At 42.1% G+C, this 72,089-nt stretch overlaps 1 protein-coding gene across 2 annotated transcripts; it reads right to left on the reverse strand.

The window, feature by feature from the left end:
* Positions 1-1,473: 1,473 nt before the first annotated feature.
* Positions 1,474-41,214, reverse strand: RNF19A (ring finger protein 19A, RBR E3 ubiquitin protein ligase). 2 transcript variants are annotated; one of them, XM_053466051.1, is made up of 10 exons: positions 41,125-41,214; positions 21,164-21,891; positions 17,050-17,258; positions 15,264-15,408; positions 11,412-11,574; positions 10,400-10,514; positions 9,856-10,017; positions 6,805-7,018; positions 4,441-4,584; positions 1,474-3,586 (listed from the first exon to the last, which is right to left on the reverse strand). In XM_053466051.1, the coding sequence occupies exons 2-10, from the start codon at positions 21,745-21,747 to the stop codon at positions 2,911-2,913; spliced, it is 2,412 nt and encodes an 803-aa protein (XP_053322026.1). In that variant the 5' UTR covers positions 21,748-21,891; positions 41,125-41,214; the 3' UTR covers positions 1,474-2,910. The 2 variants fall into 2 exon arrangements, with proteins under 2 accessions (XP_053322026.1, XP_053322025.1); XM_053466050.1 differs by having other exon boundaries at positions 41,007-41,194.
* Positions 41,215-72,089: the final 30,875 nt, after the last annotated feature.

A 72,089-nucleotide genomic window follows, 5' to 3' on the forward strand; every position in this document is an offset into this window, starting at 1 on the left:
TTCTACTTGGATGGGTCTGAATCATCTATTCCACTTGTGAGTGCAACACTTCACCTACACATAAAATTGGTCTTACATTCTACACTATATTGTTTTTTTCCCTTAGATGTATCTGCGCCCCATAATTTTTTGGTTGGTTTGAATTTCTACACCCTGAGGAAGAGTGTCTTTTTTTGGGCTGCTGCGGTCCTATTTGAGAAGTATTATTTGTATTTATCCTTTTTTCAACACATAGCACGTGATTTTAGGTTTATTCACGTTTCTTTATGCGTAGACATGTGCCTTTAAATGTCAGTTGTCTCAATGTGAACAGTGCGGGCCCCCCCAGGACCCCAGAAACTGCAGGGTCCCACCAGTACTGCGATCTCACAATGCTTCATGTAATAAAGCCCGACCACCTGCGGCTATTTGCAGGTAGTGACGTCCGGCAGATACTAGGAAAAGGCGAAAATATCTTTCCCAGTTGTATACAAATAAGATGAGTTTAGAAGTTTAGTTTAACGCGTAGAGACAGTTACGCAGAATTTGGTAAAATGATGAGGTAAGAGACAGATCTGCTTGAAGTACTACGTGGAAGAACAGCGATCCCTCTTAAAACTTTTTTTTTCAAATTCCTATTCATGAAATACTTTGTTATCTGACACTTTATAGAATGCTGATGATTAAGAAACCTCCATCCATTTCCTTGGCTTTGTTGTAAGGCCAACGGATCACCGGCAGCATCCAAACGTTTCATCAACAGAAAACCCCTTTACTGCAGCTTCTCACTTTATCCTTATCTGTGATTTTATTCAGAAATTCAGATCATCGGCACAGAGGAAAGATGCGCTCGGATCTCACACGCTGTAGAGACTTTTGGAGCAGAGATTTTACCGCTAGCTCCAAGTTACTCCATCATTAGATGATCTCTGAGTAGTTTTATGAATGCCGTTCACTGTAAGGGTTACCCAACAACTGCGTAAGATCGTAACACGATGCGCCATTTACAGCTCCTGAAACAGAGGAGGCGACAAAACAAATGCCCCGGTGCATTTACACAACACCCCACTACCTATAATCACTGCGGCGGGCATACAATTAAAGCGACTGGGAGCTTCCTGATAGAAATGCTCCGCACGGCCCCGGAGGGTTCTGGGGTTCCATTCATTTTATAGAAATATAAAAAAAGATGCTGTTATTCATCTCGTATCATGAGCTGCCTCCCCCTGGATATAGTCCTTCCAGTCTTACAAACCTCCATTTGGTTGTCAGCATTAAACCTATTTTAGTTACTGTGAAAACCTTTTTTTTTTTTTTATTCTGCCGCGACCGGGTTTTGTTTGACATCATTCCAGTATATACCAGATCTGGAGGTCACTATTATATGTGTGTAGCTTTGTGTAGAAATATATTATATATATATATATATATATATATATATATATATATATATATATATATATATATATATATATCAAAAAAAAAATGAGCATATTCTTAGCACAGAGACATTTATTCAGTATGCATTATACACGCATATTGTTGAGGAAAAGAAAACTGCAAACAAATATACAGATACCATAACAAGCGGATTTAAATATAACTGGCACTAGTGTTATAAGCAGATTAAACTGGTGAGAAAAAAAAATAAAAATCATGGAAACGGACTCGAGCACGCGGCAAAACATTTCTAGAAGCGCTCCGTAACATTCAATAGCACCGTCTCGGCAACACTTACAGCAAACGGGACAGAACATCAACTGTTTCAGAAGCTCCCGGCTTTGTTTCTGCATCAACAACGGGAATTACATTGCAAAGTCTAACAGCTCAGGCGCTGCGACGGCCTCGGGATTCTTACGGTCGAGTTTAATTCCTCTACAAAGCTAAAAATGAGAATTGCCAGCCGTGGCTCCACATCCACCCTCCGTATGAAAGTCATCTGCATATGCGGGGTTTGCGCTGTGCTTTATAATACCATCGGAGAAGCACGGAAAAGACTCCACCGCGTTTCCTCTAAAGCCTGAGTGAGTCTTTGGTAGGGTAATACATTTAGAAATGACATTTATAATCTACCGCAGTCATTGTACTGCCCGGGATATTCCTTCAAACTCCTCCAGGTGGTCAGAGAGGACTTTCAGGAAATCATTAATTAGGCAAAAATTCTCTAAATGGACCAGGCACTTTAAGACCCAGTCTTTCTTTGTAAAAGGCACCAAAGAAAATCATCAGAGGGTGGTCTGCTCCCCGTGAAAGAAAGGTGACACTGCACAGCCCCTTTTAACGCTTGTTTTGCACGTGTCCCCTGGACACGATTCTGTGATGTCATACATTAGTAATACTATTTTACCTGCGACAACGTATCGGTCCTCTTTTAGATCAGATGTGCAAAAATCACCAGTACCCTGCTCGTATCGTGTGTGTTCAAAACTCTCTGCTAAGATGGGGTACCCACCATGGTACCCTGTTTAGTGACAGCTTGGAATGAAGATATCCCCATCACTATACATCACATTGGAGTTATGACCCTGTTATGTCATTAAAAAAAATTAAAATAAAAACAAAAAGTCTCTTTCACAAAACTGTTTGACACGTGCCCGCTATATGGGCTCAGCAACGCCCTCAAGCCATTTTTTCTTCTTTAAACTTAGATTTTTTAATAATAAAAGTGTGAGCTTTTGCCGATATTCTTAAATATAGGTGCAAACAGCCAACGCTGAACCATGGACAGGGAAGAAACCTTCCCACTGACCGGTACTTAAAGCCATAAATCTGCTAAAGCAAAAGACTGAAATTTTGGACTTTCCAAATCAACCATACACCAGAGGGAGGTTTGAGCGTTCACCGTTTTATTCTGTTAACGTTCTGAGCAGCTCACAGCGTTCGGTGAGAGCAGGGCTGGTTAGTGGTAACAGTATTGCAGCATTATTGGGCCTATATGTCCGTCTGGATTGCACTACTTAGTTCAGGATGAGTCTTTGCATTTGTTGAGGTGTCTCCAGAGTCTTCTACTGTGTTGGGGATGCCGCCGTGACTCACGCTCTCCTCGGCTATATAACTTAGCTGGGGGACGTCTGTGCACGGAGCAGGGGTTGCAACAGCAGGCATTCCACTTTGGTGTGGAGAGTTCTCAAGGCGATCGTTTTCCACCTCGGGAAGAGGACTAACGGTAACAAATCGGGTGTGATAATCGCTGGAGCCGTGGCTGCATGAGGTTTTCATGCTTTCCAGGTCTGAGCAGCTGAACTCAGAAAAGTGACTGGAGTGAGAGTCAGCCACTGAGGGTACGCTGTCACTCAAGGAAGGAGAGTCAAACTCACTGGAGTTGGTGCTTTGCTGCTCCAGAAGCTGAGCGTCCATGTCCTCTCTGGTCTCATTGATCTTTGTGCCGTTCTTCTTTCTTAGTTTGCCTTTGCATTTTTTACCTGCAGTTCCCTCCTTGGACCACTTGGCGGCGCTGCATTTACTCTCAGTAACACCCGCTGCCGAGCTGCCGGCATTGCTGCGACTTGGTGCGCTGCCATCGTCAACACTGCTGCTGCCGCTGTTATGCCTGAATTTTGCTGGCTTAGATTCAATGTCCACTTGGACCTCCATACTGTTTCCTTCCCTGAAAAAAAGTTTTCAAGAATTACAGAAGTCATTACAGAAGTGTTTCTCTCCTACCGATGGGTTAACCTGCTGCACCCCTGTACTTCTGTGTAACACAACACTTGTCATATTCAGCGAGTCTCTGGGGAAGTGACATTTGTAACAGGGAATGGACAAAGATAGCCCAGTATGATATCCTCGCCCACAGCACAGCAGTACTGGAGGATATTCCTATCTCTGGAATTATTACTGGTACATAGAGGGAGTGCACCAGTAACAACGCGCTAGCGAATACAACCCTGCCTGTGAGTGAACTGACTATACTATAACGTTGTCATTTCAAAGACGTTCAGGGGGAGACGCAGAGGTACGATATGGAAACGCTGCGTGCGATATCTGTTCATACATCCCCGACACATTATACAAAAGGGAAATCTTAAAACTCTTAACTTAAACTATAGAAATGAAATATGAGTGCATAATATTCTATGAGTGTGCAATCATTCTGCGACGCGGGGAGTTAGAAGACCCCCCCAAGAGGCAAACCTCCAGCTTGAATCTCTTAGAATAATGGGAGTTGTATTCCAACAGCAGCTTACCAACAGGGGCCACATTGCTTTTTAAATAAACCTGTTGCCTAACAGACAATTCTGTCCTTAGTAAGTTTAAGTGGTTAAATGCGATGAACCTGAATTCATTATACCAGGTGCACCGATGGCACCTCAATTCGGGTTAATGTACATCATGAATTTAATTTCCTTTTAATCATAAATGCAAGATTATGCCAACATGCCGGGTAAACACAAGTGCCTGCAAACCGGAGCATGAAATAAAAATACATTAACCATTCAACGGCACGTGTCAACATCTTACCTGTCCAGAGGGATGTAGGAACTTAAAATGGATCCAGCCATAGCTTTGGTGCTCGCATTATCACTGACCGTTCCCAAACTGACGGTGCCCGATTCCCCACTTAGACTGTACCTTTCCTTCTGAATGTCCGCCTGGACTTCCAGCCTGTATGAAGAAGGGAAGGAGGACACGTCAAATGCCTGTAATAACCATTAACAATTTCACGGTCTGGAAGCCAAAGCCCCATCGGACATCCCCGCGTGGTACGGATCGTAGCATAGAGGCTGGAGCAGCATTAGTGAGTTTCAACAATGGCTAAAAGGCGAGTCTCCAAATCCTTATACAGCTCGCAATCTTGAGGCACAGAGAGCGTGAAGTAACGGTGGCTTAACCTCTATGTTAGGACTGAGCAAACTAAAAAATCCAGTGTAAGGGAATTCTGTTGTACGTGGAGATACAGGACACCCATCTGTTGGGTTCTGGGCAGATGCCAGGGTTTTAGGGAGACCAATGAAACCTGCATGTGAATTCAGGACAAGCAAAGGACTTCTCCGTTACCGCTGGTCTACAGAACTAAACCAACAGAGGAGAAAAAGAAAGATAATCCACCACTACCTAAGGGATCCACCACAGCCACTACCTAAGGGATCCACCACAGCCACTACCTAAGGCAGGGCTTGACAAATTTGTTGTGAATCTAGGCGCCAGGTAAAAAAGTTAGGAGCCAGGATTTTTTTAAACTAACACTTGGTCAGGAGTGATCTGATCATCATCAGCCCACTTACTAAACTCACAGCGTTTGACCTGGAAGCACCCTGGACTTTCAGGTCAGTGCTGTTTTTTTTTTATTAATTTTTTTATTTTATTTTTAACTCTTTCGATGCTGATGTTCCATTGGAGCACAGCATTGATTGATATTTAGTCCCCACAAGCTTGTGGGGACAAATGTTAACCCCTGCAATGCCACAGATGTGTCATACACAATTGTGGCATTGAAGGGGTTAATGCTGCACTGTCGCTCTCATGGAGCGATCAGGCAGCAGGGGGGTGTTGGGGCTGGTCTCCACACTCATGTGGAGACCAAAGAACCCTCTCCCCTGTCCCTGAAGCTGCCTCTGGTAGCTGGGACTCAATTGCTGGTCTATGGACCAGCCATTGCAGGGAGGGGAGTCTTTGATGACTGCTGTAGGCTTCCATACCTACAGGAATCATCAAAGGGCTTGTGGGGGCTCGTTTTTGCTGTTGCTGGTCTGCCTGGGCTTCCAGGCAGACCACCAGCAGCAGAGCCCCGTACAAAACGGGAATTAACCCCTAAATGCCGCGGCACTGAAGGGGTTAACGCTGCACTGTCGCTCTCATGGAGCGATCAGGCAGCTGGGGGGTGTTGGGTCAGGTCCCCACACTTGTGTGGGGACCCAATCAACACACAACCCCCTTCCCTGAAGCTGCCTGTGGCAGCTGAAAACACGATTGCTGGTTTTGCAGCAACCGCGTTTTCAGCCTACAGGCTCACTCCGTGGGAGTGATCTCAGGCTCGGGGGCGGGCTCTGAGTGGCTGTGCTGTCTGCCCAGACTTCTGGGCAGACAGTAGCAACAGCGCCCCCGTGTGGTGACTCAGCCTCTTACATCCACAATTTTTTCTGGATGTAAGAGGCTGACAAAACCTAGGCGCCAGGACAAAATTCTCTGTCGCCATGGCAACCTGGCGCCTGGGATTTGTCGAGCCCTGACCTAAGGGATCCACCTGGTTTATACAATCCAGCAGGCGTGGGTTTAGAAGGCAGATCGTGTTTGAATGTTCCAAAATAGCTGATCACCTTTTTGACCTCCGCTGCTGGTAAGCAGTTTCCCCAACATGGCAGGATTTTGTTCGCTGCCTTGCAGCATGCCATGAGTGTGGTTTTCTGGGGTCAGACAATCTATTAGTACTAGTTACACGGTAATCTGTGGGCAACCATTGCTATCAATATCATGTCCGTTACAATCTGGGGGGTGACATAATTCCAGAGTCCTGCCAGTGGAACAGCGAGAGCGAAGGTCTGGACCAATCCCTATGTGATTACTGCTTCCCCACATAGAGGGGATATGATCAGCACTTTAGAGAGAATGTCCCCGATCACTGGGTGTGTAAAAGGGGTCTCTTGTGATTGCCGTATATCTTGGTAAGAATAATGACAAACATTAACGTGATCTATTGTACCAACGGATGGAAAGCATTAGGATTCTTTATTTGCACGGCATTGATGGATACCTGGGTATTAGACGACCTCTCGGAAGGAGTTTATATAAAGACACACTAGCTTTCCCTGCTGAACCAGGTGCAAAGAGTCGGGTCACGCATTTCCCAGAGACATCCCGCCACCCAATAGACCTCCACGCATTTACCTGTTAAAACAATTCACCATGGCGCTTCCGGAAAGGCTGCCCGTGATGCTCGCCCCTGCCAGGGCCATCGTGCTGGCGGTTTCGCTGAGATTATCGCGGATGGCCCCGATCCGGTCGATGTGGCTTCCGCTGGCGCTCAGGCTGCCGGTCATCCCCCCCACGCTTCCTTCTCCGATGCTGGGGTTGTGGCGGGCTTCGGCAACCGATGTGGCGTCTAGATAAAACAAACAGCATGGTGAAATACAGCTGACGGCGGGAAGGGGCTTAATGACATTCTGCTTATCAACTTCATTTTTAAATCGAGGAGATATTTAACACTATAGGTGCCAAGCGGCAGCAGTCAACAGCACGTCAGGCAGCCCAGAAGCAGCCCAGCTTCTGTTGTTGAAATAACTTGTTCACTTCAAGTTTTTAAAACATTTTCTAACTGAACGTCTTTCTATTAAAACATTCATCATAAATCACATCATGTTCAAGCTTCTGCCAAGCGGACTTCATGACAGTTCTTTATAAATGGTGTCGCGCTGAGCTCAGGGAGTTATTGAGGAGACTCTGCGTTTGGCTCCTGGGTGTCCTGGGATTGGAGTTCTAGCCCGAGAAAGTCCCGGCTACTTCTTCCAGCCAAGATGGCAAACGCTCGGCTGAGAGAGAGTCTTTGGCTGACACTACGTGGAAACAGGATGGAAACGCTGGGGTTTTGGACACTGAGTAACTTTTCATTCGCTGGGAACGTAAACAGATCCAGCTGACAAAATACAATGGAGTTATTTAACCCATACTTCACCCCATTCAGTATTCAGCAAGCTTCATAACTTGCAAGTACAACTCTCTCTCTCGAGTGGGGTTAAACAGTGGAAATACAGTAAGTTCTAACCCCCTGCCCTCCTCTACATGGAGGAATTGTGGGGTTTAATTGCTTAAAATGTGAAGAGGTGCGACTCGTATGAGTAAGAAACGGCCATTTCCAGTAACGCTGCAATTTATACCGATAAAGAGGTTACATTTCCGATAGAGGTTACATTTCCGATGAAATCACGCGTTCCGGGCAGCTGCTCTGCAATGATCTGTCTGGTAATGATCTGCAGCTACTACATTCACTTGTATTTTACAAATAGTTTTCCCATGGTGTCCGTTACGCCACGCCCATTATATATTGTCAATTAGCGGATGGGTGGACATGATGGGCATCATAGGAGTTGGAGTCCACGGCAAGGTCGCAGTATTATACTCTGTGGATTCCTATAATCAGAGCATACGAGCGGTTAAACGGCATGTGACTGCCGGCTCATTCTCCAGCAGCATTATGTTGGAGCGATATTGTCCTTGGCTTCCCTGTGGCAGGAAATATTTCCCCGTCATGAATAGAGGGAGTTTTGTGTTTAATCTTTCCTTTTATGGAGTACTGTGGGTTTTCCACCAAGTGTATCAAAACATGAGAATTAACCCTTGCACGCGGATCACGCTGGTACTGGAAAAGTTAAACCATAGCAGCATCAAAACGGACAGTAAAGGGTCCACAAGCTCAACATGTTTCAGAATAAATAAGCAGTTAACGCTTCTTTTGGATCAATTACCCCTAAAAAAATCCTGCATGTTTTAGTGCAGCAGGAAACGAACTCCAAGCGTAGACAAATTTGGTTGGGATTTGGGAGATAGTCAAACATGTATAAGGAGAGGTTTTTCCCAGTGATGCTAACACATACTGACACTCACCCATGAACATACACAGTAACATACTTACAGTGAAGGGAAAAATTATTTGGCCCCCTGCGGATTTTGTACGTTTGCCCACTGACAGACATGATTGGTCAATAATTTTAATGGAAGGTTTATTTGAACAGTGAGAGACAGAATTAAAAAATCCAGAATAATGTATTTCAAATAAGTTATACATTTATTTGCATTTTACTTGGTGAAATAGCTATTTGACCCCTTTAGCAAATCATGATTTAGTACTTGGTGGCAAAACCTTTGTTGGCAATCACAGAGGTCATAAAGGTAACAAGCTGAGATCCCTTTAAGAGAGTGCTCCTAATCCCAGATCGTTACCTGTATATAAGATACCTGGGAGCCAGACATCTTGCTGATTTATAGGGGATCAAATACTTATTTCACTGAGTAAAATGCAAATCAATTTATAATTTACTGGTTATTCTGGATTCTTTTGTTGTTATTCTGTCTCTCACGGTTCATATGAACCTACCATTAAAATTATAGACTGATCATGTCTTTGACAGGGGGCAAACGTACAAAATCAGCAAGGGATCAAGTTATTTTTTGCTTCACTGTACTTGCATACACACACATTACAATGCTACACACACAGTAACATGTTCACACACAGCAGCATACACACGCTAACACAGATAATTACACACATTGCGTAAGAAATGAATATTTACACTCGAACATACTTTTTTTTTAACCTCTAGCTTTGTTGGCCCAGAGCAACCCTTCTACTCCCTTACGACGCGATACTCGCTGTCCGAGTGACGACATATCCCTGAACTCAGACTAGATGTGCTGGGACTATGGGAGCGGGGTATGCATGATGCGGGGAGTGGTTTCATGAGGGTACAGCATTGCTGGTGGTGGGTGCTCCCAAACCTTAGGCGCCAGGAAGCCATTTGTTGTAACCATGGCAACCTGGGGTTTGTCGAGCCCTGGTAATACAACTAACACAAAGAATCAGAGATCAGAGCTCAGAGCTGTCGTGTGTGTGTGTGTGTGTGTTAGAACAGAGATAGATGCAGAATGTCTATAAAAATGTCCCATTTACAGGTATTTGGGGCCTTTGAGATAAGCAACTATGTGACCCCATCCTTGACACCAAGTCACTTAGGTGAGAAACCACTCATGTTACAGAGTACAATGTAGTATGCAAAGCAGTTTAGTAATTTTAGTCGCAGTCTGATGACACACGGAGACTCCCTGGCCCATGACGGAATGTACGGACAGTATAGTTATGAGGTGGGCGCACCAGCACTTCTTGACACGTTTGTGACAGTAAGAAGAGAACCGAATCGTAAGGAATTCCACAAGGCTTCTTACCTGTGGCTGTATTGACTCCCCCGACATTGATATCATTTTCATCGTCAAATTCAATCCGGACACCTTTGCCATTTCCCGCAGACACTCCGCACCCTCCACTCCGACAGAGAGATATGGGGACGACGCCATACACATACGCTAACATAATAGGGACACCAATACCTGGGAAAAACACGATATTTTCTCAATAGACAGGTGAGACAAGAACACATTTCCAAATAATAGAGTAAATACTTGACTAATACAGAAGCTGTAAAAACAGACTACAGGAGCAGCTAGTGTTACACCTGTTTGCAGGCGCTATCAAATCAGATACCAACAACCTAGAACACTACATTATTATTTTCTTTAGGGTACCAAGGCTATACTACACTATTTTACATTCCTGAACAGCACTGCTGCTCACCCTAAAATCACCCAGACTAGGATTGACTAAATCACTCATTGAAGACAGAAAACTACCTTTTCAGCCTCCCTTATATATTTATCTGTGCAGATTAAGGATAAAGCCAAATACTGATTACTGTAAGGAATTGTTCCATACCCACGGTGACAGCAGCGACTACCGGCGACACGATGACAGACAGGGTGACGCTGCCTGCTATGGCCAAGTTCCTCTTGTGTTTGGAAACGTCTTTGCCTTCATAGCGATTGTGAATCTGTGGGAGATGACCGCACTATGCATTAATCAGAAGACACAAGCGAATGTCATAAAAAAGCAAAACACTCCCAGATGACCCTCAGCTATGCCCGTGTTTCATCAAATCCACGCGATGGAGAAAAGATGAGCAGGGGACGGAGCGTTATGTACTTCGTGCCGCGTTATTAGTGAGATGACAGAACACGTGGAGAAGCCCCTGCCTCATGTGTCGGATCATAACATTAAACAGCATGGGTTATATTGGATCTGTACAACAAGATGAACATTTGGCCAGTTGTTTTTTGACTTCCATGTTCAGTCCCCGACTTCATTAAAGAGCTAATTTCACCTTCTAATAAAGCAGGGGATTGTGGTGTTGAGGGAGAGCTCTGTTAGGTGGCATGACCACAATGGCAGCCATCTGCCGGGTCCCAGCCCCACGCTCCCCGCCTGCGCTCCACAGGATCGGTGGAAATGATCTCCACTCAGCACTATTTTACAATCAATGGTGTCTTTTTATGTCTGCCTGGGACAGGATGGTTTATGTTTATATGCTATTCCTGATTGATGCTTCACGGCTGTCACAGAAACAGCAGATGATTAACAAGCAAGCATATAAAGGGATTTATATCAACAATATATGGCATTATAATAAAAGCAAAGGCACGGGAAAGCTTCTGCGGTAACATTATTGCAGGCAATGTTCTCAAACCTAAATTAAAATAGCAGTATTTTTTTTCTTCTCTTCAGAAAATGATTAAGCAAACATGTTTTTATATTAATATTCCTTTTTGAAATACTACAATATAAAACTGTAAGCACTGCAGGTCGTATAAAGTCTAGCGCAGGTTCATTACAGTTTTTTCTTGTTTTTCTTCCTCGCCCAGGCGATTTCTTTTAAGCAATTAAGATTTACCTTGCGCCCGACATACACCGGAATCCCGATGATCATAGCAGGAATGGCAATGCCAGCTATCAATGCGATGCCCACCGGCGCTCCCACTAGGGTTCCAAGCTGCCAAAGGATCTTCTTCTTCCTGCTCCATGGCTTTTTCCCCCAAAATGTGCATCCTGAAGGGCTACAGCATCAAAAACAAAGCCACAACGTAAAGAGCTACATCAAAGATCAAGTTCTACAGTCATTACAGTATCTGAAGACGGACAGGCTGCACACAATACCAAGTGCCGACGCAGACTAAAGATCCACCGTCTGTCCCAACAACAAGATGAATGAGCGCTCGAGTAGCGTGACACCTACTAGTGTCATACTACACCATCATAGAAATGGCTGCATTTCAGCTGCGTTATAGTGCTAATTAAACATAAACCACAAGGTAGGGGACACCGTCCAACATAACCTGACAGGTGGGACACGAGCCCAGGTCATTGCCTAGGTCTATGAATACCAAAAACAATCTTTCTAAAACTGAGCTCATAATCTTCCCTCCTCCTATCTTCACTCCACTACCTGAATTCTCCATCACCATTAACACAACTCTCTCTCCCACTAATCAGTGCCTTGGGGTCATCCTTGACTCAAACCTTTCCTTCACCCCTCACATTCATTCCCTCGCCAGATCCTGCCGCTTGAACCTAAAAACATCTCTCGCATCCGCCCATTCCTCACCCAAGAATCCACAAAAACTCGTCCTACCCCGTGAATATATGATGTATTAAGCGCTGCGTAAATTGTTGGCTCTATACAAATAAAAGATAAGCCTAGTACTGGCTGACCACAGGGTCACCATAAACATAGGAAGGAACGACTAACGCTAAGGCGTTTCTCCTGTTGGGGTAGACAGACGCGTGGAGGCATTTTGTTACAATGAACGGTCTGCCATGAATTAGACGCGTTTCTTATTGACGCTGCAGCTGCTTTAGGCTTTCACCAGGCCCAGAAATGTCACCATAGTCACATGAATCATAAATTAACTTTTTCTTAACCTTTTTTTTATTTTTACTTTTTAGAGCAATGTTAAAGATTTTACTTTGCCTGGATCCACGGATATTTATATTTATTGAATTTGACTTTTAACAAGAAACACACAAATACACATGTAACATGAAACATTGTGGAGGTTTACAGCACGGAAATGAGCTTCGCTAGCCGGTGGCGATAATTTAATGAACAACTGCCTCCATAATGAAGTTTATGAGCAGTGTGTCTGTGTGCGGGGTCAGTCCGACGAAGAACAATATAGTTATTTGGGAACATAACAGGGATACATGAACCATTCATGGAAAACACATCCATTCATGGTCACTGGCAAGAAAAGCCAACAATTAGAGTGCGTTGTCTCGCGTTGTTAACTGGAATTTAGCCAACTGAAAAAAAAAAGCTATGAAAGTCATCCCATAGCCTGTAACTGCGCATGAAGAGGCTTCCAACCTCATGCATGCTAACAAACCATCAGTGCTCAGGTAACATACACGTGATTGGCTGCTGTTACAGTGTCGGGCAGCTGCTGCTAAGGCAAATAAAATCATGGGGTGCATCAAAAGGGGCATGGATGCCCACGACAAGGAAATAATTTTACCATTGTACAAGTCACTAGTCTGACCACACATGGAATACTGTGTACAGTACTGGGCACCAGTGTACAAGAAAGATATAGTGGAGCTGGAGAGGGTTCAAAGATGGGCAACCAGAGTAATAAGGGGAATGGAAGGACTACAGTACCCAGAAAGATTATCAGAATTAGGGTTATTTAGCTTGGAAAAAAGACGGCTTAGGGGGGACTTAATAACTATGTATAAATATATAAGGGGGCAGTACAGAGATCACTCCCAGGACCTATTTATACCCAGGACTGTATCTATAACAAGGGGACATCCTCTACGGCTGGAGGAAAGAAGGTTTCTACACCAGCACAGACGGGGGTTCTTTACAGTAAGAGCGGTGAGACTATGGAACTCTCTGCCAGAGGAAATGGTAATGGTAAACTCAATAAAAGAGTTCAAAAGGAGCCTGGATGTGTTTCTTGAAAGCAATAATATTACAAGTTATGGATATTAGATTAACAGGGACAGAACGTTGATCCAGGGATTTATTCTGATTGCCATATTTGGAGTCGGGAAGGAATTTTCCCCCTGGTATGGGGCAATTGGCATCTGCTTCATAAGGGTTTTTTGCCTTCCTCTGGATCAACACAGTAGGGACACAATATGTATATAGGTTGAACTTGATGGACTTTGGTCTTTTTTCAACCTTATGAACTATGTTACTATGTTACTATGTTACTATGTTACTTCCAATAGGAGCTCAGCTCTCAGTGACTAGAGTGGGAGTGCTACTGAGCATGTGAAAGGAGTGTACATACAAACACTGCCTGGTTTGCGCAGAGGCAGCCAGGGGAGGAGTTAAACGAGACTCATAACTAAAGAACGCGTGCAGCAAAATGCACTGGGGGGGCGTACAAAATGGACTCGGATCCGGCGAGGGGCGTTAAATTACACTTTATAGTCCTGTGGCCCCTGTGACACTGACAAGGCTTAACCCCAGGCCCTGCCTCATTAATCCTCACACCGTGAGTCAGAGGGAGCCGCTTCTGGCAGACAGGAGGATAAAGCAGCAGCCACTTGACATTTTTGTGTTGTCTAGCGGAATAATGCAAACAGTTCGCCTCCTCACGCAGCTGCAGGAGAAAGTGTTTTTTTCTTTTTTTGGTATCCAGAAAATAAATATTGCCCTTCAATGTAATCAGAGCGAAGAATACAAAACTGTCTGCATTTTTCTCCTAATACCTAATCTAAAGCGGGTGACGATTAGCAGCTAAACTAGAACTTGTAACCCTTTAAGCACCAGGAGGTAAACCCGTGTCGCCCAGCCTTTGACCACACAAAAGGTACGTTTTAAAATTCTTATCGAGGCTGACTGGGATTTATGATCCCCGAGTGCAGGAGCAGAGAACTGAATGGCGATTTGGAATTATGTGCAGTCTCGTTATTGTGATTGCGCAATCATATCGCACATCGAATGCCCAGAATATGCCGTTTGCTTACAATTGACGGGCAGTTATGCGGCAGCACACAAAAACTCCCTTGGAACATCCAAGTCACCTGGCATCATGCAGGTTAATCACCAAGGTGAGGGAAACTTTGTAAAGCCGAGGAAAATTGTAAGGTCATGTGCCCATTTACGTATAATGGATTGCAAGCTTTTGGGACTATCTGGGGCTCTTCTTCAGGCATATCATGAGAATATGGCTAAAGAAGAGACCTAGATAGTCTTAAAAGCTTGCAATCCATTATACGTCAGTTAGCTAATAAAGCTAAAATTTTTACCAAACTCGATTTCTCTCTTTCTATGGCTAACCGGGTACTACTCTATACCACCAACACCAAATACAGAACATAAGGGTGGCCTCACCATTCCAAAAGGCTGACATGGAATCTTAAACCATCAGATTACCCAGAGGGACATCGGAAGACACTATGCAGTCGCTCGCTGCCCCTACATCTCATCACATTTTACATGGTATAGGTGCACTGATCACCATGAGCGTAACTGCTGTGTATTCCTCAGATTACCCCAAGCAGCTGTGTATAACACCCCCCATAGAAGCACTATACAGGGGACAGGGAGGCCTTTGTGTTATATTATTATAATATTAATGTGCAACAACGCATTATATTTAGTAACACAATTTACCCCAAATCTTACACCACTCGTAAACCCCCCCAGGTCTAAACATAAACCCATCCGCCACGTTAAACACACCATGGTCGTAATGTATTAAGGTGCTGTCAGTGTTAGGATTGCACTCACCTGAGATAATGCAGGTCGGATATCTCCTTCATACAGAGCCAGCAGAACTCACAGCCGCACACGGCGCAGGTCATGTGGTTGCAGCTCCCATCGTTCATTTTTATGATATACGCAGCACACCTGGGACAGGGTTTAATATCATCTCCTAGCAATGGGAAATAAAACCGATATTAGATTCTTCTCCAAATAAGCGGTCTTCTTACAAATATATAACGCTGGCTATACTCACAAGAGAAATCTAAATATTCATTTTATTCCTCACTACATGTTTATGAGCAACGGGTACAAGAAGATCAGCCGAGACCTGAGGAAGCTCATCAGCTTGTCCTACGGGATAACGACGACCCGTGCGTTTGCCCTTTTAACCCGGTACAGATCAAGAAACCCGCATGAGGACAACGATGCCAGCCGGGACGCCCATTCATATCTGAAATACTTGTTACTTCTTTTAAAGACAAGATCTGCTAATTCTTACACATTTATTCATCACATTTTCTCACTTAAGAGATATAGAAACAGAATTTGACAGCAGAGGAGACCCATTTTTCCTGATGTAAAGACTAAATCAGTCCTTGGTCTTGTCTTATTCAGGATAACGTTATGCCTATCCCAAGCCTGTTTAAATTCCTAAATGTGTTCTACCTCTACCTCTTCTGCTGGAAGACTATCCCACTTATCCGCTACCCTATGAGTGAAATTAAATGCTTATAAATCTCTGGTTTTAGATCATGGCCTCTTGTTCTAACATTTCTCCTCCTGTGATATAGACTTCCCTCCTGTACATTGTTAAATCCCTTTACGTACTCCTCCGAGCTTTACACTAAAGACTATATGCCTCATCTAATGTTTAGGGCTCACGGTAGGGTTTCAACGCAATGTCCTCAGGTGGGAATTTAAGGAAACCTTGCATGCAATGCCTCCGGAGAAAGCCACAGCCGGGAAATACAACACTAGATGTTGTGTTCATTTGTGTTGTGTTGGCCTCATGACAATTACTCGTAACATGCCGAATGGGAGACCAACAAAACATGACTTTCCCATGTCCAAGACACCTAGAAATAGCAAAAATACCTAAAAGAAACATTTAGGGAACTTTGCAACGTGTTAACCCAACATGTAAACGGTTTTGTTTGAACTATTAAGATGTTGCGCGTTTGCAGCCGTTTAGATTTTTGCAGATATCACAATGTTGATTACAGAAGTAAATATTTATGCTTTAAAGAGTCTAACCAACAAAATTATCTCTCAACGAAATCAGATTCACGAGAACAAAAACCTCAATCTGTCGTCGGTGCTAAATCCGGCACACGTGATAATATGACGTAAAGGAGCTTAGTGCCCAGCGAGCGTCGCGTGTGCTACATAACGCCAGCCGTGACATGCCGCACTCAGCTGTCCATCCACGCCTTTTGTGAACCCCACAATGTGTATTCTGCAATAGGATATCGCTCTGAAAGCCGGGCTTCCAATATTTTTATAAGAACACTCGTATCCACTAGAGCCCTAAACAGGCCACTCAATAAGAGGACGCTCCAGCGATCATATGCACTTAATCATAACGCAAATAAAATCTGAGTCCCCCCCGAAAGACAAGCAGGAATTCATTAGAACCCTCTTTGCCCCTTTTCTGACATTATACGTCTCACTTGCAACCGTGTACACGAGCTACAGTAACTCCCAGCAAGCTCAGCCTCTGCCCATCTTAGGTAGGCGTTAAGAAATGCATTAGACCTTACAAACTGAAAGGAGTTTCCATACATGAAATGATCATGGCGTGCGCGATTACCTGCTGCGCCCGACTCCTGGCTGTAGCTGACCGACGAGGAGCGGATGGTACGCAGACGCAGGCTTTGGGCGCGCTCCTGGCGGGCCGCATCGCACGTCTGGTTCGGGTGCCAGATCTGTTTGCAGTGGTAGCAGAATTCTGTCCCGCATCCCTCACGGCCACACGTTAACTTTGGGCAGCTGGCACATCCAAACGCAATTACGGCGTACCTGAAAGAAAAGAAGCACCAAAATAAATAAAGAGGAGCCAATAATAATTATTCCGAGGTAACCATTGACGGGCTGCATCTGAGATAATACCCAAAAAATTAAGGAAAGCAAAAGAAGGCTCAACATTCACTAAAAGACACGAGGTTTTCCATCCCTACGGCCTTAACCATTCTGCACCTTTTCAATATTTATGCTTCAAGGAGAGAGGCCACCTACATCACTTTTGGACATCATTTCTTTACGTACTGTAAAATATCTGCTTTCATATAAACATATGTATAATACACAGGCTTCAAGGGGAAGTTCCTGGGGCGAAAAAAATCGCTTAAACATACAATGCAGCGTAATGAAGATCAGGACTGACAAAAGTCTGGCCAATAACCCTCCTTTATCTACAGATCTGGAGGCTGCCATCGTTGTCATTTGCGGTATTTTGGGTGACTTTCCCTTCTGAAATATGAATATTTCACACTTCAGTCTAAGCGGAAAGCCCTGTTAAGCACAGCTATACGTTACATAGGATATACGGAAAAATATACGTGATTTTTATTAAATATCAGGGGACACTCCCTCTCTCTAATAGTACGGTTGCATATAATTGATGTGCGTAGGTGCAGCTAGAAAAGACAAGGCACTGAGAAATCATACAACAGGCAGAAAGTAAAAACCTTCACGTTTCCTTATTCACAAACATTTCCCACGTTGCCTCATCAGCAGGATACGACGGACAGCGAAACTCCCCGAACCTGTCCTACACGTCAAGCAAGCACAGGCAAAGCTCCTGAGCCACAAACTGCAGCGAACGCTTTGCCTTCCTAGACCTTAACCCACTCCGGTCTACAAAAGACCTTAACTGACAACGTAACCCAAAGGCCCGTGCAAACTGAGTGGGACACGAAGTGAATTGTTGGGGCCCAACAGCTTCTACAGGACCGGCTTCCCTGAAAAATCAAAAAGCTTCTGTGGCATTTTTACTGTGCATCTATGATCAATGATGTAAATAAATGTAGACCGGGAGAAACCCCGTAGAACTGGATAGATGTACAGACACACAGATACATTTAGTTCCGCTTACCGGCTCCGTGGTCATCCAACCACCATAAAATGAGTTACGCTCTCGAGTAACGCGCTCCACTCTCCAAACGTGATATTGCTGTGGCCAAGAGGACCATGAGCTGAACGTTCATTAGAGCTCCCGCAGCCAAACTCCAGGGTGCCCACTTTTCAGGCCCATGGGCTGGAGATCACTGAGCAGGTCGAGTGCTGAACTCTCCTGACCTTGCCATAGACACCCCAGCTTTAAGGATAATACTCAGAAAATGCTTTGACACCCCTGGCCTAACACCATAAATAAACTGATTTAGACTACACTGTCCAACTGGGGGCCTTTGCAGGTCCTGCTTGAACACGCCACATATCATGCCAAATATGTGAATATTTTGCAGTCCCCCGCTTGGTAGAACAACATACTGGCGTGACACCTTCATCGCAGACATATGTTTCTTTTATTTAATGGATTTCAGGCCAACACTGTTCTAACCTTAGAGTGTCAGAGTGGTGAACACCTGGATGCAAAAACCCTGGGGAGTTTAGGTTTCTTCTAACTTGCAACATTTAAACATAAAAACAAAATGATTTTCTACCCGGGTGGATTCACATTCACTGTAACACCATCCGCAAATGGCAGCAGAGGGTTATTTAAGTTAACGAAGGCTCGATCAGTCCTGTTATACAGCTCCACGGCAGGCTGTGGATGCGGCCATCTGTCTGAGGGCACACGTCCAGACGGCTGATAACACAAAAGACAGGTAAAAGCTAGCAACGGAAATCCCGGATGCAACTGAGAATAAATGGGGGCAGATGGTCGGTCGCAGGATAGGCCTGTCAGGGTAACTACGAGAAGGTCAGCGAGCAATGGAGCGAATGTGACGCTGACCCCGGACTCTGGAGCAGCTAGGAACCAGTAATTAACCATTAAGGCTTGTGCGCGTCAGCAAAAACAAACAACCCTCTCCAACATGCTTAAGAGTGGCGAAACCCTGCAAAAGAGACACTCATTAAGCGAGTTTCTTTCAACCGTGATTTATACCGAAGCAAGAAACGTTATTGTGCAGCTGCCGTTACTGCTGGGCGCTGGCAGGACGTCTCCGGCAGAAAACATGTCTCCTTTCCTCAGGCATCCTCTGCTATAGCCCTCCCTGACCGATGTGCTCCTCGTTTGACTCAGAAGTAACAGATCTTAGACTTGGAGCACAAGTCATTCCTTAACAGCGAGAGAACACACAAAAACATTCGCTTTTATAAAGTATTTTAGCAGGAAGGACACATTGAGATCTTTCTTGTTTTCATGTCCTGGGTTCGTAGACATTACATACTCCCTGCTTCACATACAGACGCTGCATGGTTATTCAATAAGTTGCTAGTCATGGTTTCTTCGCGTGTCCACACACCTGGCATAGTCTTATCCAAAGCAAGGTGGGGACTGTCTCCTCCGCCGCGTCCTTTCATTTACTCTAACATGAACCTTCGTTCCTTCGCTGCCGCCGAACACTCTTTACAACAGCTTTTATGCTGCACTATATATTTTATAGAGGACAGTCGCATTCAGTGTTTTTGCATTAAAAAAAGGTTTGTTTTGGAGATGTCTTCTTTAAAAAGGACTTGTTTTCGCTATCGTAGCACTATATGGAGGCCAAACCATCCTAATACTTCCACAACCGATTGACAAACAGAAAATAATAGGGTCGGGAAAACTCAGTGGTTGGTCATAATCCTGCAGATCTTGTGATGAAGAAGGTAAGATAGCTGCTCACATGGTATACAAATAATGTGGGTTTAGAATATATACATCTTGGTTGTTTTAATCTGTAAACAGCACCGAGTAAGTCTACAGAGTGTACAGAGAATGTAAAACGCAGGATATCCCGTTTAAGCTTTGAAATAGGACACCCAAGCAAGTTGGCTTAGAAGTAACGGAGTATCACATGTCGCTGGCAATAAAATAACCCAAAATGCTAGAGAGAAAAAAAAGTCAGCTGCTTGCCTGTCTTATTTATATCTGCATTATGAGAGATGATCTAATAACCAAGGTTTCCCAACACACAGTGTCTGCTCCTAAACCACATTATTCTGCCCAAAAAACTAAAGCTCTCACAAAACAACAGCAACTGGGTCACACGTGTCCATTTTATGTTTTTTGGTACAAAAGCAATACAAGTGAATCTGGATTGCGAGAAGGATTCCACATTCATTATCATTAAGCCAAGTTAACTTTTTGTAATCATACAATGTCTGACAAAGGTAGGGAGTCCCAGGCCTTGCGGATGTTTTTGTGCTGATGCATGGACTTTTTGGTATTTTTTAGGTGATGGGTCAATGAGGAGGAAAAATAAAAGACAGGTCTGGTTCTCCCCTCTTACATGAAGCAGCACTTATCTGCCAAGATTTTACAATTGACCTTAAATAGAACGGCGAGAAAGCCGGCACCGAGTAAAATCGTGGCTGCTACCAATACATTGTTATAGATCTGGGGGCCTGCTGGATACATGCGGCAATCTTTACACCTTTTGCGTCACGCAGCCTCATTCATAAAGCAGAGGACCACATACTTGACTATGGGATCTGTTGTACAGACAGCAGTGTAATTATGAGGTAGTCACCACCCGGCATTTGCCTGGTTTGCCCAATGCCCATACCGGGCCTGGCTCACAGTATATCAATGTACATCTATTACCACTCCATAGAATACTACTAGCTTTTGAAAAAAGTAAAGGTGGTTCTAATCACATCTTTTATTAGATTAAGATTTTTAAAAAGGCCGGTAGTCAACATGGTTCCTTGCACAGAGGTAATTGAGGTCTATTGTCTCTTGAGGTCTGAAAACAAAATATAGCTCTTTTTCTTACCCACAGTCTGGAGCTGGACACCACCGACAATCAGGGTCTGCCACAAGCCATCTCCTGAGCATGAACTCCTCGTATTTCTCCATTAACACATCATCGTTTAGTATCAAACGGATATCATAGGGGTTAAAGCGTTCAGAGCACTCGGGGCAGCTAATGTTGACCCTGCTTTCAGAGATCTCTATCCGCAGGTATTGACGCAAGCAGTCCGTGCATGACCTGTGGTGACATGTCATTATTTCAGGGAACCTGTCCTTGGAGTACCGTAAAAGGCACAAGGGACACTCCATAAAGTCTCCACTCTGCTTACTTACAGAGGCTGTCCCATTGTCTGAAGAGTTCATGGAGGCAGAAAATATGGAATTTTTATCTGTACACATCTCTGAGTGAATACTTTCAATGCTTGCTATACCATCAACTCCGCCATTTAGGTCTCTAGACTTGCGCTTACTGTCCTTTTTCCTTCGGAAGATAGAACCCCATGGCATCCTCCTTTTCTTTGGTGCCTTTTTAACAGGAGGGAGGCTGACCGAGGAAGTCGATGATTGCAGGTCCCGATCTGAACCCATTTGCCGATGCAAACTCATTTCTCCCTTACCACAAAATGTTCAAAGTATGTGCTTAGCACAGATCATTATGACTCGTGTTAACCGTTGTTCAGGGGAGTTTAAATGGGGTGTGTGGGGGGTTATTTTTCCTCCGGATTCACTGGACAATGTTTCAACTTGGTCCTGTAAATAAAACAAAGAGAAAAATGTATTAAAAAAAAAGTGTTGATAAATGGAACGGTCAGCTTCACCTTATGAGAATAATAAACTAACAGAGTTCATTTTGTCTGCTGTGAAGAAAAAAGTACTTTGTGAACTAAAACTTTTTTCTTTGGCATTCAGTGTCAAGAATAGCGTAAGTTACTTAGTTACTTGAAGTTCCCCATTCAGGACTTGAGGAGGATTACCAGCTGCCATGTGGACAGAGGAGGATTATGGGTGATATTCTCAGCTAACCCGGGGTGCAGATACAGCCTCCGTTGTCCATTACAAACACATGTGAGAAGACTCAGCCTTACATCAGTATGATCTCAGTTCAGAAGTACACATCATATTAGTGAAGCTAACACATTAATCCAGTTTAGCGTTCAGAGAATGCTGCACCACTAGTTCCTTAGCGGGATTTCCAAGATATCGGCGAAGCGGTTCTTCTCAATAACCAGGAATTCCTTTTATATTGAAGCACATTTCAGAATGTATTCCCAGCCACACATGTTATGCAGCGTTGGTTGCCCATCCATTATATATACCACCAGAGAATTAAATAGCATTCACAAGTAAAGCAGAGAGTATCTCGGAGCTCTGCCAGGAAGCGGGCAGCCATGGAGGCATCGGCAACAAAGGTAATAATAAATAAATAAATGTGCCTCTCCCCACATACTACCGATTACCCGTGACCCGCAGACTGCTGTGTGAAATATCCTCTAGGACATCTATGCCCTCCCTATTCTCATTATCTAGTAGGTTACCCAGATGGTTTGCTATAGTAAAGACAGGATTAGGGCTGGGAGGGTGTATATGAGAAATGCTGCAAGTTTACGCAAACAGGAAACACACAAGCAAACCCTGTTTTCGACAAAGATCTGGATTGTTTTTAACCCATTTTCCCAAAAATAAAACAAATAAATCTCTCGCCATACACTTTCCATTATGTCTGATAGCATTAATATATACCACACATAATATATATTATATAATACAGCTCACAGTCACTACGCACTCTCCAGCCGATGAAAGACTTTCATACAGGTAAGGAAACTGATGGGTGGTTGCGGTAAGACTGTTCTAGCTGGGGGCTTTGATCTACAACAGAGTAGTGTGAAGAAAGTTTACAAAATGACAAAGGAAATCATGAAATTGAAAGTAGATAATGAGCACACTAATGAGGGGAATACGAAGAATTACATATACAGGTTCTGGTTTTCAGCCATGCTCCATGATGCATCTGCATCTATTCCTCAAGACTCGCATAAACAGCAGCTTTAGAACAAACTGGCAATATTACTGGGGTTTTCAAACGTCGCCTAAATACCATGGATGTATATAGAAACTTTTATTTTAATTAATGAGATGTTTCCAGACACAGCAGGTTTGCTTGCGGGCAGCCTTAGAAGGGTCTGTTAGAAGAAGCAGGCAGTGAATTCCTTTAAGCGCATCATTAGAATAACACAAACCAAGAGTATGGTTACCATACCAAACCGAGTCCCTCTGGGGATCAATCAGGGCAATAAATTACTGACGGCAGTATTTATCAAGAGCCTAATACAATAAGTAAATACAATTGTGTACCCCTAAAGCTTTTGTGTCCCGCCGGCATCAGAATAAAGCTCTATGAACAGGCACCGGCAATTATTCCATCTCTAAGAAAGATGATAAATTTGGACCTTATCTCTAAAAATATTCTCACGTGCCCAGAGGGTCTAATCTGGCCAGGAGGGGAAACCTTTTCATACCATATTAACAGGCTACATCGCGACGAGCTGGGTGGTGATTTCACTATAGGTTCCATTTTACTGATTATACTTTGATTAACACAAAATATATAAGCTACTTAACAGCTTAGTAAAGCAGCATACGTCGATTTAAATCTGGTTACACGTGCAGTGGTGAGAGACGGAGAAACTCAAGCGATCACATGCACTTTAATCCATGCCATAGAGAGTCGCCTTACGACAACATACCTCGGGGGCCACGAATTTCGTTTAGATCTAGGAGTCGGCCAGAACAATTTAGGAGCCAACACCGGCCGGCAGTTAAAGGATGCCAATAGGGCAATACAACAAAAAACGTTTCTCCAGTGCTGCACCGCTTTGTACGCTACTGCAGTTAACTTCTTCATGACAAGGGATATTTTACACCATAACGAGTCAAGCTTGTATACTTAACCATTATTTTTACACAAAATAACACTATACAGTGACACATAAGCAACATCTTATATTCACCACCACCTTACAGTAACACACACACTAACATTCTACACACATATACACACACGCCAACACAGACCATATGCTGACATACACTCATGCTAATGCCATACTCCACCATACACACTAACACTACACTCTTATTCAGACGCAGACACACTGGCTAACACTATACATATATAACACCACACACACGCCAACACTATATCTGGTACTATAAAATACAGTAGCCATACTGACTCCGGCACTGTCCATTTACACACACTGACTCCAGCACCATACACATACACACACTGACTCTGACCTCACAGTCACCCTCACAGACCGACTCCAGCACTATACACAGTGGTTACTTTTACCAAACATTTCTTGCTATGTTCCTGCATAAAACCCCCATGATTTCTATTTGTCTCCATTACATATGGGGAAAAAAAGAAAATTACCTTTGTCAATACTAATATTCACAAACTGTTTCCTCTTTAAACAAAAAAGGAGGTTTTTACTGGAAGCCAAGACAGTTTCGTTACGATAAAAGCACCAGCACTTTCACTAACCCTTCCTGAAAACTTCTAACCACAACGCGTCAACACAAGGTATAAAATCAATGTATACCCAAAAACATACAGGTTCCAGTGCTTACAGTGCATTGTATCGCGTGAGTGTGCGCTTTTGCTTTATTGTGTGTGTATCTGAATATATATGCTTTTTAGGGTGTGCTGACCAAACCTTAGGGTCAGAACATCCCACCTACCACACAGGGGCTCCATTAATGGTGAGCAGAGAGCTCCGCGGTCCCTCTGATTCAGATCCTTGGTAAGCAATATAGCCGTGAAAAGTTAGATGGGACTCGCCAAACTGGGGCTACTTTGACGAAGTGGCGGGCTGAGCAATATATGACCCGATAATGTGACGAAATTCCCAATATACATGCGTCAGATAGGAGAGCGCTGAATTCTTGCTTTGTTGCGTGTACATTATATTGTAAGGGTTTTGGATTTCATTCATTTCATATCATATAACGTACAGTCAACTATACAGCTTCTGAATTCTGGAAGAGTCGGTCACGTATATTTATGGGGCAATCAAACACTAGTAGCCTAGAACACAACGTGTCCATAATAACTACACATTTCTTAAAAGTTATGGCAATATTGGCAATATTTTAGTAGACATGTACCTGTAGCTACAAGAATTGTAATGATAAATACTAGACATAATGAGCAATATAAAAAACTGAAGGTTGTGAATTTGTGCCGTATACTGGAAAAAGTGGTGCAATCAGTAAGTACATACCACTGGTTGCTATGGCTACCGTGCATCTTAATATATTTATTATATCATTATATACGGCACAGTCTTTAGAGCCCAAAATGCTGAAGCACATTCTCTACGGCAACTCCACGGCCGCAATCCCAGACCGTTAGCGGTTATAGAGAGGCGAGAGGCTGTGCATGCGCTTTAAGAATGAATCTCCTATTGCTGAGCATTTGGTCATTTTAGGCATTATATTAAAGGTAACAATTATATCCAAAATGTTAATTACAGCAGAGGACAAAGGGTTAACCATAATGGTCACCCAAGGCTAGGAATTCATCATGGGTCATCCACATTGAGGCTACATGAACCCAGGGAAGGACATACAAGACTTCGGGTGTATAAAGGGTGGACTTTGAGACAAGTTGGCCTTGTAATAGTAGGTGGAATCTTTAATTATGTCTGTCAACAGCAAGTACAATGTAATTGTATTTGATTCAGCACATCAAGAACCTGTATAAGTAGACGGCATCGAGGCCAAGCACAACGACTACCTTCCCTGGAAAATAATTAGAACAAAGCTCTCCGTAAGCCATTTAACATCTTCGTGTGGGAGGCTAAATACAGACACATACCGGGTAATGTGCACAGCGAACGGTTACGTCCTCGCACCCAGCGTCTAATATCGATGTGAGCCGAGTACTTTCCGACCCGCTCACAAGCAACGGGCGCTGCGACTGAGCTCTGATACAACATCCGAATAAACAGTGTGAGACGAGACCAGAAAGAGCGTTCACTGGAACCGCAGCATTAAACCCAAAAACATAAGGGAAATAAAACCACCGCTTCTTAAACAAGGCCTTTACTTATTGCGATACAAGACCGTAGTATACACTATACATCGTACTCAATGCCCTGTGTCACTGACTAGTTAGATAGCCGTGTGTGTGTGTGTGTGTGTGTGTGTGTGTGTGTGTTGATATTTTCACCCAACACATCACAGCTTAACTCCCATCACCCACAGGCAGTCACCAATGATGTGCTGCAGGTGATGGGCGCAGGAGAGCTCATCAGAGTCCGGCTGAGAGCATTTTACCCAAGATCAGTTTTCTCTTCTGCAGAGCAGCTTCCTTTGCATGATATATTATATAATATAGCATATTAGCGGAGGGTCGGCACACATGCAGTCTTCCTTTCTGCAGACACAGGAATGCCAAGGAATTACAGCACGAGTGTAATTAGATTATTTTTTTCTTAAAATTATCCTCCCTTTATTCCAACCCGGTGCTTGGGTAGCTCACATTAACGAGGGGGTTAATTATTCCAGGCAGCTTTACCATCGGAGAGGCCTTCGTACACACTGAGCCGGAAACACAGGGAGTATCGCAACTCCACCCCGGTCAGCCCTGCAACATTAAACACTAATAAAAATAAATGAGCACACGGAGACACGGCGGCTTCTAATAACCCGTTTATATTAAAAAGCGAGTGCGGGCCAATAAAGATAGGATGACGCCGTCTTAAAATTAGATCCCGTCTGATTTCAGAACCCGAGCCAGATCAGTGTGCGGCAACAGGGAAGCAGAAGGGCTTAATACCCTAGTAATTTGGGGCCCCTTCTGGCTTTATTATATTAATATTTTAATAGGGCCCATCAACTAACTGCTATAAAAAGAGTCTCCATTCATAACACATATGATTACTACATAGGCTGTGTGATAAAGATCTTTGAGAGACTCTACTTCTCTCAATAACATACTTTTTATTAATTTGATTTAAATGACCTAAAGATACTCCATCATGATGGGCTGCCATATTCACCCTTTAGCTCAAAGACTGCCTGGGGTCCAAAGTATCAGCACAACATGTACCGGGAGCAGCGAGTGCCGGCCAAATGTACAATTTCATGCTTTAATGCCACAATAATACTGCGAACGCACGCTTCAGTCCTATCACCCCTAGAGATCACACATCCAAAAAGCATATTCACAAGATCAAAGCTTACAGGAGAGGAAGCAATGTGCAATTCCGCACGATCGGCACTATACAGACCCGGATAACCGGGATGAACGTTGATTTTCGCCCCACGGCAACGCATTCTTGTGTAAGGTTTATATTCATGTTTGGAGAGATCTCCCTGCCGGAGGATGAAGCTTTCACGCTGCAGCCTTCGGGTCAGACGCTGGCGTGTCAGGAAACTCACAGGGGGCAGCCAAAAGCCAAACAAGATCTATGGGAACCTTACGACACTTTATGCAAAGAAATTGCATCATTTATCCCCGGATTGAAGCCTACGGCACACTCCGTACGAACGCTCTACTCTCATGGTCTCCATGGAAAACCCGGCTATAAACAGAACGTGGGCGGCTGTCAGTGTATTTTGGTTCTTATTTATAGCATGTATTGTCTTGAAAACAAGATACTTAATAGATTAAAAGGAGGCGGAAAATAAACACATGCCATAAAGATAAACATACATCAGGAGACCACAAGTGTGGGGAAGGAGATCAGCGCCATGTCAATCATCACTCGATAAAGCCAAGAAACGTGCTACAGAACTCATTTGCCTTTAAAACATGGAAGTAAAGCAAAGATTCAATGAAGTTTGCTCTAAGGAGGGAGTGATACGTCTCCTTCCTCAAGTAAACGGCCGTGTTTATTCTCCACGCACTCCTACTCCACACATACACCCTCGTGCATTCTTCAGCTAAAAGGGTGTACTGTGCACTTAAACGACGCACACTGCTTCTCTATGGCGGCGGCTTTCCACGCTGCCGGGAGCAGAAGGTTCAGATAAATACATTTCTTTAGCAGTCGGATCAGCCAGCAGATTTAGATCACTGACGCCATTCACTGAAACGAGAGCTTCAGTGACAGTCCGTCTACTTTGCCGGCGGCCTCGGTCTTCTTCCTGGTAGGCAGCAGGTTCGCAGCGAGAAGGCGAGCAGGCATTTGGGTCAAACCTTTTAACACTTGATATAACTACATGCCACTTCATTTTCTTACGTGTTAAGATATAAAATGTAAATCATGATTCTCTTTAAATATTTTATGGCCCCACCTGAACAAAATTATGTATGTATTTTGAATAATGAACCACTTTATTTTACAGTTAAACCCCTCATACACGTTTTTTTTATGTTTAAGTGGGCCACACCAAGGCTTTACATATTACATTATTTTTTTTATACCATTGGCTTTTGGGGTAGGTCTAAGGGGCACTTAAAATGTTGTTTTTTTTTTAAAATGTCCTTTTTCTCCTAATTTATTCTTCATTCTTTGGAAGTAGGAGAAGCTGTATTGGCCTGCTTTGCTGCTTGCAATACATGTGATTGGCCAGCAGGGATTTCCTGTCCTCGAGTGACATTTCTTTTATGATGGTGGACCGGCCCTTGCGTGGAGCACCATTACGCTTGATCAGCCGGTAGGGGAGAGCCAATAGACAGCCTGATCTCTCGTGCAAAGTAAGGACGTACTGGTACATCCTAAAGGGCTTTGTGGCTCAGGTTTTATGGACATACCAGTAAGTCCTAAGTGGACTGAAAGAGTTAAGACTTTTGTATTTCATAGTTTATCGCATGCAGTATAAGTCAAGGGGTGTTTTCTTTTATGTTAGCTCAGACTACTAGACAATCTATTAATCTGAAGCAAAAAAAATAAAAAAAATAGTGGAATTCCCCTTTAACAGCTGTATGCCATAGGTCAGCTTTCCAGAGTAATCATCGCAAAGGGCAAAAACAAATCAAGCAACAACTGTGCCAAGAATGTTCAAGTTCCTGCAGTTCGTACCTCCACTAGAATATAATCCGTTTTGCCTTCAGAGCGAGATACTCATCTAACCAGGTCCCCGTAGTAAATCTCAGAAAGCCTCAAACTCCTTCACAGCCACAGCCTTGTCAACAAACACCCGGAGTCAAAGCAATTCCTCTGCACAGGAAAAAGGAAGCACTCACTAGAGTAAGCGTGCTTCCTGCGACAAGACGCGGTGCCAGAAAAACACAAGGAGGAAACCTTTTCAGAGGAATCAAAACATTTTAATTAAACATCATGGCAGGACACGCTGTTCTGTTAGTGCAGGGTTATTTTTCTATTAAATAGACATTCGGACTTACTCCCATTTATCCAGACAATAACCTGTGACAGTCCTGGGGTGTAGCAGGTATATTCTTATGACCAGCCCTGAGTAACCATTACAATCTGCATCAGTATGTACCGACTTCTAACAAAAGGCAGAACACCCCAGCGGTGGCCGAGAAACCGGGCCATGACTTCAACTCAACAGGAAGCAGCAGATTAGAGTTTCAGTTCTTAGACTAAGAAAAATAAATATTAAGAAGGATCGTAAGAAGGATCGGTACAATGCCTTTGGAAGCACATCTCTACACTGCCTTAAAATGCCATGTGGTTCTGGGGAGAGCAGAGAGATGTTAAATGTATCCCCTGCCACAATTATGCCCCAGGGACCTCAATACGATTGCCCTGTCTAAGCCAGCATCCAAGGTGGGATTCTGCCGCAGCTAGAAAGGAGCATATAGCGCTTACAAAACGGACCCGCAGTTCTGTACCAATAATTTCATCATTTTTTAAAATATGCCAGTGTTTTTCTAAAATCTTTTTATTTAAGGTTTGCTATTGTATTGTGTAAAAAGGCGACACTAAAACCTTTTTTTTTTTTTGTTTTTTAAGGACTGGATACACCTCTATGAGAAGTGCCCCATTGACCTTTACCTCTGTATAGCACTTGCACTTCAAAAGCAGTGGCACTTTTTTCCGGCACCAGCACTTTCTTGGAACAACATGAAAAACATTGTTTTTGTGGAGAGAGTGGTCCTTCGATCTCAAACAGTGGAACTTCTTCTTTGGATTATCCATGAGATTACAAAAGCGGACCATAAAGCGGACTTGCACACCACCCCAGTGTGCCCATCCGTGTGTAAGCGCAATCATTTTGTTTTTATTCTTTATACGGGAAGATACTATCCCATTTGGCTTTGTTTTCTTCCCTTTCTGCCACTCAATTTAGATTAAAGAAAATTGAGAAAAGCTTGTGAGTGCCACTATTTGCACAAAACATTTATTGCTGATTTTTTTGCTGCACTATTGTGTTGTGTTTTGTTTTTGGTTTATTTACACGAGCGCCCCTGGGTGGATATCATTTTGGATATCAGCATTTGGAGAGTGTTGTTTAGGGCTGTAGCTGTGAAAGTATATAAGGAAGGGGAGTATTTATTTTATTATTATTGATAAACCTTTTTCACTATTAGTTCTTTCTGACACCGGGAGATGGGTCTCAGGAGACATCTGCGGCTAATGAAACCTTCACTTGTGTCTGAAATCTAGGTAATGTTTACACCAAAAGTGGGAAACATCCTTTTCCATGTTATAGTCCCAAACATCCTGCATTTGCAAATAATACGGTAATAAAAAAAAAAAAAAGGGCTTAGGTTAGGAGAGGGGGAAATACCCGACATCAATACACTGTTCACCCCCCGGGTTAAGACATTATCCTCACTGGCAGGATGAGATCGATGCCCTATGAAAGATCACAGCACGTCCTGAGAGGAAGCATTGCGTTGCCAGCTGATGCCTCCTAGAAATGGCACGGGTTACTGCCATGCTGCTCAGCCGTGGACTTCTGCCCATCACCAGCTCCCAGTACAGGACATCCCCTTCATTCATTAACATCCTAACACCTGTGTGCGTGTAAATATATATACATACACACATACATGCAACCATATACATGCATACAAACACTTCTCCCCCAAGCTGTATGGATGCCTGCGATGACAGACACTCTTTGGTTACCTCTTTTGATGGCCATAACAGCTGTGACCTCTGGTGTCAAAAATATATCCTGGAACGCACACAGATTAACATCATGGAGAGGGACCTCATATAACCCACAAGCACTACAAGTCAGGACTAGACCTGAAACAACGAATCGATAACGGGAATCGTTGTCGACGATTTCCGTTATCGATTAATCGAGTGATGGATTCGTCGTTGGAGCGCTCGGCTCCTTTCACTTACCTCCGCCAGCGTTCCCCCGTTTCTGCTGCAGAGCTCTGTAGTGTCCGTCTGCTTGAAGTTACGTAATGACGGATGTGACGCGCGTGAACGATGAAGAGAGAGAGAGAGAGAGAGAGATTGCCGGGTGGGAAACTGATGGGGCAGAGTGTGGGTGGGTGCAGGGCATTTCATTAAATTATTAAATATTGTGGTTTTTTTATCCGATTAATCGATTAAATAATCGGCCGATTAATCGATTATTAAAATAATCGTTAGTTGCAGCCCTAGTCAGGACCATTTCAGTCATTGGGGGAAACTGTACTTAACATAAAATTCTCTACCATACACCTTGATGACACATAGTAACGCAATCTGACGATTCATAGAATGAGGTAAGAAAAGGCGGTGCGCCCAAACTCTAATCCCGGCTCCGAGGAGGGTGGCTTGCATGGCTGTGTGGTTTGGAGCACTAAAGATTCCATCTTTGATGTTAATTCTGTCCTGTTAAGCATCACAAAATTAACTAAAAATCTGTACTGCCATCCTTTGTGCAACATAATCTGCCAGCAGCTGCAAGAACATTAAACTTCTTAAAGGAGCTAAAATATTTGCAGTAAAAATCAATACCTACGGTACATCCATATGACAGGGGTATCCGTTAGGGTCGAAGCAATTTACTACCTTCCAGCCATTGTTGGATTACAACTCCTATCGCCCTGAATCAACAGATAGACGACAAAGACTAGAGGCCAGCGGGTCGTCCAACGCTAAGGAAATCCAACAGATACTGTACACAGCAATGGCTTCAAACGAACAAAGCGCAGAGCGAGTCCCGTGTTTAAATAGGTTTCTATGTATACATGTACAGACCACATACTGAGATTCATCTCATTCCAGCTTTGGGCATTGCTGGGAAAGAAGTGCGTGCCAACAGATAAACACGGCTCGGTTGTCTAGGTGCTTTGACTCCCACTAAAGCAGGAGATTGCTTCTCTCTTTATATTTCTATGACATTTACCTTCCTGATCCATGCTGAAGTCACCAACCCGCCAAGTCAGCTCACTCGGGAGTGCAGTCGCTGTGCAAGCAGGTCCAAAACCACTGGGAACAAGCAACCAACGACGTAGCTCTCTAATATACAGCTTTATAAAAGCAACTAAGGTTGTTTGTGTGAGTTACTGATTAACTCTACTAGCTTGAATATTCTCTTCTAGACCAAATGATGACGACGAGAGCCTCAGGGAGTTTATTAATTAAACTTCAGAGATCATTGGTGGATTCACACAGATTTAAGTGTGCCACATGCAGCCGTCATAAAGTATATGGAAGTCAGTGAGCGGATATGGATTTTCCTCACCAGTGATGAAACCCCCTGCGCTGCACTCCAGGATTGGCCATAAGTTTGGGATGGCAGCCAGAGGGAGGAATTTCCAACTCAAGCGATTTGCATGAAGTAACATACGGCTCCAATACGCATTTTACATGAATAGGGCTGGAGTCCTCCTTTAAACTAGATTTTAGTAGACACTTTAGGTGCAGTCTGCCTTCAAATCTTTTTTCTTGGAGACCTTCATGTCTAGCGACGGCCGCACTGAACAGAAAGGTTTAGAGGCTTACTGTATGTTTAAAGATACCTTCAGAATGACTAAGGAAGTACAACGATTTAATTTAAAGAGGATGTTCTGGAAAATATTTCTAAGAAGCCAGGGTTTCCCCTTCAGCTACATCCACTTCAGCAGAAGAACATATCTTACAAAACAGAGCGTCAGGTCTGTGGCATCCGTTGTGGCCACTGAAAACAATAGCAGACCAGCAAACACTTTTCTCCCAACGTGCGGCCAGCTGTGAAGGTTTACGCCTTCCTACTTTGCAAGACAAACACTACAAATAACATCTGGGCTTTATGAGTCAACGTGATACACTTCCAGACAATACCAGCCTTATTAGGCCACTGTGTGCTGCCGCAAGGCCAAAGAGATTACCGACTATTGTGCAGACGCCACGTGATGTTCAGAAGATTGTAATACTTTTTAAAGCAGTCGGCATAAGATGTAGCATATGAAAAGCTTGAGGGGGTCTTAAAACACTATTCATATCACCGTGCTTGCTGCATAGCGAGCCGTCACCATCAGAAGAATTCCCCAAAGCTTCCCCAAAGCTTTTACCAAAATAACTGCTGTTTTGGGTTTAACACGGAAGCTGCATTTAACTTGAAGGTTCAGAAGACTTTACTTTTGGTGATCAATGGTCTATAATCTATAAACATGTCCAAAGATAGTAGCTGCGGGCATTTAACTGGGTTGTATAGTATTCACTAAACAGAGCACCGTAAAGGGCTCCCAGAACAATGGGAACACTTTGGACGTGTATCTGCATGATGATTGGCTCAGATATTCATACATCTGAGCAGAGAGAGGTCACCATAGCTGGGGTCCTTTAGGTTAACCGTCTCTCTACTATTACACAAGCACAATATAAGAAATATCAACCTTATAAACATAAAAAAAAAACAGCCCACTTAAAAGTCTAATGTCTAACAAAACAAAAAATCCGCTGGAGTTACTGACTCTTCTTGGCAGCACTCAGGAACTTTCCCATAACAGAAAGCATTTCTACATGCGGACCGAGCATTTCTGTCTGCAAATCTGTACAACCGCATTAACCACAAATTTGAGCCTTTTCCCCGTAACTACTTTTCCCATCTAAAGTAATATAACAGCTAAGATATGACTTCATTGGATCAACATTCTACTGAACGTGTACCATCCAGCTCACATTATTGTTATCAGCGAATGAGACTTTAAGGCAGATGGTAAGACCAAAACACCCCACAGCTCCATGCTATACTGCAAGGGCTGAAGCAGGGAGAGCTCATTCACCGCTCCGTTATATACATACAGAGCTGGAAAAGGCTGCATGATGCCCAGGGTTAGGCGGTGGGCATCTAGACATGGGTTGGTGTCTGTGTGTTCTGTCAATCCAGATGCCAATAGGCAAATTTACGGACAACTTTAATTTCCCCCAGTGGTTGCCCTTTGTGGCCTTAACTGCTAGAGGCAATCATCATTTTGCCAGGTAGCCTTAGCCATGAAATCAGAGCAACTGGGGTTAAAAAGAATGCAAGGAAGGTGCTAGTCTGACTGATGTTTTAGATCAGTTAAGGCCGATGACGCTTATTACGGTACTTTCTTTGCCAGTAGATTTAATCCTGCCACATGTTGAGTTCCAATATGCAATTAAGAGGCTATCTCAGCGAAGACAAGTACGTCTACACATAGAAGCTCTAGATTTGCTTCAGGGATAAAACAAAGCATATCTCTACCGCAAACGCCCGTAATGAACTACAGCACACCTAGTATAAAGACTATCCAAACTCAGCGCCTAAACCTTCTGTGGTCGATTTATGTGAAGTATCTTGCTTAAAGGAGCTTTATTCATGAACACTCACATCTGTAAAGGTCACACGCACATTTTCCGCTACCATGTGTGCCCAAACACCATGGAAACAGAAATCCACGTTATTTTCACCATATCGCGGAATATTACATTCTTTCCAGCAACTGAAGGAGCAAAAGAAGCCATATGTAAGCACTGCGGCTCACTGAAGGTCCTGACAATAAAGGGCATACATTTCATTATTTAGGAATACAAATTTTACTGTTTTATGCACCGCAGATGAAAAAACAAATGTATAGTAAAGAAAGTAAAAACTTAACATCTTAGATGTTTATTTCTGTACACTCCAGCACTGTTTGGAACAATTGAGAAGAAATGGCCAAATCATGGAGGCCAACCAGCTTCTGGGTGGGTCCTATATTCATACCGGCGGCTTCCAAATCTTTGTTCTAATTCATACTGATCTCTAAATATGCTTTTGTTATCTTGTAACAGCTGAGAAAATTAATACAAATTGTATAAATGTATCTTTCATTTGGATCTAGATAAATTCACTACGTTTGCTATGCTAAATATGCCCGGAGTCTTTAATAACCGCGCCTTAGGAATAAAATAGACAGGACGGAGCGTATGAACGGGAAGCGCTGGTTACTGTGGAAAGCAGCTGACTTAAGGATGACAGCAGCGTTATAATCCAGCCATGAGTCACAGAGGCTGGGTGGAAAGCAAGCGTGGAGCGTTAACCCTGCAGACGAGGGGACACCGGACCGCGTTACACACAAATTATAATCTCCACTGGCATGAAGGTAACGATTACTAAACACTCCTCGCTTTGGTCAGATTTTGTCCCCTTTATCCTCGGTCTTTAAACACGGCACACAGGGTTGCGGGACTTAATTTCTACCTTTTTATACATATACACCTAAGCTCACCAATATATGTATGTATACGTATATATATATATACGTTCAAGGCTAGTCACTCACAAAGGACTTGTGATATCCAATTCCCAATCGCGTGCAGCTTTTATGGTTTTTGCATAAATGGACGTGATGTGTGGGTTTACCCCTCATAAAATGTTAATTCACACATTAACGTTGCCTGTGAAATCCCGTAGCCGCGTCACGCGATCGCTGTCAAGATGAATATTACGCCCCAGAACAGTGAATGCGGAAGAGAGAGAACGCCCGATGCAGTATTACACAGCACAGAACACTCAGGTGGATCCTAGTGTGCGAGTCTCCGCTGGATTAAAACAATACCGACAGTTTCTATTTTTTCTGCATCCGGATCATCATCGCAACCTGTAAAGTTTTTCATGAAACTACACACAAGACACCAGGTTGGACTCCATTTACAGTAAAGCAGTGCTGGCCTGGAAAGAGCGGAAGAGGACGGACTGATTCAAAGGACTGTCTGTACAGACAGAAGTGAGCGACCATCTTACTAAAGCACATACCATGGGGCTAAGTTTCGGGACAGGGGGTCATTTATACCATAAAAAAAACCACTTGCGTGTTACGTGTGCGGCAAGTTGCTCTAGCCATGAATTCCCTTTTCCACACGACTGATCTGTGTTACTTTCCAGTGCGGGAATTAGCAAAATGTGGATGAGACCATACATTATATGGTTAACCACCAGTTGCCATAAATACTCTAGTAGTTGGGCATTCTGCTGCGATTGTCATCGTTTCTCAAAAATAACCAAGTGAAAAGCTTCAGTTTTGGCAGGGCCGAGGAAACGGAAAGTTCCACACATTCCCCCCCACAACAAAGACTTGAGTGTAGCAGGGTTAGGAGAATTTGCAGCGGCTTAGCCATTCGTACAGAAAATACGGAACAAAAAAAAAAAACTTTCAGCATATATACACAAGCCGTGTATTTATACACATATCCACCAGACTGGTACAGTTTGTTCAAAACAGATAATACTGACGTGGGATATACTGCATTCGCAAATTAAGAAAGAAACTTTGAAAAACGTCCCTTTAGGGAAATCCAAGCATCCCCAGAAAAGAATTAGGAAGAATTGCTGGAAGAGTCACTAATCTTAACAATAATAAGGAATGAGTCAGGTGATGCACTTCATTTGCCAATATATAGAAATTACTGTTGGAGTGTAAAATTACCGTAATACCAAGACGGGCCTTCGATACCTGGCAAGGATAACACATACAGGGAGAGGCGTAATGGCACAGACATGTTAGGTCTATGCTTTGTAAAAAGAAAGGGAAATTGTTGCACAGCATGCTGGGAGTTGTTACAACACAGATGATGAGGCTCTGTTGCCCAGTCCTGCTCAGACGGCAAACAAAAAGAGAGCCGTGACAACCAATTCCACCAAAAACCATGCTACTCAAAGAAACAGTTTGTGTGATTTGTTTCCTGACTGTCGGAATAGTTAAGTAAACCTGGAGAGGAATGCGTTGAAGTAGGCTAGATATGGATCATCCGGAACATTTACACCCAACAAACCAGTAGAGTTTCACTGCAGACTAAAGAGATGTACTAACTGCTTTCCACTCTGCACAGCATAAGAAATAAACATAAATCGCTGGAACTACTAGGAGACTTACTCATTTGTTATGTTCGCCTTTTAGATGTTCTGAGTTATTCATTTAACCCAAAAAAGAACATGCGCGCACTCAAGTCTCCCACATACGAAAGGAACAAAAGCAACCAAATACCAGGGATGTTACTAAGGCTGAAACGTTGATTTTGTGCTCTCTGCCCCTGCCGGTCTTCAAAAGGTTCAGTCCCACGTAGCAACAAATGGCTGGTTTATGCAAACCTTGCGCTCACGTGTGGCTTCTAAGTGGTATTTTCATTATATAGTGTATGCGTATGACATTCAACCTCAAATATATACGTTCTAGTTTTAAAGGAGCGGGCATGTGCAGAACACCAGAAATGGGCGAAGCGGGCAAGGTCGGGCAGACAACGTAACATGGATTTATATCGCGGATGAAAAGCATTCAGGTCCTTTAAAAAACATACAAATGCAATAGGTAGCCGTGGACAGATTATAGTGATCAAGGATTTTGGGAGATGGACAATTATAGGCTCCTGCATCAATAGCCAGGGTTGTTCTAACATTTGATCGAAACCTTTAATTTCTCGGCAAGAGCCTTAATCATTTTGCACGGCTCCGGTATAAAGGCCAGTACTCATAAGATCGTGAAACTGGAACCGGTACAGAACCCCGAGGCCTGGAAAGGGCAGCCACCCATTTACGGTCAAAGAACGGCTAATCGCTGGATTATCGGATGTATCCAAAATCCCACAGCAACAAATCACGCCTTGAAAATATTCTCGGGCACCTGTGCAAGCATTCATAGACGATTCCCTTTCTTCATCTACACATACATTATACATTCTACGACCTCAGCACCAATTTGGCAGCCGAGACGCACATTAATTTCTCGGGACTTCGACAAGAACATCAATGACTTGCTTGTGGACCCCTCTAACACGGATAAGGGGCTGCAAAACTCCAGAACATACAGCGATTCAGACTCTCAAAAGCAAGAGCTATACTTTGCAAGCACTTATTAACTCTTAATGCAAACAGCCACACGCCGATACACCGCAGGATAGATACTCTGTTTCAGAATGCAAATTAAATGCTGCATTATGTCGTTATAGCATCGCAGATCTTCCACCCCATCTGACAGATCGCACCATCAAAATGACAAGGTCAGTGCACAACCATGAAAATAAAATACTACCAAGGGCAAGCCTATATTTATTGGAACGGGTGTACTTACGGCAAAGAGCACTGGGGGAAACGAAAGCAAAAGCAAGTCATGGGGCAGGATATACGATCACCTAATCTCAGTGAAAATGTAATCCACCTCCCCCGTTTGCACAATAAAACCGCACGAAATGTTTGTTTCATATAACCAGTTACATGGAACTATAAACTAAACCGGTTACATGGGACAAAATACACTAGAACTGCATATGATGAGAATACTGTACAAGACTAGCCAGCCACTGATCTGGAAGAGAATGGGAGTTGTGGTTCTGTAATAGTTACAAGGCTATTAGCTGCTATCGATAGACTGCGACGTAGGTCTTAAAACACCGGCCTTTAGAAACAAGTTAACAAGAGTTGGATAGACAAACGTAAGGAAGCACACTGCGGACAATTATATGAATATTACAGGGTCCAAAAAGTCATACTCTTGCATGATCCAACTACTCTGGGGCCTCCAGTAGCCAAACATATCAGGAGTATCAATGTATAAAAACTAAGCTTGTGACAAAATGGTATAAACAGAACTAGCACCATTTAAACATATGGATGGGATAGTACCATGAATTAAAATGGGTTTTACATGGCTTTAGGGGCCTTATGTTCAGACTTACATCGTTGTGCATATTTGGTAAACAAGGCAAATCTGATGAAGAATACTTAATTATCACAAAACGCGCCCACTCTTGGACACCTTTACAGATAAATGCTATTCTCTCATCCGATACGATGGTTATGATCACAGAATGTGCCGAGCGGCTGATTTAAAGTGACACTGCAGTCACCGCACACACATGAATGCATATGACAGCTGAGTAACCCCCCCGTAAAATGCATAGAGGGATGTACTTTCATATGCATTCTCTGCTGGTGGGGCTGATGGGGACACCAGACCGTTCATTTAAAGCCCAGTCATTATTAAGGTTGAATTTAGACCCTTTTAGATATAAGTAGATCTGGTATGGGGTATTTTAACACAACGCAGCGATGCAGATACAAATAGAGTATTACGAAGCCTACACACTGCATGCATTGCTTTCAGTACCTTTCTGATAGAGGTTACTATTTCCTGAACTTCAACACAACATATTTAACAGAAAATGTCTACACCGTCAACAAAAGTCTTCTTATAACACAGGCTATGAAGAAGTGGACAGACAGTAAAACGCTGCTCTGAGCCGTAAGAATCTGCCAACCTTCAGTAACTTTTTGTATAAAATTCTAGATTACACTAAACACGTTTCCCCTGCCTGCTTCTGGCTTTTATAAGGACAATCTGCGAGTTCTCACAAACACAAACTTATTCCTTCCCAGGTCTTGGAAGCAAGGAATGACGTAGCCATTTGGAACGCTCTAACCACAGATGACTAACTATCCAGAATAATAAATACATATGACGCTATAAAAACGACCTGCAGGACGAACGTACCATAAACATGTAAATGCCAACGCTGACACATTGAGATTGCACTCATACTCAGATAATGAGTATGAGTGATGAATCTGAAAACCGTAGAGCTGACCCGCAAGTCTTGAGCGACGTGATACGCTGATAAAAAAAGCAACCAACATGAGAATAATGGTAATTCCTCAACGCAATATCAGGTACCGTTTCCACGTTTTAACACGTCCCAATTCTTACTTATGTATGAGCAGAAAAACGGTACAAAAAAGGTCATAAACATAAAGCTGAATAAAACAGGACCTTCTTCTAAATTGCAACACATTGCAGACAATTACAGTTTACAGTTACTGAACGGATTTCCTTACTGGGGTTGACGGCATCAACTTTTCCGAACACGACACGCAGCGCTTTAAATCCATACAAAGCAGATCACATCATGCCCCAGCCGGGCTTAATAATTAACACGCAAAATACATACAAACAGATTGCTCTTCAGCCCTGGCAGCCAGACACAAATTACCAACCAGCCCCATACACTTCCCAATCTAGCCTGGCAACCGGATAACCTACGATGAACCCCATAATGTGGAGGGGAACTTTTATTATAGCCTCCTGGCTTCCATCCAAGTATCCCACAGTATGCTATCTCTCCAGCAGCTGCCACCCATGAGCAGACACCCCATTGAAACAATCTACCACCACAGTACAGAAATACATTTTTAGGCCACCTGGCTCACTTCTGCCCCCTATCTCAAGTTATTAAGCAAACATGTACCCCAAAAACTCAACACCCCCCCAAAAAAAATCTATAAGGGCTATTAGGACAGGCTTTGTGGGCTCTTAGAAGCACCAGATCCTCTATCCACTTCCTGTAGACCAGTAGATCCCATCCTGTGGTGGGCAGCCAAGGTTTCACGCCCCACAACATAAAGCCTCCGTCCCCAATAATGACCACCGTGTGAGCCCCTGGCAACCACCCCCGACCGCAACCACCACCCACCCGTGTAACAAACCCCACAGCCCTCACTTTTCCAGCAGCCCTCACCTAACTAGCAGGCGTGTTCCTTGACTCCTCCAGAAAGCGGGTTTCCTCAGCTAAGACAGACAATCAGTATGAAGCGGCACGAACAGCAGGAGATACAGCCCCGGTGTGAACCACCCACCTCGAGCAGCCGCTGTTCCGGACCCCGGAGCCGCCGTCTGAGCCCATCAGAGAAGCGGAAGTGAGAGCGCCAGTGGGGAGGGGGGAGGGGGAAGCAGGAGCAGGGAGGGACGCGCGCTCCCGAGGATTTTAACAGTCACTACGAGAGACAGCACGATGCAGTGACGTCACGCGCGCTCGCGAGAATCCGACGCACCCTCCCACATAGTCAAGCGTGCTGCGGAACGACGCGGGGGCGCGCATCGTGTTTGTCGGGAGAGAGCATGCAGCATGTGACGTCACACGCTTTCCTGCAGGTTGAAAAATAACAGCGGTGGGTGCGCGTGTCTCTGCTGTGTTGGTTAGGTTGCCAGGCGCCGGCAGTTAAAAGGAGAACGAGAAAAAAAACGGCAGCCGTTAAAGCGGAAAAATGTAAAACATATACATGCTAATGCATTTCACCTGCGGTAATGCTTTGTTCACCGTACGGTCAGTTTTTAGCGGTTAGCGGCCCGGTTGGTGAGTTTGTCAGAGGGCTGTCACAGAAAGTATTGCACAGCAATAAATAGGGGTTATAGGACTCGGTTTAATGCCAACCTGTGAACCACTCGTTAAAAAGGACACACCAGCCGTCTTATGCCTTTCATACAACCGATAGCTGAGAAGTCCCCTCCCCCCACCGAACGGGGCTTTTCAGAAACTACCCTGTATGCCCAGAATTTTCATTTATTTTGGCTTCTATAGGGCAAATATCACAAGTTGCGCAAAACGTTTCAAAGTTTGCTCCTTTAACGTCAATCATTGCCCCAAATCTTGAAACCCCCATAAAGCTACTATGTATGTATGTATGCATGCATGTATGTACCATATATGTGTGTGTATATATATATATATATATATACAAATGGGGCATTTTGCTAGGGAATTTGGACTCTTAGGGCATCTGCTTCGTCACTGATCTCTGCAAAGGTTTTGTTTTTTATTTTTGAAAAATAGATAATCCAGGCATGTTTTTTTACCAATGCTTTCAATTTTTTTGCAGTTTTGACATGTAATGTTGCCCTATATCCTCCAATTCGAATTAACTAAAACAATTAATAAAAAGTAGTCACGTACTTTTTACGGTGCAATTTTTTATGCCGGTTTTGTCTAATATTAGCTAATATTAGATAAATAGATAGATATGAGAGACGTCCTCTATCAGAATAGCTCCTTTGAGTTCTTGTCTGACCTCAGAGATGCTACTAATGACATCACCTGTAGGGTTCACTTATACAGCAATCCCCTGGTAACCCTCTGCTTGCCGTTTGCAGCCACAGGCCCCACAAGTTCCTGCTGCATGATGGGGATCCCCCAGTGATGTCAGTGATGAGATCACCACCAGGGAATGCCCCGAGTTCCTGCTTTTAAATCTTTTAATGTGATGGTGCTCACAGAGAGAAGTCCCGGCTGTCATTGCCACCAGTAAGAATTTAACTTTTTTTTTTTTTTGTGATGTACCATCACCCTTAAGAAAAATAATTATGTAACTTTTCTTCTATGAAAGAGTGACTTTCGGGTGACATACAATTTTTACAGTTTTATACATTTTTCTAGAAAGGCTTTGCCACGCATTGGGAAATTGAATATAAATGAATCAACCAACTTCCTGTTTTTTGCCCTATTTAATACATTTCACAGGATACCCATTCAGTCAAGCAAATGAGAGACAAACAGCAGAAAATCACTCAAAATACTTTGAATTTAATACTTAATATTATAATGTTACATTGCAATTTCTGGTGAAAATCTGTATGGTCCAGTATATAGAAAAATGGGTTAAAGTGATGATGAAAAAATATATTTTATATATACGATGTGCGCAAAACTCTCACAAAATAAGTAATATTTGTGAAATGCCAGCCTGCCTAATATGCTCTACATGTGTTACAACAATGCTACTCCTATGTCAGATACACTCTGCTCAGCAGCGTTGTAAGGAGCTGATTAGAAAAATGCCATTTCATCCCACGCTGAGATCCATTGTTCACAGTGTACATTGTACACAATTCAAAGGGTTTCTGATATTCCAATTGATTCTGGGGCTATGTGACAAATGTACATACGACAAATAGATAACATTATATGACTAATACAATTTTGAATCGTGAGTATTGTGGCCTACATACACTAAATGGACAAAAGTATTGGGACACAGCACTTAATTATTGAATTCAGTGGATTTTTAGACCCAGTGCAATCTGCATTTACAAACATTTCTAAAAAAAATGATCTGAAGGTCGTTCTGAAGAGCTTATTGAATTGAAGTGTGGTACTGTGATAGGATGCCAACTTTGCAATAAGTCTGCAATAAGTGTGAGTTTTTAGGAACAGCAGCAACTCAGCCACGAAGCGAAAGACCACGTGAAATCACAGAGTGGGGCTGAGGAACATGGTGCGTAAAAGTCACCAACGCTCTGCTGATTCCATAGCTGAAGAGATCTAAACTTCCGCTGACATCAATATCAGTCTAATATCAGCAGAAAAACTGTGCAGCGGGCGCTTCATGGAATGGGTTTCCATGGCCGAGCAGCTACATACAAGCCTCACATCACCAAGTACAATGCCAAGCTCCGGATCTAGTGGTGTAAAGCAGCCGCCACTAGGCTCTGGAGCAGTGGAAACGTGTTCTGTGGGGTGACGGATCATGCTTCTCTGTTTGGTAGTTTGATGGGTGAGTCTGGGTTTGGTGGATTCCAGGAGAACTTTACCTGCCTGACTGCATTGTGCCAACTGTAAAGTTTGAGGGATAATGGTATGGGGCTTTTTTCCAGGGGTTGGGCCCCTTAATTCTAGTGAAGGGAAATCTTAATGCTTCTGCATACCTAGACATTTTGGACAATCCTTTTCTATTCTAGAATGACTGTGCCCCAGTGCACAAGGCAAGGTCTGTAAAGACATGGTTGGATGAGTTTGGTATGGATGAACTTGACCGGCCGCACAGAGCCCTGACCTAAACCCCATAAAACACTGTTGGGATAAACTGGTTATGATGTCATAGCCAAAAGCACATGGAGAAAGTAGAGATAGGGTAGGCATAGGCATGGATCTCCCTGCCCTACGATGGACAAGCAGAGACTAACCAGCCCTCTACCGACTGTACTGGAATGTAAGGACAAGGTGGGATGTGCAAAGTAATGGTAGCCTACCCTTTATACCTATGTACACAACTCCATGATGACATTAATACTTGGGTATAAACACAAAACTGGAAACTGAAAGTCGCGATTCTACACAGGTTAAAGTCAAATGGATATTGCTGTATTTGCTCAAGACACAATGGAACCTTTTAGTTGAAGTTATTAGGCATAGAAAAAGATTTAAACTTACACAAGCTTTTGGTACCTCAGGAAAATTCTTCAGAAAGATTAAGAATTTAGTAGTCTTAAATACATACAACATGAATGGAGACAATAGTGTAGGTGATTAACATAAACTGATAATGCATTGCCTGTGTACCAATACAACACACAGGGGCATAGGATTAGTGGAGCCAGAAAAATACAAACAGATAAAAGGTGTGATTACAAAAGTTCATAGTCTGATATACAATCACAATCTTGGTTCCAAGATGTTGATACACGGTGGCAAGAAAAAGTAAATGAACCCTTTGAAATTGCCTGGTTTCCAAATTGTTCATAAATTGTGATCTGGTCAATGCCTCTTATGATATTTTATGTATTTGTTGAACACATCCATTAAACATTCACAGTGCTGGTGGAAAAAGTAAGTAAAATCTTGATTTGATAACTGGTGAAACCTCATTAGGCAGCAAGCCACACAAGACCTGGGGATCAAACCTGCATTTCATTCAAAGCATCTCTTATGGGTTAAGGTCTGGGCTCTGACTAAGCCACTCTAAAAGACAGTTGTTCTTGTTGTTTGGAACCATTCTGTAGTAGATTTCCTTGATGCTTAGGGTCCTTGTCCTGCTGCATCACCCAACCTCTACTGAGCTTCAGCTGGCAGACAGCCATCCTGACATTACCTGTGTGATACCTTAATAAACTTGGGAATTCATTGTTCCCTCGATGATGCCAAGTGTGGACATCGTGCCATCGTCGAGGGAACAATGAATTCGCAATTTTATTGGGACTGGATGACCCTGAGGCAGCAAAGCAACCCCAAATCATCTATGCATAGTGCTGCGTGTTCTTTCTGAACAATCTTAGTTTCATCAGTCCACAAAACATTTTCCCAGTAGTGTTGTGGAATGTCATAGTGCTCTTTGCCAAATGTCATGTCTGTAGTGTCCTGCACAGGACTCCATGCCTGTTCAATGTTTTGGAACCAGTCCCAGTGATTCCTTCAAGCTTTACTCTAGGGTTCCTGAGGTGCCATCAGCTGCTGTTAGCGACACACAATTTGGCACACTTGTCACTAATTGTGTTGAATTTTACTGATAATTTGTCAATAGTGACTTTGACAGAAATTTAGGCCACTCAATTGTAAATCACCCATAATGAGTTTGATAGTTTTTACATAGACTCTTCTTGTTCTTATGCACCTATGAAGTAAGTAGGTTTAAAGTAGGGTTTACAGCACAGAGTTATTTTTATTATTATTTTTTATTTATATAGCGCCTACACAAGAGTTCATCATCTGTGCCACTAACAGCAGCTGATGGCACCTCAACTCCTGTTATGTCTGTATGTGTAAATGTATATTTGTTAATCATTATATCTGTAAATTGTACTGCTCTGCGTAATATGTTGACTCTTAATAAAGGCTAATAATATGATTATTTATCTCAAAGGCTAATAATATGATTATTCATCTCAATGCAAACCACTCTCTAAGATGCACACAGAAGTCATTCACTCCCTAATCTACCCCTAATCACTCATTTTATTTTATCATTTATTAAAATATGTGTGCATTATATGAATGTGTGTTTTACAATGATTCAGAGTGACATATAATGTTGCCCTTCAAATCTTAAGTAAAAATGAATATTAGAGTCTTCTAAAATGACATACTAAAGGAACATTTTAATGGCCCACACAGCAAAACCAGAAAAAGCATATACTTTATGAGTACCTAGGAGTTTCCCTTTAACAGGTCATTCCTATGCCCTGTTATATACTGTAATACAAATTCTAGCAGTTAAATGTAACTTACTTTTAAACCTTTAAAATCAAAAGTATTAGGAGGAAACACAATACAAAAAATCAGATGGTTAAAAGCTCGACAAAGCAATGTAACCCGGCATACGAAGAAGGATTATTCTTGTACCTGTATTGAGACATGTACTGAGATCTATTTTTTAAAGTTACTTGTCGGAATTATTATGAATGTACAGAAATAGAGGGATTTATGTTTTCTGTGGTAGATTAAAAGAAGCAGTCAATGAATAGATGTAATTAGTACTCATTTGCTAAACATTAAAATATGAATAATTCATGATATTCAAAGCAGACGTATAGCATACCAGAACATGCCCTCAAATACCCTCTGAAAAAATATTTTAAAGATATTACAAACAAGGTTTTGGTTGGGAGTAGGTAGTGCATTGTGCTTAACCAGATTGACGGATAGAACAGTGAAAGCAAGTGTGTTGGAGGTGTTAAAACTGTTAAAACTACTTGGCACTTGGAAGATAAAAGCAATACATGTAATAATCACTTTTTCCAGGGGCGGGCTGGGCCGGGGGGGGCAGGGGGGCAATCCGCCCCCTCGCACTCACCTTTCACCCCTCACGCTGCTCCCATCACTATGCTGCCATCAGATTGTTGGAAATCGAATCTAAACGGCCGCTGGGTGCTGATGCTGCCGGCCGGCGCTACTTTAATACTTTATTTATTTATTTTTAATATGGCAAGCCGATCCGGCATATTAAATAAATAAAAAAAGGATTAAAGTAGCTCCGGCCGGTGGCATTAGCACCCAGTTTTCCAGCAGTCTGATGGCTACATAGTGATGGGAACAGGGTGAAGGGCGAAAGGTGAGTGCGAGGGGGCGGAGCCACTTCACTTGACTTGCCCCCCAGGCCTTAGGCTGCCAGCCCTCGCCTGACTTTTTCCATCTATAAAAAAATAAATTCTATCAAAAAATATATTGATAATTAGATTATATTGATAAAAACGTGCAACTGACACCAAAAAGTTGATGTTGAGAGAGAGTCACTAAGCTGTTTTCATAGAAAATAACACAATATCTAGCTGTGTTAACATAATTGCAAAAGGATTTTCTAATGACCAATTATTCGATTAGCCAATCCAACGTGCCATTGAAACACAGGAATTATGGGCGTGATAAAGGCAGTTGCGCTTCATTGGTTGATGCCAGAGGAGCTCCCTGCCGGCAACTAATAGAGTCGCTCGTGTGGACCTTTAACTCCTGATGCCAAAACTTGGTTTGGGGAGGCTCCAGGAGTTTACTGTCCGTATGAGCGACTCTACCGGCTGCCTTGCCGGCTCACCGTCATGTAAGGGGAGAAAGTGGGCATGAAAGGGTCAATGGTAAATAAATCAGCCCACAGGCTCACTTGCTGCTCTCCCCACAGGGCCCAGAGCAACTACATTTTAACCCCCAAATCCGTTCACCCCATGACCCCAACGTTAATCACTGCCACCTCCAAGCTCTCTGTAACCTCCTGCACTACTCAAACTATAGAAAACCCCAATTTAGTAAAAAAAAGTAAAACTTTCCAAATTAGAAAATAGCTAACTTGATGACTCCGACTATCCCCGAAAGCTATAAGTTCAAATTCAGAGCAAAAAGACAGAACTGATTATATCTGACAAAAATGGTTACAGTGCTTACAGAAATAATGGTAACAGATAACATACAAAACAGTGATAAAATAAATGGGGATAAAACACAGAAAACGTACATATAACGTAAAAATATAAAGTAAAATAACCCGCGGGAATCTCCAGATGTTAAATCCCTTGTCAAACAATGTTCAATAAAGGAAATTCGTATTCTCAGTTTCCCATTCTTTTAGGAATTCACCTTCCTTTGCTCTGGGGGATGCCCATTTGCTTTCTCATGGGGAATCTCCTAATGAGCTGGGTCATAAAACCTGGCAGCAAACCCCTGCCTGATATTTTAATATGACGTATTTTGTTGTTACGGTACCCTGTATGTTAATAAAACTGGGGTGTTCAGCCGATGTTTTACAAGTGTGCAAGTACCAAATACTCCCTGTTTTTACTTCCCAGGTCCTGTTTAACCCTCTCCTGCCTTGTTTCATATGCTTTTAGAGGTCACACTCTAAGCACACAGTACATCTTGATATTATGATTTTGTTATGGAAACTTAACCATAATACTCAAATCATAACGCTAAAGATGCTGATTTCTGCTGCTCTGTGACCCCAGTGCCTGGTCCCCTATAGGAATTTATGGCACCTACAACAGGACAACAATCTGGCATCATTTGAAGATGTCATGCTTGGATGCTCTTCATGTTCAAATTACTTTATGGTGGGATCTGGCCAGGATTTCAGATAACCTTTATGGCAGAATGTGGCCTAAGAAAAAAAAAATCTTCATTGAAGATGCTTTCTTAGCAGTTAGCCAATAAACGGTATTATCTTAACTATTCTTTTCTCCTGTTTTTCAAAGGCTAACATAGTACACACATTTTGATCTTCTTAACCTTTATACATAGGTATTTTGCATAACTTTTTAAATTGAGTTTGGTGTAGGGATCTCCTGTGTCATCACAATCCTGATCAATGATCACTTTTTGTAGGCTTTCTTGGTTGCTGTGATAGCAGGCAACCATATTGACTGCCTGCTTCATGGACCTACATGCTACCTAAAGGCAGTCATTAGAGTTTTTGGTTTTTTCTTTAAACTCTCTAAATTCCATAGAGGGGGCTCTGTGAAAATATAAAGGGACCACACAGCTATCATATGCATTAACCGCTATTCATGAGCCGGAATCAGCATCCTGGGCAGACTAGATGGGTCGAATGGTTCTTATCTGCCGTCAAATTCTATGTTTTTGACTACACGAGCAGCGAGAGAAGATCAGCTTGAAATGATATATTTTGCATGCATCTTTCCAAAATCCGGAGCCAATATTTGCTGCTAAATGCTTAAATTTGTAATAAGTCGTTAGGCAATGGAAATTTCCTGTTACAATAAAAAATATCATAGTATTTGGAGGTATAAATCCTCTAATGAATTTAACCTTTTTCGATACTGGAAGTAAACATGATATATATTTACAAATCCATTAATAACCTTTTAACACAACGTGTTTTGGGCTGTAATAACTTCAATTACAGATATGTATGGCATGTTGTTTTTTTATAATGAGATTTACATAAATTGAAGAAGCGGAAGGTCATGATGTGCTCCATTCAGTGGGACCTGAATCCTTGTCCCTGTTCCTAGTGTCATTCACCACGTACACCCTCTGTTTTTGGAAATGTCATGGTCAGTTGGGAGCATCGGCAGAGCTAAAAATAATTTCTAAATATTTTCATATCATACGCATACACATCATCATAGAGCTTTAACCCTTGCACCAATTGGACAGAAAGAGTTTACTAAACAACTCAAAGGTACAGTAGAAATCAGTACCTTGCTTTCATTAGTAAACCTCCCCTGCTATGGTATTATTTTGATAAAATCCACTAAAAGGTGGTGGTTTTTTTTGGGGGGGGGTATCCTAGTTTAAACTACTAACCATCTATATTGCTCTGGCATTTTATACGGCAATCAATGTGTGATGCTTTAGTAATGCTTTAGTAATAGTTATAAAGCATGTACCCAGCAACTGTTTATGAGAAACTTAAACGTGGAAGCAAAATTTATTTTAAATGCACTTGTTACTGAATATAACAATAATTCTAGCCACCAACCCATTTGTTATTGAGTAAAGGGAACTGAAATCTAATTTATTGTAGACGTACAAATGACTTAAAAATGATTCAGACTAATTTTTTGGTTCGTTTTTCATCCAATTGTTTCCAGACAAGAAATTCTTTCATTCACTCTCTCTCATTCATGCTCTCTGAATGTCTCACTTACTTCTCTGTGGACCACTTCCAGATGTTTACACAGGGTTATCTTAGGGGAAAATGGAGGAGGTACGGAGAATGAGCGAGTGTGAGTGAAAGAGAAATTTTGAATTTGTCAGTTTCGTGGGGGTCTGGCCTCATTTTACGAAATCGGCAAATTTCATTGCATTTGCAATTCGTACGAAGTCTAATTAGAACGTATTTTTGGACTCAAAAATAGCTTGTAAATTAGATCTAGCATGCCCAATATGAACCAAGAGGGCACCTATGTATGTATGAGTCTTGGCCTAACACATTCCAAGATTAAAGGGACACTCCAGTGATCATATTCACATTGATGCAGATGATGTCTGATAGGTCTCTTTAAATGTCCATTGTGTCCCTTTTGCAAATGCATTGGGGGATTGTGCAGAATCGCCCAATATGGATTTGCCCCTTTGTTGTCCCCCCCCCCCGCTATTTTCCATGCATAAGATGTGTTTTCATCTCCTGACATGTGTTATACTTACTCCTCCAGCCCTGGGCCGCAGGAGGCAGCCTGTTCTGACCTTTAAGTAGCTAATTAGTGGCAAGAATCTTTGCGTCACAGAGGGGGAGGGTAGCTGTAGAGCTCCTACCTCAGGTACTTATTTATTTCCTCAGGTACTTCTATTATAGGGCTGTCAGGGACAGTAAGCTGTCTCGTGAAGCCTTCCCTGCCTTCCTACCAGCTTCATTCTGAAAAACCTACTGCTTAGGTCAAAGGTGGAGTTGAGGACACTGCACGGTAGTAGTGAAAGCTCAACCTGAAGGAAACTTACCAGATCCAAGTTTTTTTTATAGTGAGTTAAAATTTTGAAGCCTTTTTAAACATTCATGCTGCTTGTTTAAGTGTTTCTACTGATGCCATTACGCAGCGTTACCCAGCAACAAGAGAACTGTCATGTGATGACCATCATTGTTAGGCATGATTAGAGCAGCTGTCAACATCCTACAAAGCTGAACTGCTCAAGTAAATGAATAAAATATGTAATTTAGTTATTATTAAGCGTACATTCGTACTTGTTCAAAATGACTCAGTAAATCTTGCAAGTGACAATAACGCCTTTTCTCACCCAAAGAGACCAAAATGGTACATTACTAAAGTGCCTACACACACTATAGCTTTTATTCATTTTTAACAACTAAAGATACGATATATGGTATTAGTCTTTCCCTTATATACCACAAACATTTTGGCAAATTAGGATTTACAGAATACACGTAGATTGTAATATATGGGATGGTGTATGAAGACGTCAATTATCTTGGTGAAAAACGATTGGAAATTGCGGCTCATTCATCTGCGGAGCATTCCATGGAGATGCCCATTGGGATAAGCTGATAATATTCCACAATCTTCTTACATTTGTAGAGTTCGGGCCATGAAGTCACCATCATCATTTTTATCATGCAGCTTCACATACGGCAACAAGAAGAGTCTTGAAAAAGTGAAACCAGATGACTGGAAGTTGGGATGAATTTCTATAACATATGACCCACGTGTCCCTGTCTAAAACTTCTTTCCTTGATGTCTCTTTTTTATGTTTGCTGGCTATGAGTTCATCGCTATTTCCATAGTCCTTAAAAGTCACATTAAGATGTATATAAACAACAAGAAAATGTGTTTAGAAATAAAATTATGTAAATAAACTTCATTGTTAATTAAATATATTGCTCAATTACATTAGGAGCTATCAATGGGTCATGAAATGGGTCATGAAATGACCTTAAACATTTTTGATTTGGATAGTCGCTAGGGAAGCCCTGATCCCACAGGCGTAAACCCTGCGCCCCCGGTCCTGCAGCCCGATAGCAAGCTGCAGGAGCGCTGAGAGCTAAGCAGGACAGGAGGTGTGATATATGTATATGTTTGTATTTGCATATATGTATGAATGTGTACGTGTGTGTGTGAGCATGGATGTGTACTTGTATGCATGTGTGTGAGCATGCATGTGTACGTGTGTTTGTATGAGCAAGGATATGTAATTGTATATGTGTAAGTAGGGTGAGATGGGGTGTGTATTAGTGAGTATGAGTAAGTGTATTTACATGTGTTAGAAGGGGGGAGGCAAGGGGGCAAATAAGGCACAGACCAGTTGTATAGGAGCAATGATCGCACAGACCAGCTGTTTAAGTTGGGGGACAGGGCAATTTTTTGAACCAGGGCCCCGTGGTTTCTAGTTATGCCCCTGCCTGCTCTCTTGCGAATCCTCTAACCTTACTGCCTAAAAAACCAAATTGTCCCCATTTGGTATTTGAAATGTTGGGAGGTATGCTGTTAGGTAACAAACTTTCTTGGTGAGTAGTAGTTTTGGCGTATTGTAGTATACAGAGATGTAAAGCCTGTAATAAACACAGCTGAAACGTAATGTTTATTAAAATCTTTCTTTTTTTATTCTTTACACACATATACCAAGTAGAAACAAAATGAGAGGAAAGAAAGTAAAAAAATAAATTACATCAGCAAAAACAAAAATAAAAAATAACATTTTTCTATTTCGATTCCAGATTTTTTTTTGTTAGATTACAAGAGTTTTAATGGTTCAATGTATTAAATAAATTACATTTTGGTGAAATAAGCTTTGAGGACCTTACAGCTGTATGATACCAAATACCTTGCTTTATATATGTTTTGGTCCTGATATATATGTTAAGAAGAGAAATGTTTTTTCCATTTTGTAGAAGGATTGCTACTGGATAAAGAGGTAAAATCCCTGGTCCCAGGAAATGCTGGGCCAGTGGCCATGTGCATCTGCATTCCTCAGAGAGGGGACTAGGCAGCCTTTGTAGAGTCTCCTCTCTCTATTTTTCAACTTTCTTTTTTCTTTATCTCTCCTCCTTTTTTCCTCCTGTCTCTTCTCCTTTGTTCTTTCTTTATCACCTTCCTCTTATTTTCTCCCTTCTCTTTTTTTCTCTTTTCTCTCCTTTCTTTACACCCCCATGGTTGCACTAGAGTTACGACCTCTCAAAGAGTGTCCAGGACATGGCTTGGCAAAATGGTAAAAATTGGTTTAATGTTGTTCTTTGGAACCCTTGTCTACAGACATCTACTTTCATCTATATTTGGCACATTAGGGATGTGCTCTGGTGTACCATAAACAGTCCCTGACAAGTACCAGTTATTCTATTTATGTGATATACCTGTGGGCTTTTAATCAAGTACATAATCTGTAACAGGAAGAGGAGATAATGCTCCATTATTTATGAAAGGCTTGGTGCAGATAGAAAAATATCGACTGTACATTTTACAAGTACATCATTAAGCACACAGCATGAGTAATAATTCACTTTTCTGGTGCATCAGGAAAAATCATTTTGACCAGTATTCCAAATGAAGCTAAATATGGAGACACGCATTTAAACAATGGCTTCAGTCTTATACATATGCTGTGGTAATTGCTAAATAAATTGATCTGGTATTATTTTATTGATAAGCTGCGTACAATGACAACTGTCCATCTTGTTTAAAACTTATGTACTGCATGTCACGCAGCTAAAACACAATAATCTAAGGAGACGTGTCCTATACTGTCCCATTTTAAATCACCAAGGCATGTGATTGTGCCAGAGGCCTTTTTACACCTAGGCCTGATCCAGGGTAGTGCCTCTACCTGAGCCCCCCTAGCAGCTGCCATCATGGAGGGATGGGGATAGCGCTTTAATAAATATAGTAACAGTGTTACATCTCACCACCAAGATGAAAGGGTTTCGGTCTAATGCACGCTGCTAAGCAGGCTAACAGGCTAACAGGCTGCTGCAGAGTCTTCCCCATAGAAACACTCTGCATAGTAAGGGAATATAAAGTAATAATCATGTTTGTTTGTTTTTATTTTTTTGCAGTAACATTTCCTTGAAATTGCCATGGAAACCGATGGTCTATGTTTGATAAGATCATCCTTTTTTTGTAATAAAAACAGTTTATAGCCCCTTAAAACACCAACTTAATGCATCTTATCTTCCAGAATTACATTATTATCCTACATTATGCGGCTATAAAGAGCTCATATATAACCCACTTTTTGTAGATGCCTAGAAACCAGAATAGGCGCACAAGGAATTAACCGGCAAAAACACGAAATCACACAGCAAGGTTTAGCAAGGTTTAAAAATGTATATTATCAGGCCATAGCTTCTACAACACTCAGTGAGTTAAATCCGTACTTGTGTTTGGACTGTAGGGCAGAGTAACTAATTATAATCCCCTGGACATGTGTTTATGTAGAAGAAGCTCTGTCTGTCAGGACACAGACGTTACGCAGGCTCTGTGCATATAAACGAACTAAATTATACGGTACACCATTCTTGGTGCGTAAGAGCGATTGGATATGCTTGGCAACGTCTACAGATTTCCCTTCAATTGTTTCCTCGGATTTTTCAGTTTACGACTATTCGTAAGACTGATTATTTATCTTCTAGCAGCATTTGTCTCTTTTAATACCCGAAACCACAGCCGGTTTTATGTGGTAAACTGGAAGGGTTTCATATGAAGTGACACCGAGATAGAATTTGATGGCAGATAAGAACCATTTGGCCCATATAGTCTACCTGTTTTCCCTGCTGTAAAGACTCAGACTGTAATCAGTCCTTCGTCTTGCCTTAAAGCCAAGATATTTGCCTAATCTAATCTAATGCATGATTTCATTCCCTTACTACTGTATTTGCTTAATTATAAGACAACCCCCCAAAATTTCAATATTAATTTAGGAAAAGAAGAAAAAGCCTAAATATAAGACTACCCTATAGGAAAAAAGTTTTACTAGTAAATATTAATTCACATGTAAACTATTTTTTCATCATAGAAGCCCCAGCGGAAGTGCCGGGCAGCATCAGAGGTTGCGTGCAGTGGTCCACCGGCTGCCAGAGAGGAGGATCCAGGTCCCTGGATCTGGATGATAGTCTTATAGTCAGACCACCATTTGAGGTCGGATTATAAAACAACCTCAAATATTAACATTTGCTTTATCAAGTCTGCTGGGGGTTGTTCCAATTATTTACAACCCTCTTAGTAAAACAAAGCTTCTGTACATTACATCTAAGCCTCTGACCATCTACGTTTAGATTGGCTTCCTTTTCTAACATCTGTCCTCCTTTGAAATAAATGTCCCTCCTGTACTTTGTTATATTTCTTTATGTTTCCGATTCTGGCTCGTTCAATCATTTGTAATCAAACAGGTCTTCATAATACTCTTCCTGACATTACAATTTGATTGAAATATGTCTATTTGCATACTCATCGGAAAGTCTCCAAAAATGTTCTTTCTTATGTTTTCGAATTGCTTTGTCTTTTACCCCGCAACTCAATCCGTACGCCATGCTGATTTTCCAAATGTAGCTATTGTAGTTGCTACAGTGACATTTTGTGGATATTTTCTGCAGAGTTGAAGGTTAATATATTTTGCACTATATTGGGCGGTGATTCCCAAACAAAAATCTTAAAATTCATTCATTTTTAATACTGATGCATTTTTAATAGTGACATCGATTAAGTCGTATTTAATTCATTCTTGTTCAATGTTAATACATTTTGGAATGTATTATAGACACGTGCACATGGCCAAAAACAAATTATTGGACAATGAATGTTGGATCCTGACGTTTTGGATTGGACAAAATTCAGAAACTTTTTTTTCCAGAAACAAAATTTGTTCTTGTTTTCTCACTAACGTACACTAACTCTCACTCACTCTCTCCCTACCTTCTCTGACAATCAGGAGGAATGGGGGTGGAGGTTGTCCCCGTGGTGTGTTTGACGTGGTGTGGCTTCTGTTGTGGAAGTACTCTGGAGAGGAGAGAAGAATGTAGACAGAGAAGCTTCAGATTCTTAGTGAAGGGTTCATTTGCCTTGGGTATCACACTGGTTGGGGCTAGATTCTGCTGTCAACAACATGATTTAAAAAAAAATACTTTTCAATTTCATACGTTTTTGTAACTGAAACTTGTTGGTAGTTAAGATGTGCCGGTCTACAAATGCAGATGTGGTTATTGAATGATATAGGAACCTGCCTTTTAACTGACCGTGATGCACCCTAAAGGGAAACTCCAGCCATACACTTTAGTGCTGAGTATCCCCCTTACGTTATCAGGTTCTCCCACTTGCAAATGCATGGAGTACACATGCTCTACAATCACAGCCAGCTCCAGCAAAAGAATTCTAGGAGAGCTTTGATTTAAATGCTAGCACTTTCCTGCCGCTGATTGGCCACTTCAGGTAGCTTAAAGTGTTCTGAAAAGTCGCCGCGAAAAGGTTGGTGAGCAGCACCGTCTCCTTAATATGACTTTTTTCGCCCAGGTTAAAGAATGCATATCAAATGATTTACCAAGTACTTTAATATGCATTCTTCATTGGCAGGGCTGTATACAGGGCCGGCCCTACCATGGAGCAGAGTGGGGCAATTGGCCCAGGCGGCACTTTTGAAGAGGCGGCACTTTTTTTAAAGCGTAGGAGAGAGAGGGGCGCTGATTGGTTTTCGCTTACCCGCTCGGCGCCCTTCTCTCTCCTCTGCGAGCCCTCTTGCTCGGTGCTGGCTTGTAAATGACATCATTTCCGGCACTCAGCAGTAAAGCCGCGAGCACCGTGGCAGAACAGGGAGACTCGCCGCAGGACTGCTGAAAGGAAAGTGCAAAGGGGGGAGGTAGGGTAGATAATAGGGAGGGAGAGGAAGGGTAGATAATGACCCTTGGCGTTGGTGGGGGGGTCACATTTTAAACTTAGTCCCAGGCGGCATTATGTCTTGGGCCGGCCCTGGCTGTATAGGAAACTCAAATGTAGAAACATTTCACCCCAACATAAAGTACATTATTTTTCTTTTTATAAGCCCTGTGACCCATGGCTTATCTAGTCGTCCTAACCTGTGGGTACTTGCAGAATAAATTGGGGCCGTCTATACTATACCCAAGCACAGTCCTTGAGGTAGTACAACTATCTGAGCAATAGAAAAATAATCAGATTTAGATTCCATGTCATTCCATGTCAAGCAAGAAAATTCTAAACAAAAGTAAATTTCTTAAAAAATCTTGAAAATAAGGGCCTCACCTGTTAATACCAGTTTTGTTAAATAATTTAACGCCAAAACGGTAGAGTTTATTAGATATTATTTTTTTGTATATTTAGTTTAATATGACACTTTTGAAGTTTACTCAGTCAAGGTACTTCACGAAATACGTTTACTGTCCCTTTTACTAGAAGTTGTAAAACCCCTTAAAGCTGTTTAGGATAAAAGCTGTGTTTAATCCAACAGCACAAAACCCTACACATCCATGGATATATTTGTAGGTCATATTGCTCGGCTGTAACACAGATGGTGTAACTTACTGAGCACGGGGTGAAAGCTTCTTGAGATCTTAATATTTAGCAGAAAAAACGGTAACGGGAAATACACTCATCTGGCTGCTGTCACTTTGTTATCTGTTAAATGGAATTGAACATATTTATTAGTTTTAGTGTTCAGACTGCAGCACTAACAGGTTAAAGATCACCAGCTTGCCAATACACAAGAAGATTAATTTGAAAAAATAAAGCCATTTCCATGGACACAAAAGTACAAAAGCTGATCCCTAGCTTTTCTGCCTTAACCATTCGATCACTTTATGCAAACAGTTATGGACAATTCGCAAAAAGGAGACTTGAAGCAAGATAAAATATTTGAGGCATTGTATTAAACGGATAGTCTAGTGTCCCAGTCAGCCTTGCCATCAAGGAATGCACTTTGTGAGTACTTTAATATGCATTATTTAACTTGAAGGCCCCCTCCATGGTCCCATTTTCTCATCAATCAGTGGCAGGAAAGTGCTCCCATTGAAACCATAAGGAGTGCTTTTATGGGCACCCGGGAATCACATTAGACCCCCACTTGACCCTCACTGAGCCAGCCCTGGAGCTGAGAGGTAATGAGTAGCAAGAGGACACCTCTCCTAGCCAAGAGGTGAATGGATACTGTGTTAGTGACCCATGAATTTGCTAGGAGAATTACATGATAGCTTAAAGGAGTACTCAGCTATAATACACACAAGTCAGGGGTGTACTAATCTTCGCGACACCTACATTTGTTCTCTACTCGGCTTTTTAAAATAGGCTGCCCTACTGATAAAATTGCAATACTGTCTTATGAGCTTCCCAAACACATGCGGGGAGCTATCAAGGGAGGAATTTTTTGAGATAACATTTTAGTAACTTTCTGGTGTCAGACAAAAATCCTCATCCTTTTATTTAATTGCCAATGCTATGCCTAGAGACATGCCTGGTAAGTAGATTAACTGATGAGTGATCACTCCAGGTGATATGACCAATGGAGCTTTCACATGTGAGACTCCCTGATAGTTGGGTGCCAGAAGCACCAACAATCAACCATTTGTGGTTTCTTGACAAATAAGTACCTCCCCTTACATTTATATAGCACCAGCAGAGTCAGTATCACTGTTACAACAGAGTCAGTAAAATAATTTGGAATCACACACAATAACAAACTGGAACAAGAGTAGAAGAGGACCCTGCTCTTGCTAGCTTTATCCCTCAAAACCCCTTCACCGAAAGTCAGCAACGTCTCACAAAGGAATGGCATTCGGGTTAAACAGTCTTGCCACCTGAAAATGAACATGGCAAAAATAAAGTCCAGCATGATTTTGCGAGCCATGCACAAGTCTATTATACATTACACGGGCCGCCAAGGTCCTGGCTGTAGAAAAAACTGGCTGGGGTTGTCAATGCAAAATGCACAGTGGAATCAGAAAGATGAGATGTTTCATCTGAGCTGTAACTCGTTTTTTGAATAATAAGAAAGGGTTAAATGTTTTGGATGGCTTACTACATTGGCACACACGGTGTTACAGGCAGACACAATGTTGATGGAGGAAGCCGTGTGAATGTAACAAGCTATGATCCAGTAAATAACATGACTACATCAGTTAACAATGTGGAGCAGATTTATACAGGATGTGCTATTGTGTTTGCGGGTTTATTTTGGGCATGAATGTGCATTGTTAACAGTTATACAAAATGTATACAAAATGTATGCTGCAAGGATGCATGAAAATCAGTGCTGCCCGTGTGACTCTATTTCCAGAGGAATCTGTGGTTATAGGGTCTCTGTTCCCCTTTTATGTGAAATACTCTGCTAAGCCGTAACAACCCACTGCTGTCACCGCATTTCCCCAGAAAAGTAAAACTAAGCATGCAGGTAAAACATTGACAGAATGGACATTATGTTCCTATTCGGTGACCAGATAGCTTGTTTAACCTAGCTGCAGGACATTCTAGGCACATTTCTTGTTTTTTCCATCTGTTGTCTGTCTTCATATACAAAACCAGAGGCAATGAGCATGCAAAGATCAGGCAGGGATCGCGTTTTCTGTAGCACCATCCCCAACGAAAGCTGTATGTTGCCGTAAAGACTGCAAATTATAACCGTATTTTTGGCAATAAGCAGCTTTATGCCAGGAGTATCTGATCTGATGTCATCTGAGGCATGTGGTCCAGTTGGAGAAGGAACGAGGAAGCAAGAACATTAGTTACCCTACTGATCACATAGCTATACCATAAAAAATGGTTTCCTTAAAGCATACTTTTAATGTGGGACCCTTACAAAAATACATCCTAGCCATGACTTTAAAGACTGAATGATATATTTTCCATATGTGCCCAAAGTCAGGGTCTTAACGTGGTCACCTTCGACTAGGTAAAATCAAATTCCTGTGCCTGCAGCAAGTGTCGGTGTGGGGATGAAAAAATGTTTAATTGAATAAAAACATTTTTTGTATAGCTGCTTTATCTCGATGCTATTTGACAACAATTTACGAGGAAAGTATATGCACTGAACAAATAAAATCATTAGTGTAACTGTTATAAAATATATGAAAAAAGCATAACATTAACCATAACAGTGACAATATGAAGATAAGATGCTGAGGAATAATTGAAATGTCTTCTTTAATTAGTCATTACCCTACAAATAACATTTAATGTGACATTAGGATTAGCAGAAATTCAATGGATTTAAATAGAGAAATCCTTAATAATTTATGCAATAAGCTGCTAAACCATCTGTATTGTCAGGGCTGCCAACGGAATCTGGGGGTCCAGTACAGGCTTACTGCCTGGGCCCAATGCCCCTCCTGTCAACCTGCCTCATGTCCATCCTAATAGAATCTTAATATAACACCATACACTAACATAACATACCCTTATATACTCTAACACCGCATAGTAATAGATGCACACATGTTAACATCATATACCTACACTTACTAACACTAGACGTTACAGTAACATACACACACTAACATCATACACTCATACTAATGCCATATAGTAACAAACAACACCATATGCTCACACATACTGTATATGTACACACTCTCCAACACTATATACACTGACTCTAACACTTTACACACATACCGTACATATATCTACATATACACACTCTACTCCCTTTACCTTGGTGAACCCTGTCTGCTATGCAGCTCGTACTCTCTGTGAAAGCTGGCACGCTCAGTGGCATAACAAAAATGCTGGGGCAGGAGCACAGTATTAATAGAACGCACTAAGACTGTATACACTATAGTAAACATTAGTAAGACCGTCAGAAGGCAAGGTGTAGGGGTTCGTTGATGTTTTTATATGAGCAGGGAAGAGAAAGGGTGCCAATTTATGCTTTGCCTCATCGCGGCCATCTTGTGTGTGGTGTGCAAGACCGCAGCAAGCCACTTTAGTCAGAGGGAGCTGGATGAGAGAGGGCCCAGAACAAGTCTCTACTAGTGGACCTGGATCCTCATTGGTTCTTTAAGTTACCCCACCTCAATTTTTGTACCGCCACCTCAATTCACCATCTACATATGACAGAAAGGGTCTCCCTAGGGGAATGAAACAAAACCACACTGTAACTTGGACATGTACATGACCTGCAAGGAATGAAGAACTCGTATTAAGACCCACAGGTGCTCTTCCTTTTTGAAACTGCTCTTTGTCCTGTCTGGGTGCCAGGAAAAACAGACTTCTGAAACCCCAGCAGTGCAGGGGTGCCCCAGATTTTAGGGCATCCCCCAAACTTCTTGTTGAAGAAATGGGTTATGATTAATTAATTGGGGAGGGATAACCTTGCATATGATATCAGGGTAAAAACGCATGCTGATATGTCTAAGGGCACGACCTTCTAAACTTTTCATAGAGCAAGCATAATCCTTGGATTCGTCTCTGTGTCGTTTCTGCTTGTCTGCTGCTAAAAGTTCTTTGCCATTGTTTGCGCTACAGGTCTGTGCTGCCTGTTTCTATTTATATGAAGCAAAATACACAACCACAAACCGCGGCAGAAATACAACGCTTTTCACAGAGTATATTTAGAAGCTGGGATATAGAAACATAGAATTTGGTAGCACACAAGAACCATTCGGCCCGTAATCTGCCCATTTTCCCTGCTGTAAGGGGTTAGACCTTAATCAGCCCTTGGTCTTCAGGATACCTTTATGTCTACCCCATGTATGCCTCCATAGGGATACCAGCCTAATGGGGTTACGTTTTAGACCTATGAGCTCTCAGTCCAAAAATGAAGGCACCCCTTATTATAAATCAGCTACTGCAGACTGTAACTCCTATTAACCTCAAATCAAATCCCCAACCTCATACACTTTTCTTTCTTAGCTTTTTCAATATTTTCACAAATCTGGAAAGCATTTTTTAGAAAAAAAAAACAAAGGAAAATGCGGTTTCTGAAAATAATGCACTCTTCACAAAAAGAGCTCATTAGAGCAGGTGTTTCAATTAAAATCAATAATTTCAAGTAACGTGTGAATCATTAGAGTGAACAGTAGCGCCTGGATTTATTTAATTAGCAGGGGCATGGCTTTGAGTAATAACAATTACCTTCGCCAGCTCTCAAACAGATGAACACGAAGGTAATTATAGCAAAAAAATAATAAAAGAACAAGGTGGCACTGCACCGGCCTGACAGCCATATGGATAGAATCAAAGAGAGCAACCGCTCTTTAAATAAAACAAACAAAGCCTCGTCGAATCCCTCTGTGTCGGAGCTCAGAACACCATGCGCGTTACGGAGCTGCAGGGAGACTCATTTCACGTTATGACTTGGGCATTAACGCATTTTAAACATACTTGCTCATCAGAAGAATATAGATATCTACTGACTGCCAGGTTAGAATAACCATCATGTCGTAGCATTTTTTTACATGAGATCCCTGCTTGGTCAAAGGTGATTTATCACATGGTAAAGTCCAATAATATTTGACTTGACGCATATGGTACGTTACTATTTAGATTATTGTCAATGGTTATAACATATATAAATGAATATGTTGTTGTTATGATTAGTAGTAGTATTGTAGAGCTGGATTTTCTTTAAGGTTGTCCTGGTCTGTGCTATATACCTGGCTTGTGTGACTACCTGCCCTGTGTACTGACCTTGGCTTGCCTGACTACTCGCTTAGTGTCCTGAACCCAGCTGTGGCATTGCTACCTGGCACCCGGTGCTACCTGCCCTGATATATCTGGCTATTCCTACAGTGCTTTTGCCACCAATACTCAAAATGGGTGGCATGGTCATCTTACTTTCAAGGTAAGATGGCAAAATAGACAATCAAAAAATTAGGAAACAGGGCCAGTAATAGTGCCAGATGACTCAGACAGGTGCCAGGGTGCCCTTGTCTACCTGGGCAAAGGGACAGCTGTTTCTCACCCCCAGAAAAAGCTGCCAATGTCTGGCAATGGGCTAGGTACTTGCCAGTGGCATAATGGAAACCACAAATCGTGGTGGTGCACACAGTAGGTCGAATTGGCATTGTAAATGTGAAAGAAGACATGGCATGTGTTTTCCTGGGAAGCTAGTTGGTCGAGGACCATCCCTGGCAAAAATGAATGAGGTATATGTTGGTATGGTGGAGTTACTGGCAGGATGTAAAGTATGAAAATGGGTGATCTTCTAAGTTGGAATTTAAATTAGACGATAATTTCCGCCTCTAAATTATATTGACAAAACTATAGAATGTGAACACCTGGGCAGGATATCCAGAGATTGTTGTGGGTGCTATTCTTAAGACTTAAGTACTTTCTCGGCGCTGAATCACAGTTTAAATCTTTAATGACTCAGAGGCTTTATGACATCTAAATACTGTGTGAAACCATAAGGGCACTATTTTTGATAAGGGAAAATTATTTTCTTTTTTAAGATTCACTTTACTTTCAATTATTAATAGACTCTATAAAAGGATAACAAATTGTACTTACCTGAGGTTACTCACTTCCTCCACCATTACAGGCTCAGTTAACCCTGTAATGTGATAAACATGACCATATGCTTGTGTTCATAAGAATTAGAGGATTATCTGTATGTATTGTTGATATATATATACTGTATATGGGACACATTACCATTTTAGAGTGTTTCTGTGGGAATTTTTGCCCATTCATCCAGTAGAGCGTTTGTGAGGTTCAGCACCGATGTTGGATGAGAAGGCCTGACTCGCAATCTCTGTTCCAGTTCATCCCAAAGGTGTTCGGTGGGGTTGAGGTCAAGTTCTTCCACACCAAAAATGCCAGTTTGGAACTTCGTGACACCGCTCTGTGACTTTACGTGGTCTTGGTGACTGCTGTGCCTAAACGCTTAAACAGTCCAATAATACCACTTAACATAAAGATTTTAGTCCATTGCCTAAAGCCTTTTATTTGTGTTAATTGCAATTTTACATAATGCCTCCAGGATAGCGAGCATTACAAGGGCTAAAATAAATCTTTACATGCTGAATGAGTCATCTCTGTGATTTCTATGCTATGAATGTGTGTAGTGCAGGGCATACTGTCTGCAAAATGTTGTTTCACACTCTTTATAACTTGGCCACTTGGCTCTTATCCTGCCTATTTAAGGCCATTTTTTTAAAATGTTGCTAACTTAACCTTATTGTACAAAGGCAATTTTAATGGGAATGGATAAGCAAATCCACTTTTCTAGGGTCTAGTTAAACCTGTCTAAAATATTCTATTCTGCCTTGCCGGCTCTTTCAATGAATGTAAAGCAGCGTAATCAGAATGTTTAATTAGATACGTGGAAATGTAATTGTTACACTGTGAAACGTTGCCTCCTTGGAAATGATTGTGACACACTGCTTGCAAGAATTTATACTGGCAGAGCGATATCATCAGACTGAAGTAAATGCTGAAAACAATCAAATCCAGTTCTAGGAACAATAACATCAGAAGCACGCTGTTCTTTTCCTAAATTGAAGAATAGTACATACATAATGTACATTGTCTAAGTTTCCAGCTGTTGCCATAATCAGTGCTATTCATTGACTGCATCTGTAGTCTAGAAAACTGGAGCTATATGAAGTCTGTATTTATGAATCTGCTCTAGTAACACATTAAGGATGCCCACATTAAAAGGAATAATGTTTCTCTTGGATCAGCAGAGTAAGTTCCAGCGGTCCAGTTTGTCTGCAATTGGTCCCGTGCTTTACCCCTTTAACACAAGACCTGGTAAGGCACACAGTGGTGCCATGTTTCATTGGCACAGAAGTCTGTTAGGAGGTCTACAGAAGCAGGGCTGCCATCAGCCCCTAAAACAGGCCCTATCTGTCCAGTCCCACCCAATCCCTGCAATGGAGCCACCAGGCCCCAAAGTCCAGAAAAGGTCCTGCTGGTCCCATTCCACGGATGCCATCTGGGCATCAAAGTGTGCAAGGGTGGTTAGCAGGTGGCAAATGCATACGAGGGAGCCTACTCCGTGGTCTGTTATTTCACTCCACTGATTGCCCCCCTCGGATATTTACCGAGTCTGCACTGGAGCTGTCTGGTGATATGTAAACCAAATGTCAGGAGATGTGTTTGGCCAAACACCTGGGGGGTGCCTATGTGGAACTCTGCAGAATCTCCTCATGCATTTACAATAGGGACCACATGAAAATTTAAATTACATATGATAGCTAGAGTGTCCCCTTAAGAGGGGGAATAATAAGGACAATTCTGGAAAGTTTGGAGGCTGGCATGGGAATTAGGTTATGAGCTTCTGAAGGCAGTAAGAAAAATGGGAAGGTGAGATGAAGCAAGAAATAAATGTATTATGCACATTAGTCTTCATGATGGCTTCAAGGTAAAAACTCCCCCCCCCCAGGTTTCTTGAGATAGAGGCTTAACTCAGGACGAGCTCAGATCTAGATTTAAAATGAGTTTCTCTTAAGTGGAACACTAAACTCATCACAGAAATAAAATATCAACTCTTAATCATGGCTGGGATGACTAGTGAGACAAATCTATTTCTTATGATCACTTCAGTATATCTGTGTTATGGATAATGAATGATCACATTGCCGCACACTGAGACTCAAGCTTCCTTTAAATACTGTAAATTCATTCCTCCATGATGTGTCCAAGACAGAGCTGGACTGGAGAGTGGAACAATACATTGATGACATTCTTGTTGGGTTTTTGGCAGGGGATAGCAGGGAGGTCCTCATTCCACAGGGTCCAACCCTGCAGCAGAATGATACAAATCACGGCAAAGAACAGGAAATACACAGTGATGTAGGATGCTATTTTAGACTTTGTAACCCCACTGGGCACATAAACAATAAACAGCTGATTTGCATAAATCATTAACTGACAGATTATGTAAAAACAGTGGTGAATATCTAAAAATATAAAAGATATGTTCATATTATCAGAGATCCTTGTTCCTTGGCAGTCACCCCATGGGGAGCAAATAAATATAAAGGCTCAGCAGAAAGCAGCACGTAATCTGGCAGGCATGCTCTGTAAGAACGTTATACAGGCACAGAGACATGTCCTTTATGAGATCTGGCCTGTCTATTGATAAACAAAAAACAAATACATATGAATGAAAATTGAAGTTTCAGAATGATCGTACATCAAAGTATTTTTAGATAACTAATGCTGGACCTCAAGTGGCAAACATTGCATGATAACAGGAGTTCTTTGTAAGATATTCAGGGCACCTTTATTTCCCCTGTTAAGAACTATGTGTGTTCATGTAGATATTATATATCATCGTATACTGGGCCTAAGAACATACAGTCCCACTTTCTCCACGTTCTCCTACACTATCAGATACAAAATAAAACATGCAATTAAGAACATTATAATTATTCAGCATCCAATAAACTCCCCCTGGTTGGTAATGAATGGAGCAAAGTCCTCCTGTGTGCAGCAATAGAGCAGTGCCCTACCAGGCACATTACAAGGAAATATGGTGGCGATATGGTTTATTTATTTTTCCTTTGAACTTTAGCTGTGACCGAGTATGATTATGTAACAACTTTACACGTATTTATAAGTCAATGTTTGCCAACGTGGGCTGGGGAAATCTATTTACTCGTAATCATTACAGTTGGTCCGCAGACCTTTGACTAGCTCATGACTGATCGACATCAGTGCTTTTCAGACTTTGACCCAGCGACTGCCAGCAGTCCCTAAAGGACAGCCATGTAAAATTTTTACTAAATCTAAATTTCATTTTAGTATGTTTATTTTTTGTTGAATAAAATATTGAATCCTCCACCATCTCCCAGCATTCCAAAGCTTGCAATGATGGACACCACCCTACCCCTAGCCCTGGCACACAGTATGTGAGACCAACAAAACTGCATCCACGCCACAGGACCAGCTTTACAGGACAGAGCTGCAGAATTGGGACAGTCTTGCATCCATTGAGACAGTTGCGAGGTATGCTATCCTAGAGTAAACAGTAAGCTGTGAACCTTAGTCTCTGTCCCCCTTATACACCAGCTCTCCAGCATATCTATTAGGTTAATATACTAATAGCATGGACAGAATACCATTGGGTTCTCCCTTCATCACAGGAGCAAGTAAAAAATAATTATGAAGTGTGAATACACACCCATATGTAGACAGATGGCAGGGTTGGCTGACTATAGTAAGAAGGCAGCCAAAAGATCAGGGCAGGACCAGGAATGAAAAGAAGCTCGGAAAATAGTTGGACACCAGCCATATATATTATATTTTCTGGTCGAGCTTATGTGCCCACACTCCACACCAGTGGCGTAACTAGAAACTACAGTGCCCCTCAGCAGAAATTGCCCCGGGGAACCCCAACTTTACATGCAACATGTCCTACAGTGCCACCTTTGCCCCTAAACAGCTTGTTTTTGCCACATTTTTACCCAAACAGCACCACGTGCCATCTATTCCCCTAAACATGTCTGTGCCATCTTTGCCCCGAAGCAGCTTGTCAGTGCCCCAAGCAGCTTGTCTGTGCCATCTTTGTCCCCAAGCAGCTTGTCTGTGCCCCAAACAGCCTGCCCGTGCCACCTCTGTCCCTAAACAGCCTGCCTGTGCCATATCTGCCCCTAAACAGCATGCCCATGCCATCTCTGCCCCTTAAACAGCCTCCCTGTACCACCTGTGCCCCTAAACAAACAGCCTGCCTGTGCCACCTCTGCCCCTAAACAGTCTATCTGTGCCACCTCTGCTTCCTAAGCAGCCTGCTTGTTCCACCTTGGCCCCTTAAACAGCCTGCCTTTCTCATTTCTGCCCCTAAACACTTATACATTCACTCAAACCCCTTTACCTCACATGCAGATTTCTCTGATCCGAAGGCCGGCAGAGCAGCACTCGGGTCTTGCTGATGTCTATGCGACATGATGGCCGCCAAACATGGGCCCGCAGTTTACCTATGTGGTGCCCGCACACTGTGTGTGAGCTCCACAGTGGTAAGCTGTAGGCCCGAGATGCGAGGTACCACGTCGACCTTGCCCTCTGATGGTTGTACCTATATTCACCATAGTGCATTCTATCTCAGTGTGTTCAATTGCTCCTGTGTTTGACCCAGCTTGATTTGTTACACGGCATTCCTGGTCACTGACTCCTGGCTTAAGACCCGTTTAATCTACCTATATGTTCACCATTGGAGTTAGTCCCCAAACTTGGGAAATCATCACAAAGTCCCACGACCACTCAAACCCAAAAGGCTCAACCCAAGGGGGAACCGGTTGGAGGTTGAAGAACTCTTCTGAGACCGACAGGCTTTCTCTCGTAAGGACACATGTTCCTACCCTGAACCCGTGTCTCCTCTGCTATGTTGTGCATGACAGACTGTAGCTTTTCTTTCGTTCTATTATGGACCGTCTATGCAGTCTCTTCTGGTGAATGTGTGTTAGACCAAAATGGATAAGGCGTGGTAAGCAGCAAAGCAAATTCCAGTCGTAGTGTGGATTCCTGTCCCTGGTGCTAATAACAGAAGCTGTTACATTAATGTCTGTTTGCTATGTTTTAAAATATATGGCATGTATTTTAAAGTTAGATGTTTAAGCTCTTACAGTGCTGTTGAACTCCAGTCCTTTCGTGTCACAAACAGGCCATATTCTGTCTATCCTTAAGTATTTGGGGATTTTCTTTTTGTCTTGACAGGTTTATGCTCAACCTGGGATATCTGAATATTGTGGCCATTAATGGGATGGGGACAGTTAATGTCCCTAAATATCTAAAAATGGCAGCAAGCAGTTATGTGCATAAAACAAAGGGAAAATAGACTAAATACATGAAAATAATGGCAGCTCCACTACACTACAGAAATGTTTACGTGCATGGGATACATGGGATACATTGTTGCTCTTCTGGGTCCACTTTGCCAACCTCTTATTTCATGCATGCTTTGCAGTGAAAGGGTTAAATTGTCATATTCTCCAAATCCTACATTTTACAATGATATACATTAAAACTCAACGATTTAGGTACTAAGAAATGTACTCCCAATCAGTGCTGTGACACTTAGGAACTGCATTAATTGCCACTAGTAACCTTAGTAGATCTGTCATTTTATCCTGAATGACGTTAAACACATGTGAGAAGTTTTTTTTTCAGTTTCTATGACAACAACCTATCAGTGCTTGTTTTTGTGTCACATCACAATTAAGTGTTCCTTGCAAATGAGGCGACATTTTACGTGATTAAAGAATTGTTTCTGTGGTCCATTTGGCCATTACATAGTAAGATACATAGTAACTTGGGCTGAAATAAAGATACAATTCTGTTAAATTGAAGCCAGCTATTAATCCAGAAAAAGGCAAAATCGCCAACTTTGAAGTGGTTTCCAATTGTGCCTCAAAAAGGAGGGAACATTCCTTCCTGACTCCAAAGAGGCAATCTCATTTCTCAGGATCAACAAGCTGTAATTTATTATATTCTTTTAACCTTTAGATTGTAAGCTCCTTTGAGCAGGGCCCTCCTCACCTGTTGTTTCTGTAAGTCAAATTGCTATATTACATACTGCTTGTTATGTCCTGTCTACCCATTGTACAGCGCTGTGGAATATGATGGAGTTATATAAATAATTCATTTCTATAGTCTAATAAAAATGCCTGTGGGCAACTATACCTATTATTTAACTGCATTAATTGTACCTCCCTTTTGCCTATACGGTAAACTGTAAAGAGCTAAGTGCACATAATACATACACAAACTGCATTCACTTTGGGTGAAAAATACCAGTTTTACGAACTGCCGGACATCATCTGTCAGACTGACCTGCAGCATGCATTATTCATAAATCCTGGTTTCAAATGGCTGGGAGTGGGAGAAAAATCTGTCTGTTTGCCACTGGTGCTATAAGCCAATATGCATTGTAGCCGTGACCCGGAATAACGTGATGATTGCTGGCCGAGTGGCAGGCATTAGCTTTTTAAATGTGCTTTCAGGTAAAAAGAGTATTTGGTTTCTCAAGCTGTACAAGTGGAAAAACACATGAAATTTGTCTGATACCTGAAACCCATGGCGACGGCACTTGGCACCACGAGGTTATTAAGCCATAGAAGTATAAGATTTAAATTTCGTTCCAAAATACCTCAAATAACAAAGGAGAATGTAATTCGCTTTTTGCCAAAAGTGATTTAGTCTCTATTCATCGCCATCCAATTAAAATATAAATTATACCGGGATTTGGAGATACAACAGACCATTATATTCACATCCGTTTACATTCCACCTCTTAAAGTAAAATAAATGCCTTTTGCTGTAATAATAATAAAGGTGGTGAACAGACTGTGAAAGTTTTTAATGGCTTCAGATGAATGGACGTCAGTGGGAAACCATTTGTAATGGTAGAGCTTAAGGCCAATTCTGACATGATCACATTTAACCCCTTAAGGACAATGGGCGGTCCCAAAACCCATTGAACACAATGCATTTTGTGCCCGTACATGTACAGGCTTTGTCTTTAAGGGGTTAAAATGGTGTATCTAATTTTGTAAAGAAATGTGAACAATCCATAGTTCTATCTGGGAAGTGCCAGGGATGTCCCATGGAGAAAAAATGTTCAAGCAGAAAATCCAGTAATGTAGGTCGGCACTGACAAAAAATTATTTTATATTATTGTTCTAATAATCTTCCTTTATCTGCAGACCTGGAGGCCACCGCTGTTGTCAACCGTGAGATATTTTGGGTGACTTTCCATGCTCAAACACCACACTGAGCTGATTATGGCAATGCTAATGAAGTCCATTCCTCCATAGTCTTTCACTAGTCAGTGTCCAGCTGGTTGATTAAGACAGAGCCATTCTTTTGTTTGCCACAGGCAGTATGAAAAGGGGCCAGGAGTCTAGTACACTAAAATAACAGAGCTAGAACACATACAAATGGCTAATATGCAGCCATCAGAACACATTATATTACGTAAAAACTAAAACGCGTTAAAAATTAAAACAGAGCAATATTTTTGAAAAGGTATTTATAATCTGATACTAATCATTATCCACGAATGGGGATATTCACTAAAGCAGGAATTTGCAGGAGAGTTAGTGGTGATTAGTGAAGGTGTTGAAGGTCTGATAGGGCTGGACGCCTGTATGTGAATTATTATTATTATTTATTGATTTCTATCGCACCATCATATTCAGGAGCGTTGTACAATGAGTAAACAGGACATAACACGTAGTGGGTTGCATAACAATTTCACTCACAGAAACAAAAAGGTGAGGAGGGCCCTGATCAAATGAGCTTACAATCTAGTAATACTACTCAGAAGTCTTAAAGGAAAAAAAGTCTTCTATTTCAATACCTTTTCACAGACAGTACAAGTAGGACACAGGCTTTGCAGAAAGTCATTGGCCGCGTCCCATTATTTATAGAAAATTGGTACAAAGCTGATATTCGGTGCAACGCCTAGAAAACGAAATGTTAATATTTTATCTTATTATATTTGTAATAATAACAAAATATCAGCAAATACATAATGGGAAAAATGTGCTTCCTGATAATGTGAAGCAGAAGTGGCTGTCTGCCTTTTGTGGAGTAATGTTGAACACAGCAGGTTTTACAATGTTGTCAGGATGCAGGAGAACAAAATATGACGCCTACGGCAAAAGAAGATAAACATGGTTATTTTTTAGGTTTTGTTTGTACACAATGGATACACAGTCTACCGTTTATTTCTCTGGAATTGGGTCACCTTCTGAAGCCATTATGTGGAAGATAAAGGGGACTTCATTATGTAATCTCAGTCGATGCCTGTCCTGAAGACAAATTTGCCATTACACTCCCCGCTAACTCTCAGAGCCATGACTGCTCTAAAGAAATCACTTTGTCTTATTCCATTTAACGGCTACTCAATAGATGAACTCATGGAGAACATGTGGTCGCCCTCCATAATCTTCTCACAAAAATAGGTTTCCACAAAAAAAACCTCCAGAAATCATGGGTCTGTAACATACTTCTTTGCTCCAAACCATCTTTTGAAATTATAATACTGGGCAGCGGCAGCCAGTACCCGGGGAACCGTAGAGTTGCTCTGATCTGTGCTAACAAACATTTCAACTAAACACAATTTAAAAAAAAAATGCACATTGAGTGCATATGAGTAAAACCCAGTAGGGATGTGGTGATATTAGATAAGGCTGTATATATGTGGCCGCACGCTACATTTTTGTGTTCGTGTAGTGTTTGGCCATGCCCACTCCCCATCCGACTCCTTGCCGACTCG

This window comes from Spea bombifrons, chromosome 5, assembly GCF_027358695.1.
Source record: "Spea bombifrons isolate aSpeBom1 chromosome 5, aSpeBom1.2.pri, whole genome shotgun sequence".
Taxonomy (NCBI): domain Eukaryota; kingdom Metazoa; phylum Chordata; class Amphibia; order Anura; family Pelobatidae; genus Spea; species Spea bombifrons.

Coding starts and splice junctions, on each gene's coding strand:
- RNF19A (XM_053466051.1), bottom strand. CDS start 21,747: ATGAGTTTGCATCGGCAAATGGGTTCAGATCGGGACCTGCAATCATCG. Junction 17,259..21,163: donor TGTCCAGCTCCAGACTGTGG/GTAAGAAAAAGA, acceptor CTTTTCTTTCAG/GTACGCCGTAATTGCGTTTG. Junction 4,585..6,804: donor ATGGTGAATTGTTTTAACAG/GTAAATGCGTGG, acceptor TTCTTCATACAG/GCTGGAAGTCCAGGCGGACA.